Here is a 66856-nt window from a genome sequence, read left to right on the forward strand (position 1 = left end):
AGACTTGCCTGCTTGTGCTAGCTTTGAACCATAATCCTCAGATCTCAGCCTCCTAAGAGTCATGACACCTGGCCAGAAGATTTTTTTTTCTTTTTGGTGCCCATCCTGGGGCTTGGACTCAGGGCCTTCGCACTATCCCTGAGCTTCTTTTGCTCAACGCTAGTGTTCTACCATTTATGCCACAGTATCACTTCTGGTTTTTAATGAGTAGTTTATTAGAGATAAGAGTGTCACAAGGCTGGGAAGGTGGCTCAGTGGTAGAGCGCTTGCCTTGAATGCATGAGGCCCTGGGTTCAATTCCTCAGCACCACATAAACAAAAAGAAAAAAGCCGGAAGTGGCGCTGTGGCTCAAGTGGTAGAGCGCTAGCCTTGAGCTGAAGAGCTGAGGGACAGCGCCCAGGCCCAGAGTTCAGGCCCCACGACCAGACCCAAAAAAAAAAGTGTCACAGACTTTCATGCCCAGGCTGGTTTTGAACCTCCACCCTCAGAATTCATCCTTCTGAGTTAGCTAGGATTACAAGTGTGAGCCACCAGCAACTGGCCAGATCTTTTTTTTTTTTTTTTGGTCGGTCGTGGGGCTTGTACTCTGGGCTTGGGCACTGTTCATGTGCTCTTCAGCTCAAGGCGAGCGCTCTACTGCTTGAGCCACAGCTCCACTTCCGGTTTTATAGTGGTTTATTGAAGTCTCATGGAGTTTCCTGCCCGGGCTGCCTCCTGAGTAGTTAGGATTACAGGCGGGAGCCACCGGTGCCTGACCAGATCTTTTTTTTTTTTTTTTTTTTTTTTTTGCGGGGGGGGGGGCGTCCGGTCATGGGGCCTGAACTCTGGGCCTGGGCGCTGTCCCTCAGCTCTTCAGCTCAAGGCTAGCGCTCTACCACTTAAGCCACAGCACCACTTACTGCTTTTTTCTTTTTGCTTATGTAGTGCTGAGGAATCAAACCTAGGGCCTCATGCATGCAAGGCAAGCGCTCTACCACTGAGCAACCTTCCCAGCCCCATGACCAGATCTTTTTAAGGTAAGCCAAACCTGTTTCCAGACCCAAGTCCTCACCAGCTCATACCAATGAATATCTCACCTCACTTGGACAGCTCCAGTCAGAACAAAGAACATTATCAATCTTGACAGCCCTGAAATCTGAATCCCCTTCATTGGGCTGATGACCCTGGGAGAGCAATCTCCTAAGGTCAGGGATGCACAATGTTGCCCTCTCTCCAAACAATCTTACTACTCCTTCTCAGAACTACGTCTTTGGGCTGGGAATGTGGCTTAGTGGTAGAGTGCTTGCCTAGCATTCATGAAGCCCTGGGTTCGATTCGTCAGTACCACATAAACAGAAAAAGCCAGAATTGGCACTATGGCTCAAGTGGTAGAGTGCTAGCCTTGAGCAAAAGAAGCTCAGGGACAGAGTGCCCAGACCCTGAGTTCAAGCCCCATGACTGGCAGCAAAAAAAATGGAATCTTGAAGATTTTTCTGTCAGGGCTGGCTTTGAACCATGATTCTCCAGATAATCTCCTCATGTCTAGGAATACAGGTGTGCATCACCATCACCTGCTAACCTTTGCCTCCTGTATCCTTACCTGAAGCCCCTGAGGGGCTAGTGCTAGCAACACAGTTTCACAATCTCTTAGCATAGTTGCGTCAGCATCTTACGGAGACGTGCAGACATTTGTCACCTGTTCAACAACGAAATCACATCTAGCACGCTGTTAGATTAGTCAGACTCTCACAAGGAAAGATTCCCTAAATTCATCTTAATTAATAAAGGGTAGAGATAAGAAAAATCTCAACAGGTATTCTGACACTAAAGTTCCTGGCAGGCCAAGAGCAGCCAACCCATTCTTTAGATGACTACTTTGCAGTCTGCAGTGTAAAATAGATGTAGTTAGTTTTTTTTAAAAAAATTAAAATTAAAAAAGTTGAATGTCAATGGCTCATGCCTATAATCCTAGCTACTAAGGGGGCTGAGATTTGAGGATCATGGCTAGAAGTCAGCCAGGGCAGGAAAATCCATGATACCCTTTGTCTCAAATTAACCACCAGAAAACCAGAAGTGGAGTTGTGGCCCAAAGTGGTAGAGTGCTAGCCATGAGTAGAAAAGCTTAGAGACAGACCTGGGCTTTGAATTCAAACCCCACATCTAACAACAATAAAAAATAAGTAAAATAAAACAAATGTAATTGCTACACTTTCTGATTATCCCTCCAGCAAAGGACTTCCTAGATCCCTGAGAAGGGATCAAAGCTGACTCTATTTCTGCACAAGTATGGTAAAAGGCAACAACAGGGAAGAGCTCTGTGGTCCAGTAGATCTAGGAAACTCCAGGTAAATATTAGACAGGTGTCTAATTCTTCTTTTTGTTTTCTTTTCCTTTCTCTATTTTTTTCTCTTTTCCTTACTCTTTTTTTCTTTTTCCTGCTGGTATCGAGGCCCCATGTTCTCACTTGGCTTTTCCACTCAAAGTTCGTATTCCACCACTTAAGCCACACATCTACTTCTGGCTTTTTGCTAGGTAATTGAACATAAGAGTATCTCAGATTTGTCTTCTCAGGCTGACTTTGAACCATGATCCTCAGATATTGGCCTCCTGAGTAGCTAGTATTGCAGGAATGAGCTACTAGCACCTACCAGAGTCACATTCTTTTTTTTCTTCCTTTTTTTTTCTTTTTTGTTGTTGGTCATGGGGCTTGAATGCTAGGCCTGGGCACTGTCCTTGAGCTCTTCAGCTCAAGGTGAGCGCTCTACCATTTAAGCCACAGGTTTTCTGGTGGTTTATTAAAGATAAAAGTCTCAGGGACTTTCCTGCCCAAGCTGGCTTTGAACTGTGATCCTCAGATCTCAGCCTCCTGAGTAGCTAGGATTACAGGTATGATCCACCCATGCTGGGCCTGAGTTAAATTCTTTAATACACTATATTATCCCTTAGTACTGTGGAACCTTCCAGGGGGCCAATAGATGAAATGCTGTCCAAATGAACTTGACCAAGGAACCTAACTTAAGGAATCCAGCTAGACCCAGCTCAGAAACACTGCTTAGAGGGACTCTGTGCCTTCCTCTCCCTTGGGACATGAACTTACTAGTGGTATTGCAGGCCCAGGGCACTTGCAGATTACCAACTCTCTTTATGACTTTTCAGCTTTTCATAGGGCTGAGAAAACTTTTTTTTCTGCAACGGACTATTTGGATATTATAACATCATTCACAGGCCATACATTATCAATACAGGTCAATGGTCCAGGGGCAGACTACTAGAAATGTGTAGTTTCAATCATTTCACAGTCCAAGGACTGAACATTCCCACCCTAGCATACTGGTGCCAATATGGTTACCAGCCTATATTTTGAGTTGATCCTTGGTATTAAACTGTCTTCTATGACCCACCAGGAGAGTGAGGCCAAATCTGATCTTACAACCCTTAGCAGGAGACTAAGAAAAAAGCATTTAGGCAAATGCTTAAAGTCTAACAGCTAATGGCAAACAAATAGTAAAAAAAATAAAATAAAAATAAAAATTTAACTTAATATGAAGGCAAAGAATAACTGCAAGAAAATAAATACCTTATAAGATTCTTTTCTTTTCTTTTCTTTTCTTTTTTGAGGCAAGTTCTCACCAAGTTGCCCCAGCAGGCCTTAAACTTACAATCCTTCTGACTTAGCCTCAAAAACAGCTGGGATTATATATGTACCAACATGGTTAGCAAAGTTTTGTTTTTTTTATCTTGTTGGAAACACTGAGTTAAATATATACTTAGACTATAACACATTAAAAATAACAATAAACTGGTGGCTGGTGGCTCGTGCCCCTATTCCTAGCTGCTCAGGGGGCTGAGATCTGAGAATCATGATCTAAAGTCAGCCCAAGCAGAGAAGTCCATGAGACTCTCATCTCCAATAAACTATCAGAAAAAAAAAAGAAGGGGCTTGGAATGTGGCTTAGTTGTATAGTGCTTGTCCAACATGCATGAAGCCCTGGGTTCAATTCCTCAGTACCACGTAAATTAAAAAAGCTGTGAGTGGCTCTGTGGCTCCAGTGGTAGAGTGCTAGCCTTGAGCACAGAGGCTCAGGGATAGCCCAGGCCCTGAGTTCAAGCCCCAAATAAAAGAAAGAAAGAAAAAAGGAAAAAAGAAAGCTCAAGGAGAGTGCTCAGGCCCTGATTTCAAGAAGAAGAGCAACATGATCTGATCTATACTTTTAAAGCATTTCTCAGAGCCAGGGGCCAGTGGCTCACAACTGTAATCCTAACTATTCAGGAAACTGAGGTCTGATTATCACCATTCAAAGCTAGCCCAGGCAGGAAAGTCTATGAGACTCCTATCTCCAATTAACCACCAGAAAACCTGAAGTGGCACTGTAGCTCAAGTGGTAAAGTGCTAGCCTTGTGCTGAAGAGCACAGGGACAGCACCCAAACCCAGAGTTCAGGCCCCACGACTGACCAAAGGAAAAAAAAATTTCTCAAACCCTAGACAGGTGCCTGGATTGGAAGAAGGCAAGGTCTTAGAAGCAGGGAGACTACAAGGAATTTGTCACACCAATCAAATAAGTAAACTGAAACAAACCACTGGTGACAGAGTAGGAAAATGTGTACTTAGCAGGTCAAGTCTGTAAGATTTGGTGGTAGAGTATATGAGCCAAGATAGGTAATAGAGGCAGGAAGAAAAAAACTTTAAGATATGGACATAGAGGTTTTTCTTTGTTTTTAATGTACTACGTGCTTTTTTTGTTTCATTTGTATGTTCTTCCTCCTATGGTATATTCCTGTTGTCACTGTACTTAAGTTTGGTACCTTGCATCTTGTATATACATTTCTCTAATTTGGGGAGGGGAAGGGGAATAACAAAATGCTGAAACAAGGACACAGGATGGCCCATTGCAACAATGATACTCACAAGAAATTATGTTGGAAATGAACTTTATAACTTTGTGGGAGGGGGAGGAGTAGAGGAGGTGAGAGAGGGATAGGAGAAAAAGGAGTGGGTAACAATGCTCAACAAGAAATGTACTCATTACCTAACGAATGTAACTGTAACCTCTCTGGACCGAATCTTTACAAGAAAATAATATTTTTTTTAATCTAGGGATTTAAGATTTCTCCAACTGCTGGTTGCTAGTGGCTCATACCTAAAATCCTAGCTACTAAGGAGGCTTAGATCTGGGGATCATGGTTTGAACCCAGCCCAAGCAGGAAAGTTTGTGAGAGTTATCTCCAATTAACCAGCAGAAAGCCATAAGTACAGCTGTGGCTCAAGTAGTAGAGCACTAACTTTGAGCAAAAAGGCTGAGGGACAGTGCCTAGGCCCTGAGGTCAAGCCCCAGGTCTGGCACCAAAAAAAAAAAAGATATCCCAACTTATTTCAGGGATCCAAAAAGAAGATCTGGAGCTAGGGGTGGAAGGAAAGGAGAACCTACAGAAAAGTGCTCTGTTGAAGAATCCATAGGAATATCCAGGTAGAGATGTCCAATAGGAATTTAGCACATCAGGCCACTGGCTTCATGATCATGAGCTTATGACTCAACTTTGTGTGTGTGTGAGTGTGTATGTGTGTGTGTGTTCTTGGTGTAAGTCACAAGCACCTGGCTTGCTCTGATTATTTTGGAGTCTCACTTTTCACCTGGGCTGGACAAGACCATGACCCAGTCTGGACCATCCATAGCTAGGATTATGGGCATAAACCACTATGTGCAGCGTTTTTTGTGTGTTTGAAGGTGGTGTCTTTGAGAACTTTATTGTCCAATCTTTCTTGGAACTGAAATCTTCCCAATCTCAATCTCCTATGTGGTTGGGATGTTAAACATGCACCACATTTTGCCTAGGTTTGCCTCAAATCATGAAGTTCCCAGTCTCTACCTCCCTGGAAACTAGGATTGCAGATGTGAGCCACCAGTGCTTACACTACTTTTGACTAGACTGGCCTTGAGCCATGATACTCCTGTTTTTCCCTTCTTCTTAAAGCCTCAGTCTCCTTCTTCATCAAATGAGAATAATATTCCCTTCTCAGAGATTTAATTATGCCATCCAGATCTACTCAACATAAAACCTTCTTCTTAAACAGAACAGATAGACAGATAAACAGAGCACTCTAATTACTCTATGAATGAAGTTACTACTGGTCCTAGGGAAGACTTCTGCTTTCTCCATATATTTATGCCCCAAGGCCTTCCCACTTGGGAGCATGTACTGTTTCATCTGTCTAGAATGTTCCTCCACAGTTTTTCCTAAGGAACTCCTTTTCATTTGTTGCCAGCCCTGGGAGTTTTATATGGTCTATCTCACTGGAAAAATCCATGTATCTCTGGGTGTGGTGGCATAAGCCTGTAATTCCAGCAGCCAGAAGGCTGACTTTAGCCTGGGATAGATAACAAGACATTTGTCTCTAAAAAAAAATCTAAATATCATCTTACAATAAAGATGTAATTCCTTTAACCACCAGATTGTCCCTTAAATTGTTGAGTATAATAAGCCTTACCTACAGTGCTGTCTGACACAACTTAAAACTGTCTGAGTTTAAATAGCATTCAAGTGTGTGCTGACTCCTAAAATATCTTCTCTTAGCTTCACACTTGAAGCTGTCCTTGGGACTGGAACTGGGACTCTGCAAACTCAATGTCTGCTTGGCTGACAGTCTCCCTGTTAAGCTCTTCTGAGAAGTGTGTAATTTGTCAATACTTGAACTGCTTCTGCTTCCTTGCTAGAAGTCTGGAACTCAAGTCCCCGGGCTATAGGCAAAACACAGATTTTAGAGCCAGCCTCCTGTCTTCTTAGAACCTAATGAGGAGAGGAAGGGAGGATCCCCAGGCACAAAGTATGCAACTGCAGAAAAGGGAGGCAGTTGACATCCTAGTGGAGCTCTGGTATGTAATGAAGCTAGGCTATTTGCTGTCCTGCCTGTGGTGATAGGACCCTGCGTTAGCAGATAGAAGTGGGTGGAATAGTTAGATGCATATCCTGTATCTTGGGGTTGTTCTACTGGGCTCTCCTTCAGGTGGGGCCTGTTTGTTGGGTCAGACTGGAAAGCATTCAGGCAGGTACTTTAGGCAGACTATTGGCATCAAGAGTAGGCAGGCAAATAGACAGGGTGGCACATACCTGTCATCTCAGCAGTCGGAAGGCAGGAAGATTGAGAGTTTGAGGTTAGTCTGAGCAATATAGCAAGATCCCATCTTGAATAGAAGAGGAGAGGGGCTGGGAAGGTGGCTCAATGGTAGAGTGCTTGCCTTGCATGCATGAGGCTCTGGGTTCAAATCCTCAGCAACACATAAGCAAAAAAGAAAAAAAGCCAGAAGTAGCACTGTGGCTCAAGTGGTAGAACACTAACCTTGAGCTGAAGAGCTGAGGGACAGCACCCAGGCCCAGAGTTCAGTCCCCACGACTGGACCCAAAAAAAAAAAGAAGAGAAAGGAGAAAAAAGTGGAGGGGAGAAAATGGAAAGGGGAGATGGAAGAAGGGAGAGAGGAAAAGGGAAATAAGAATAGAGGGGAGGCAATGGGAATGGGGAAGATAAAGGGGAGGGGAAATAAAGGGATGTAGGAAAAGGAAATGAATGACATGCATAGGATGAGGGGAGAGGAGAAAGAGGGAGGAAAGGGGGGATAGCTAGTGACAGAAACTAGTGACACAGGTCACTAGTTATAACTACTTAGTGGTGAGAAGCCTGGAATGCTTAAAGGAAGAGGAGGGACATGGCTCAGAGATTAAGATGGCTAAACTGAAGCAGTTAGGCATGCCACAGCAGGGCCCAGCCGTGGCATGGAGGGAGGTGCTAAAGAAGTGAAGATAAGCCCAACTAGACCTGAGATGACTCAGGGTTCCTTAAGCTCGAGTGCTGAGAGATGTTCCATGATCTTGAAGCTTGCTGGAACATGTTCTGCATAGTGGAAGAGGAAGATTAGGAGGTGTAATGCCAGAGACTTGAAGCGCCTAAAAAGACCACCAGAGACCAAAGATCAATGCAAGCGGCAATGAGTCGTTTATTGACGAGCTCGAGCACGGACCCCTCTGTGCACTGATGTCCGAGTGCAGAGAGAGGCCCCCAGCACAGGGTTACAGCACCTTTTATATGTTCTTTGGTAGGGGTAAGGCCTCAGTATGTATTGGCAACGAATCAATACACCATGCGGGAAATTTAAATCATAATTCTAGCGGATGATTGGCACAGTACAAAGCGGGGAAAAGGGCTGGGGCTAATAATTGGTCAGCCTTAGTGAGCTATTGTGCTCTAAACTAATTAGACAGTACTTCTAGGGTAATTTAGGAGAAGTGGTTGCCAGATGGCCACTATCTCTGACCCTGACCCGGGGGAAGTGGTTGCCGGGCAGCAACTATCTCCGATCCTAGGCCCAGAGAAAGTGGTCTGGAATGTATCAGGTACTTTGTCAGGTACTCCCTGCCAGAGGGTCATTAATTTCAGCTCCAGATCCAGGAGTGTCAGGGGCTCAAGGGCGGGTAGAATAGCAGCTGCACTCTTCAAGGTTTAGCAAGCATGTGTACAGAAGCAGAAAGGCAAGTTAAAGAAAGTACAAAATGGTAAATACTGGTCTAATACAAAATGGCAAATACAGGTCTATCTGGTTATATATATCTCACGCTTCTCAGAAGAAGGCTGGTAGTTGACCAGAAGACTTCTTAGAATATGAAAGTAGAAAGCCAGGCACTTGTCATCCTAGCTACTCAGGAGGCTGAGATCTGAGGATTGCGCGGTTCAAAGCCAGCCCCAACAGTGAAGTCCGTGACTCTTATCTCCAATTGACCACCAGAAAACTGGAACTGGCACTGTGGCCCAAAATGGTAGAGCTCTAGCCTTGAGCAAAAAAAAAAAACTCAGGCACAGCACCCAAGCTCTGAGTTCAAGCCCCACAACCAACAAAAGAAAAATCTGAAAGTAGAGTAAAAGTTCCGTCCAGAAAAGCTGCATGTTGAGGTATACATTTTGTGCATATAATATGCAGTGAAAGGGAAAAGACCTAAATAAGAGTGTCCTGAGTATAGTTAGAGGGGAAAAAAAACAGGTTTAACTCAGGATAGCGACAAATAAGGCCCTTTATGGATGTGCCAATCAGAAAGCATTGTGATAAGGAGGACAGCAGCCAGTGACCCAGTTCAAACCTAAGTTATCAATTAGCATAAGTATGCGTGAGGATAAAGCAATTTTCACAAAAGACCAAAGTATCTGATTCAAGGGGAAACAATTACACTCTGGTAATTGTTAAATCTTCATGACTTTATATATTGTTAATGAATCTGTGGAAGAATCTTACTGAAACCAGTTTGCTAGGAGGGTGAAGATGTGCCTGCTGGAAGGCATCTCAGAAGGAAGCAAACACATGGGGTAACACTCTGAAGAAGCTTAGGTTATTATAGACAGGGCTAATCACCACAGAATGAAGACTACCATTTGCATAGAGTGAGGAAGACTTGGCAAGCCACTGCTATGAGCTCTGTGGGTCACAGAGAGCAAACTAACCTCTGAAGGCCGTTGTTATCTATGTGAAGTAGAACTAACAATAGAATTTACTTTGTAAAGAATTAAAAGAGCTGGGCACTGGTGACTCACACCTGAAATCTTACCTACTCAGGAGGCTGAGACCTGAGAATTGCTGTTCAAAATCAGTCCAGGCATAACTCAAAAAATTAAATCCCCCTACAACAAATCTTCAAAGAAACAACTGCCCAATAAATAAGTGGCTAACGATTTAAAGAGAAACTTCTCTGAAGAGGAAAGAAGGATGGCCAATAGACACATGAAGAAATGCTCAACCTCTCTAGCCAAAAAAGAAATGCAAATCAAAACAACATTGAGAAACCACCTCACCCCAGTTAGAATGGCTGTAATCAAGAACTCTAATAACAGATGCTGGAGGGGATGTGGACAGAAGGGGACCTTACTGCATTGTTGGTGAGAGTGTAAACTTGTTCAACCACTTTGGAAAGTAGTATGGAGGTTCCTTAAAATACTCCACATAGAGTTCCCCTATGACCCAGCAATCCCACTTTTGGGCATTTACCCAAAGGTTCACAAACAAGACCACACTAAAGCTACCCGCACAACTATGTTTATTGCAGCCTTATTTACCATAGCTAAGATATGGAACCAACCCAGATGCCCCTCAGTAGATGAATGGATCAAGAAAATGTGTTATACATACACAATGGAATTCTATGCCTCTATCAGAAAGAATGACATTGCCCCATTTCTTAGGAAATGGAAAGACTTGGAAAAAATTATATTAAGTGAAGTAAGCCAGGTGCAAAGAAACATAGGTCCCATGGTTTCCCTTATTTGCAATAACTAGTATATGTCTGAGTCAAGCAGAAAAGGTCAGTTAAGTTGATGTTAGGGAAATGAACCCTAAGATATGTATTCAAATGTTTTTTTTTTCTTTCATGCGATTGTTTCTAACGCATTTATAAGATTATTTCTTTGTTTCTTTGTATGTCCCTCCCCCATGGTATAACCCCTGCTTTCACTGTATTTGATGTTGTTATAATTTGTGGAGGGGAAGGGAAAAAAATTGTTTAAATAGGGATACAGGTGGACCCATTGCAACAACGAGACCATAAAAGTCGTTATGTCGAAAACAAACTTTACAACTTTGGTGGGTGGGGGAGGGTTGGGGGTTAGGATGGGATGGGAAGGGGAAACAAAGGAGGAGGCTACAATGCTTGATAAGAAATGTACTCATTATCTTGCCCACGTAATTGTAACCCCTCTGTACAGTATTTTCACAATAAAAAATATTTTTTAAAAAATCAGTCCAGGCAAAAAAGTCCATGAGACTATCTTCAATTAACCACCAGAAAGCCAGAAGTGGAGGTATGGCTCAAGTGGTAAAGTACAATCCTTGAGCAAAACAGCTAAAAGACAGTACCCAGGCCCTGAGTTTAATTCCCAGTACTCACACACACACACACACACACACACACACACACACACACACCAACAACAACAACAATAATAACAGAATTCCATTAAATGGACTGTAGAATACACCTGGAAAAAAATATTGGACGGGCTGGGAAGATGGATCAGTGGTAGAGCACTTGCCTTGCATGCCTGAGGCCCTGGGTTCGATTCCTCAGCACCACATAAGCAGAAAAAAATAGCCGAAGTGGCGCTGTGGCTCAAGTGGTAGAGCGCTAGCCTTGAGCTGAAGAGCTGAGGGACAGCGCCCAGGCCTAGAGTTCAGGCCCCACAACCAGACCCAAAAAAAGAAATATATATATTGGAAGGAGGTTTACAACTGCTAAGCCCATAGTAATTGTTCAATATAATAGTTGGGTAGCTATTATCCATGATGTATTCACATGTATTTCTTTAGGAGAGTGGAAGGGGCACAGAACTCAAGGGAAAAGGGGGTAACAAAGTGCAGCAGTGGAACTCACTAGGTATTAATGAAAGAGAACTACACAATTTGTGGGTGGAGATGGGAGGGAGGGCTGGGAGAGAATGAGGGAACTAAAGACACTCTATAAAAGGGAATGTAGGGGGCTGGGAAGGTGGCTCAGTGGTAAAGCGCTTGCCTTGCATGCCTGAGGCCCTGGGTTCGATTCCCAGCACCACATAAGCAAAAAGAAAAAAGCCGGAAGTGGCACTGTGGCTCAAATGGTAGAGCGCTAGCCTTGAGCTGAAGAGCTGAGGGACAGCGCCCAGGCCCAGAGTTCAGGCCCCACGACCGGACCCAAAAAAAAAAAAAAAAAAAAAAGGGAATGTAGGGGCTGGGAAGGTGGCTCAGTGGTAGAGCGTTGCCTTGCATGCCTGAGGCATACAAGGTGTTCGATTCCTCAGCACCACATAAGCAAAAAGCAAAAAGCCGGAAGTGGCACTGTGGCTCAAGTGGTAGAGCGCTAGCCTTGAGCTGAAGAGCTGAAGGACAGCACCCAGGCCCAGAGTTCAGGCCCCTTGACAGGACCCAAAAGAAAAAGGGAATGTACTCATTACCTGTCTCATGTAATTGTAATCCTTCTGTACATCACTTCTATAATAGCAATAAAATAAATTAAGTTAAAAAATAGTTAGGTAACTATAATAATTAGAATGATGCTCTCTAGCTTCCAATGGACCCACACCTGATTCTGAGAGCAGGTGCCATAAAAGGAAAAGGCTCAGGGAGGAATCTTAGGTATGGAGCAGCTTTCTACCCCTCTCTGAGTACAATGGAGAGCTCAGAAAGATGGCATTGGGGCCCAGGAAGAAACAGCAAGACCCAAACAGTATCCTGTCGAGGTGGCAAAGCCAGGCTGGGGAGTCTTCATTCATGAGGTCATGGGACATGCCATTCCAGAGACAACCAGAAGTCCTTTACAAAGTGTAAACCTGCTGAGGTGAGTGGAATAAGAGACAATCAGGTCATTATGATTAATGCTATTTCATTCCTATGAATAGTAAGATATCTTGGGTCATATGGAAGAGATTGCCCAAGAACCAGTTAGCAAGATGTCCCAATAACTATGATCTTGGCAATTTAAAGGACCTACATTTATTTTGTTTTGTTTTGTGCCAGTACTGCAGCATGAACTCAGAGCCTGAGTGTTATCACTTTGCTTTTCTTCTCTTTTTTTTTTTTTTTTGTCAGTCATAGGTGTTAAACTCAGGGCCTGGGTGTTATCCCTGAACTTTTTCACTCAAGGCTAGCACTCTACCACTTTGAGCCCCTGAGCCACTTCCAGTTTTTTGCTCATTTACTGGAGATAAGAGGATCATAGACTTACCTGCCCAGGCTAGGTTCAAACTATGGTCCTCAGATCTCAGCCTCCTGATTACAGGCATGAGCCACAGGCTTCCTGTAATCCCTTCAGTTTTTCACTCAAGGCTAGTGCTCTACCACGTGAGTCACAACTCCACTTCCCAATCTTCACTGGTTCATTAGAGATAAAAGTCTCATGGACTTTTCTGCCCAGGATTTGAACCTCAATTCTCAGATCTCAGCCTCCTGAATAGCTAGAATTATACAAGTACAGGCCACCAGTGTCCAGCTGAAGACTTGCATTTAATATGATAGCCAAAACATGATTCTTTATTTAAATATAGAACCTTCATTTTCCTGTGTTTTGTTTAGGCAATAAATGTGTACAATTACAAACTCACCTGAATTCAGATGACAATATATATCAAGTACTACTAAGCAAAAGCCAGTGAGAGAAATACATAAAACTGGATAACTGATAGGATTTGTCATCAGGAAATAGGATCTTATCTTCCTATTCTAGCAGCCTTCACATGTTAATATTAAATCCAGTATTATCCAGAAGCCAATGCTTAGGAGTACATGCTAGCAAGCACTTGCTTTAGATTAAACAGAAGCACCAAGCACTTTTTACTCTAAAATTCCACCAATTCCTTAGTGACGATTCATTTAAATGAGGTGAAACCAAACTTCTCTCTCCTGTCTATCATCACTCCTGAGGTATATTAAAATTAGTTTGGAGGTGAGGGGGATTCTAGTGGCTCATACCTGCAGTCCTAGATATTCACAGAGCTGAGACCTGACGACTACAACTCAAAGCCAATCCGGGCAGAAAAGTCTGTGAGACTCCTGTCTCTCTCTAATTTACCAGTGAAGAATGGGAAATGGAGCTGTGGCTCAAGTGGTAGAGCGCACCAGTTTCGAGCAGAAAAGCCAAGGAAGAGCTCAAGGTCCTGAGTTCAAGCACTCACACAAAAGAAGAAAATTATTTTGGGTTTTGCCTACCATCATTTGCCTTGAAGTTTAGTCAACTATGCATGAAAAATGAGACACTTTAAATATTCCAGAAGATGTGCTCGCTTTGGCAGCACATATACTAAAATATTTCAGAAGATTACATTATCTTTTCTTGAGAACATTTTTTCTCACATTCATTAAAAAGGAAACCAAATCTCTTGATTAAGGATAGAGTTAATCCTCCACTAAATTTACAGATTTAAAACTTGTTTTGGTCAAGCCAGAACTCCCTGAATTAAAAAGAAGTACACAGCCACTGCTTTTATAGATAACAAATTTGCCCAGTAAAAGAAAGACTATAGATCTGACAGGGAAAAAATGGTATGCCTGAGACAAGATGAATTTTTACCATATTTCATTATAGAAGACCACAATGAAAGAAAAATGGCTTCATCATTCTCATTCTGGAGACCCTTGAGAGATGAAGGATAAAAAGAAGAAACCTCGGGAACTGGGTTCCCATTAATCACAGGGAGTGTCAGAGAGAATCAGGCAATCACAGCTGACAGTGGCTAATCACAATTATCAAGACCTTGTTAGCCATTGCCCCAGAGTTAAAGAGGATCATTTGTCTGGACAGGCTAGCAATCAGTTGCTTTGTACAGGCTACAACTTATAAGGCCAAGGTCAAGGTATGGTAATGGAAAATTTAGTGTGGATATTATAAGTCCTCCAGCACTAAACCTTATCTGAACAAGAATGCTACAAACTATCAACTAAAGACAAGTTTGTGGGAGATATATATTTATATATATATATATATATACACACATATATATTATATATATCAGAACTCAAAAATCAGAGTCAACTTCCTGATGGATGACACAGTATTCCAGAATAACCCAAAATAACCTAGACATGATTGAACTTTCTCCACTTGGTAAGAAGAGAATTGAATGTGCCCTGCCTTGACATACACAGTTAATTCTGCAAAGCAGCAAGCATCATAAAAGATAGACAGAGAGAAAAGGAGAGTGAGAAAGAGATACTTTGTTGAAGAAAGTTTATCTCATTTTTTCTCTTCTCTTGCTATGATTGAAAAGAACCTATGGCCTAAATAGAGAAAAGCTTACAAGAAGCAACTATCAGTTGACAATGGCCAACTCTGCCATAGTTTGGTTTCGTTTTGTAACTAATTGCACTACTTGTATTCAACTTCCCCAAATAAAAAATGTTCATTAACTCTTTTAAATTGTCAGGAAATGTAAGGAATAGGAAATCTAGACTAAGGCTGTATGAGTGGTACCTGTACCATTTTTCAACTTTTTTTTTGCCAACCCTGGGGCTTGAACTCAGGGCCTGAGCACTGCCCCTGAGCTTCTTTTGCTCAAGACTAGCACTCTACCAATTGAACCATAGTGCCACTTCTGGCTTTTTCTGTTTATGTGGTACTGAGGAATCAAACTTAGGGCTTCCTGTAGGCTACACAAGCACTCTACCACTAAGCCACAGTCCCAGCCCCCCATTTTTCAACTTTTCTGAATGGCTAAAAACATTCCAAAGTTAAAATATTGGAAAAAGACTAGCACATGGCTCATGTCTGTAATCCTAGCTACTTGGGAGGCAGAGAATGGGAGAATGGGAGCATTGCACTTCAAGACCAACACCAAAAGTTTTAGTGAACCCCATCTTAACCAATAACTAGCTGATACTGTGGTACCTGACAGTCATGTTCCTAGTTTTGTGAGAATCACAAATAAGAGGATTGAAGTCCAACCTTATGTCAAAAATAGCGAAGTCCAAAATGACTAGAGGCATGTTTCAAGTGGTAGAGCACCTGCCTAACAAGTGTGTAGACCTGAGTTCAAACTACAGAATTGTCAAAAAAAAGGAAAGAAACCTTTTCATAAATGATAATGCAGTGAAAATAGCTGTGGCTCAATTCATAAACACCTCATATACTCTATACATAGCTTAAGTAACTCTTACTTTTCTTTTTTTTTCTTTCTTTTTTTGGTCGGTCGTGGGGCTTGAACTCGGCCTGGGCACTGCCCCTCGGCTCTTCAGTTCAAGGTGAGCACACTCTACCACTTGAGACACAGTGCCATTTCTGGCCTTTTCTGTTTATGTGGTGCTGAGGAATCGAACCTAGAGCCTCATGCATGCAAGGCAAGCACTCTAACACTGAGCCTCCCAGCTCCTTATATTCTTGTAAAATAATTACTTGCATTTTTACTGACATAATAAATGTTTTCTAGTCTTATGTATATTAAAATTTTCCTACCTAACATTGTACCAACCAGAAACACATATGTCAGTATTTTTATATTGGTTACAATAAATATTCAACTAATGGTCTTACTTGTCCTTATTCGACAATTTCAAAAAATGTTGAAGCCAGGCGCCACTGGCTCACACCTATAATCCTAGCTACTCAGGAGGCTGAGATCTGAGAATCACGGTTCAAAGCCAGCTCTGGCAGGAAAGTCTGTGAAACTCTTTTTTTTTTTTTTTTGCCGGTTGTGGGGCCGGTCTGGGCACTGTCTTTCAGCTCTTCAGCTCAAGGATAGTGCTCTACCACTTGAGCCACAACACCACTTCCAGCTTTTTCTGCTTATGTGGTGCTGAGGAATCGAACCCAGGGCCTCATGTATGCAAGGCAAGCACTCTACCACTGAGCCACTTTCCCAGCCCCTCCTTGAAACTCTTATCTCCACTAAACCACCAGAAAACTGGAAGTGGTGCTATAGCTCAAGTGGTAGAGCACTAGCTTTGAGCTGAAGAGCTGAGGGACAGCGCTCAGGCGCAGAATTCAAGCCCCACGACCAACAAAAACAATTTTTTAAAAAAAAATTAAACAAAAGCACAAAACTCAAAATCATCTCTGATTATTGTCTTTAACATAGTCAAATCAGTGCCTTTAACATAGTCAAATCAGTTTTCTAAGTATTATATACCTGAAGAAGCATAGTTTAAGACCATGAAATATTTGATGTTTCATAATATTTATAAAATTAGTATTGTTTAGAAGTGTCAGAAGTTAAAGATGGTCTTCAAAAATCAATGGACAAGCTGAGTGCCAGTGGTTCACATCTGTAATCCTAGCTAGTCAAAAGGCTGAGATCTGGACTACTGTTTAAAGCCAGGAAAGTCCATGAGACTCTTATCTCCAATTAACCACCAAAAAGCTGGAAGTGGAGGTGTGGTTCAAGTGGTAAAGCATTAACCTTGAGCAAAAAAGTTCAGGGATAACACCTAGGCCTTGAATTCAAACTGCAGGACCAGCACAAAATAAAAATAAAAATTAACAAGTAAAATGGGTGCTGAAGCTCACACCTGTAATCCTAGCTACAGGCAGGTCCTAGTTCAAAGCCAGCCAGACCAGAAAAGTTTATGACTCCCTTCTTAACACATAGTTGGGCACAGAGGTATACACCTCCCATCCCAAACTCTACCCCTGCATTCCTTTGTAGAGCAACTGGGATCAGAGAGGTTGATGTTGAGCAATACACATTGGCCAAATACTTGATGGAATTATGTTGGAGTATGATATGGGATGGTGTACCTTCTCCTTCTCACATTGCAGCAGGAGCTTTTTGCTCACAACTAAAAAATATTGATGGTGGTAAATGGATGCTAACTCTACGCTATTTTACCCATCAAACAGTGAGGCTACCCTCTAATTACAAACCTCCCGATCTCCACCTCCCAAGTAGTTAGGTTACAGGCATGAGCCACTGGTGCCCAGCCCCTTTAGGATATTTTTGACAGTTGTGTGTGTAAGACATTGGAAGAGTTAGGGTCACTCAATAACTTCTTCAAAAAATTACAAAATACTTCATTCACCACGTGTTTTACTTTGGTAAGTATGGGCAGGCGCTGTCAGAAGAATGGCTAATCCTTCCCCTGCCTTTAACATTGGTGGAACACCTGTATTCTTGCCCGCCAATGCCCTGCTCCAGCAACTTCTGGTACATGGTTTGTACAAAGTCTCCCTTGAGAATGCCAGGGCCAGCTCTCTTTCTGACAGGCTGTTCTCACTATCAGATTTTGACTTGAGAAGTGGCCAAGTGAAAGATCTCAAAGCCAAAGAACACAGATTGTAAATCTTTCCATGTTGACTCCAGTCCAACCTTTCTCCTCCAAAATGTCACAGTCCTATTTCCTTTAATTGGGCTTCTTTGGAGTGTTTAAAATTTATGCTTGGGATTTTCCTAATAAAACTGCCTTCAGAGATTGATTGGCAATCTGGGAAGTGACTCATGCCTATAATTCTAGCTATCAGAGGATTATAGGAACTATAATCCTCATTTCAGGAAGCTGAGTTGGGGAAGACTGTGGTTCCAAGCCAGCAGAGGGAAAATGTTTGAAAGAGCCTATCCCAACAGAAAAGGTTAGATATGGTGGCACATGCCTATCATACCCATGGTAGTGGGAAGTATAAATAGGAGGTTCACAGTCCAAGCCAGGGTGAGAAATAAAAAAGATCCAATCTCAAAACAAAGCTGAGCAAAAAGAGGTGAACATATGACTCAAGCAGGCATATAGTCAAGTTCAAATGACAGTACTGCTATAAAGGAGAGGGTTTTTAATTTGAGTGATTAGTATATTATTATTATTATTATCAGAAACAAAACAAAGGTTTTTAATACATTCCAAGGTTGAAAATTGACAAAGCATGAAGACTCCCCAAGATTGTAATGCTTCAAGTCAAGTGTTACAGTGCATGCATATAATATCAATTTGCCCAAAAGGCTAAACTAAGAAGATCACTTGAGACTAGGAGTTTGACATCAGCTTAGACAACACAGTAATATCTTGGCCCAAAAAAGGAGGAGGGAGGGAAGGAGAGAGGACAGGAGGGAGGGAGGGAGGGAGGGAGAGGGAGAGAATGAGAGAGATGTACAGACAGACAGAGACAAAGACACAGAGACACAGAGACACAGAGAGAAAATGAATTATAATGCTTTACTTAAACCATGTTATGATTTTATTATTTAGGGTACATGTTATAAAGAACGATGAGGAGTATGAGATTGTATATGTGTGTGTATAGGTGGTCCTAGGGCTTGAACTCTGGGCCTGGGCTCTGTCCCTGAGTTTTTGTGCTCAACCCTAGTGCTCTACCATTTGAGCCATAGCTTTACTTCTGGCTTTTTGGTGGTTAATTGAAGATAAAAGTCTCAGACTTTCCTGCCCAGGTTGGCTTTGAATCACAGTCCTCAGATCTCAGCCTCCTGAGTATCTAGGACTATAGGTAAAAGCCACAAGTGCTTGGCAGGAGTATGAATCCTATCCTATTTGCAAACTAATAAGTTAGGCTGTGAACTGTTCCATGGATTCTAGCAGAAAATATATAAGGTGGTCAGAGATAAAGGTCATGATTAACTACAAGAGCTATGGTAGAACATTAGCATGTTTTTGTTCTAGTCCTTCAAGCTCTAATTCCTATCAAGTAGAGAGTGTGTAGACATCACCATCAGCCATCCATAACTAACTGGTTAGTGAGCTGAGGCTCACTAAGGTTCTTTCCAAGGCCATGATAGTGTCATATGTGACTTTAGCTAAAATGTTTGACATCTTTCCAAGTTTGATAATGACTGTTATAGAGAAAACTGTCAGCAGGGGCTGGGAAGGTGGCTCAGTGGTAGAGTGCTTGCCTTGCATGCATGAGGCCCTGGGTTCGATTCCTCAGCACCACATAAGCAAAAAGAAAAAAAGCTGGAAGTGGCGCTGTGGCTCAAGTGGTAGAGTGCTAGCCTTGAGCTGAAGAGCTGAGGGACAGTGCCCAGGCCCAGAGTTCAGGCCCCACGACCGGACCCAAAAAAAAAAAAAAAAAGAGATAACTGTCAGCAAAGTGGAGATAAATAACAAATCCATTATTCCATAATTGCAGCAACTATGAATAGCCTCATTTGGGTGGTCATCAGATCCCCATGAACTGTCAGTGATATTTCCTTAAATATTTGAAAGGCAGCCAGGCACTGGCATCTCACACTTATAATCCTAGCTACTAAAGAGGCTGAGATCTGAGGATCTCAGTTCAAAGCCAGCCTGGGAAGGAAAGTCCATTTGACCTTTATTGCAAATTAATCACCAGAAAACTGGAAATGGAGATGTGACTCAAAGTGGTAGAGTACTAGCCTTGAGCAATAAAACTCAGGCAGAGCTCCCAGGCCCTGAGTTCAAACCCCAGGACTAACACCCCCCCTCTCTCTCTCTCTCTCTCTCTCTCTCTCTCTATATATATATATATATATATATATAGTATTTATTATAGTTATTGTATACATATAAGTAATATTTTATATATATATATATATATATATATATATATATATGAACTAGCTTCTAGAGAAGCTATTCCCTTGTTCAATAATATCAAATGCCTAGGGATGGTAGAGAGTGTGAATGTCCATGGAATACCTGGATGACCAGCAATTTGTTGAATATCTTTTGTGATTAAGACAATAAAATCTATACCAATATTAAGCTGCAAATGGCATAGAAAGCCAAAGAGCTAAAACCATGATATGGATTAGTTTCAAAGACTAACAGAATGGTTGTAATCTGCTGCCCAGTCTAGAATTGAGATGTTGTAATCTGAAAAAAAAAAAAATGTGTCAACAGCAATGAGGCCCATAGGGATTCTATGGGTAACTCTGACATAGTTACTTTGTCAAGAGCAGGGAAGGGGAGGCCATGGGTAGTTCATGCGATGTGATATACAGGTAGCTTCTGCAAGCCTGTGGTGCAAGCTATATTGTCATATCCAGTGGATGATGCATTCCAATATAATGACAAGCTGAGTGATGCTTTTTGTTTTCTTTTCTTTTCTTTTCTTTCAGTAGTGGGATTTGAGTTCTTACACTTGCTAGGCAACAGTCCTATCATTTGACCCATGCCCTAGCTTCTTTGGCTCTAGTTTGTTTTTTTTTTTTTTTCAGATAAGGTCTCATGCATTAGCCCAGATCTGACCATAAATCACAATCTTCCCACCTCGCTGGCCTCATAGCTGGGATGACAGGTATATGTCACCACGCCCAGCTTGTTTTGAGATAGTCTTGCTAACTTTTGCTGGAGGTGACTGCAAACCTTGATCCTCCCATTTCCACTCCCTCCATGGTGTGGGTGGTATATCAGCAATGACACCAGGAAATTGACTTCTACTATGAGCATCTACATAAAGTAATTCACACAGTCCAATCAGCCCAGTTCTATTATCACATTTTATGCGCCCCCCCCAAAAAAAGTGCTTTGAACCTACAGTCTGTGGGTTTCCAAGTGAAAAACCAAACTCCTAGGCCAGTGGCTATAGTGAAAAAGTCAGTAAAACTATAACAAGCTTTAGAAAAGGTAATCTTGACAGGGCTGAGAACAGTTATGAGTTCTGCACAGTGGATGGAGCAACTTCAACCAGGTCTGGTTCTGCAGAGATGGATCTCAGGCTGAACAGTGTCCCACTCAGTGGATACTATCAGTGTTAAGTTTCCAAACCATCAACAAACTAGGCCAGGTATTTACAGGGTCTCTGTGACCACACACACCAGAAGCTTGGCTTCCAGCAGCAGAACAAGCAATGAAGCATCTTCAGAAGGATGCAGCCACTTTCTCTTCCAAAACTAAGATGCTACTATAGAGTCAGCTGTATTCTTAAATATGGTATTTCCATTTGACAATAACATTGGTCCTCTTTTCCTTGCCCTTGGATCCAGCTGATCCACCCAACAATACTACTTTCCTTACCAGAGTCACAGGCATGATGATCAGATTGGAAGAGTTATTTTTCAAAAAGGGATACTTCATGCTGGATGCAGGTGAGTCATGCCTGTCATCCTAGCTACTCAGGAGGCTAAGATCTGAGTATCACAGTTCAAAGCCAGCCCAGGCAGACAAATCCAAGACATTTATCTCAAATTAGCCAGCAAAAAGCTGGAAGTAGAGCTGTGGCCTAAGTGGTAGAGTCCTACGCTTGAGCAGAAAAACCTAAGGGATAGCACTCAGATCCTGAGGTCAAGCCCCAGTGCCAGCACAAAAAGGAGAGGAGGATTACTTACTTCAAATCTAAAATATACCTAGAACTCAAAAAATTAAATCCCCCAACAACAAATCCTCAAAGAAACAACTGCCCAATAAATAAGTGGGCTAAGGACTTACAGAGAAACTTCTCTGAAGAGGAAAGGATGGCCAATAGACACATGAAAAAATGCTCAAGCTCCCTAGCCATAAAAGAAATGCAAATCAAAACAACATTGAGATTCCACCTCACCCCAGTTAGAATGGCTATAATCAAGAACTCTGACAACAACAGATGCTGGAGGGGCACCCAGCTGCATTGTTGGTGGGAGTGTAAACTTGTTCAACCACTTTAGAAAGCAGTACAGAGGTTCCTCAAAAGACTCCACATAGAGCTCCTCTATGACCCAGCAATCCCACTTTTGGGTATTTACCCGAATGATCACAAACAAGACCATACTAAAGCTACCAGCACAACTATGTTTATTGCAGCATTATTTACCATAGCTAAGATATGGAACCAACCCAGATGCTCCTCATTAGATGAATGGATCAATGTGGTACACATGCACAATGGAATTCTATGCCTCCATCAGAAAGAATGACATTGCCCCATTTGTTAGGAAATGGAAAGACTTGGCCCAAAGAAACATAGGTCCCATGGTTTCCCTTATTTGCAATAACTAGTATATGTCTGGACAAGCAGAAACAGTCAGATAAGGGACTGGGAAGGTGGCTCAGTGGTAGAGCGCTTGCCTTGCATGCCAGAGGCTCTGGGTTCGATTCCTCAGCACCACATAAGAAAAAAGAAAAAAGCCGGAAGTGGCGCTGTGGGTCAAGTGGTAGAGCGCTAGGATTGAGCTGAAGAGCTGAGGGACAGCGCCCAGGCCCAGAGTTCAGGCCCCACGAACTGACCAAAAAAAAAAGAAACAGTCAGATAAGTTGATGTTAGGCAAAATGAACCCCAAGATAAGGACTCAAATGCTTTTTCTTTCTTGTTTCTAACATAGTTATAAGATTATTTCTTTGTTGCTTTGTATGTCCCTCCCCCACAGTATAACCCCTGTTTTCACTGTATTTATATTGGATAAATTGGGGAGGGGAAGGGAAAAAACAAATTGTTTAAATAGGGATATAGGTGGACCCATTGCAACAATGAGATGTGCAAGACATTATGTCGAAAAAACAAACTTTACAACTTTGGCTCGAGGGGGGATGTTGGGGGTAGAGGGCCTGCGGGGGAGAGATGGGAAGGGATGGTAAGAAGAAACAAAGGAGGAGGCAACAATGCTTGATAAGAAATGTACTCATTACCTTCCTCATGTACTTGTAACCCCTCAATAAAAAAAAGTCATATTAAAAGGATGAGTCTAAGCCAGACGTCAGTGACTCATGCCTGTAATCCTAGCTACTCAAGAGGCTGAGATCAAAGCCAGCCTGGGCAGGAAAGTCCATGAGACTCTTTTTTTTTTTTAAGAAAATGAATCTTATGTTCCTCCAAAGTCAAACTTTTCTTTTGTTTTTTTGTGTTGTTTTGTTTTTTTGTTTTTTGCTTTTTTTTGTTCGTTTTTTGTGGTTTTGTTTTTGTTTTTGTTTTTGTTCCATGAGACTCTTATCTCCAATAAACCACTCAAAACCGGAAGTGGTGCTGGAAGTGGTGCTGTGGCTCAAGAGGTCGAGTGCTAGCCTTGAGCTGAAGAGCTGAGGGATAGCACCCAGGCTGAGTCTATTTCTCTTAGGGAGCACTTACAGATAGAAGAGTCTTACTTATGCAACTGGTTAAATCATTAGTCACAGACAAAGTTCCAATGAGTCACTTTGATTTTTTTTTTTTTTTTGGTCGGTCCTGGGGCTTCAACTCTGGACCTGGGCGCTGTCCCTCAGCTCTTCAGCTCAAGGCAAGTGCTCTACCACTTGAGCCACAGTGCCACTTCTGGTTTTCCAGTGGTTTATTGGAGATAAGAGTCTCAGGGATTTTGCTGTCTGAGCTGGCTTTGAACCACAATCCTCAGATCTCAGCCTCCTGAGTAGCTAGGATTATAGGCGTGAGCTACCAGCACCTGGTTAGTCAATTGGATTCTTGGGACTCATAAGTACCAGCACTTCTCTATGTGCACTGTTATAGTCTAAATATGAAATATGAAATGTCCCATCATTGAGGGTTCTGAGAAGTGACTGGAGAAGTAGGAGAGGAAGCTTAGTTGGAAGAAGTGTGTGAACCAAGACATATATATATATATATATATATATATATATATATAATCTATTAATTAAAATTAATTTAACTACTATAAAACATTGATTATGGGGCTGGGAAGGTGGTTCAGTGGTAGAGCGCTTGCCTTGCATGCATGAGGCCCTGGGTTCGATTCCTCAGCACCACATAAGCAAAAAGAAAAAAGCTAGAAGTGGCGCTGTGGCTCAAGTGGTAGAGCGCTAGCCTTGAGCTGAAGAGCTGAGGGACAGTGCCCAGGCCCAGAGTTCAGGCCCCACGACCGGACCCAAAAAAAAAAAAATTGATTACATTTTTTTAAGTTAGATAATCAGTTTCAAGAGGAGTACTCGGGTTATTTAACTTTGTTTTTAAATGGCTGCATCAGAAAAAAAATCTATTTTTTTAATTAAAACATTTCATCACTTTTTAAAAGTGTTTTTTTCTATTTGAGTTGGTAAATTATTGTTTTACAGACTGTTGACTTGTACTTTCCTAAAGAGAAAATATGCCTTTTTACTAGAAAGCTATAGCACCACTTTAGGCTTTTTCTGCTTATGTGGTTCTGAGGAATCGAACCCAATGTATGCAAGGCAAGCACTCTACCACTGAGCCAACTTCCCAGTCCAAAGCTCTCAGTCTTAACTTGTTAGCTTGCAAGCTCATATGAGTAAAAGCTCAAACTCTTCACTGTTCTCGTCAGTTTTGGTGATAAAAAATTAGAATGGGATGTTGACAGTTGTGGTCATATAGAAAGAATAGGTCAGTTTTGGAAATGAGACAACTGTCTAGGATTTAGTGGTAAGTAAACAGTTTTTTCCATGTACTGGATAAGTTAGAGGAATACGGATCCCTTCTCCCCTCCACCTCCTAGGCGAGTGGTTAGCTGATAGGCAGTGGAAGCCAGAAAGAAACTGCCTAAATGGTACTTTGGTTGTTGCTTATGCTCCTCTAGGTAGGAGGAGGAGGGATTGAATGACACTGTGTCCACAGGCTTCATTGTCCTCGAAGGGCACTGTGGATGTGTCTTAGCTAAAGAATCCTCAAATCTGAAATAAGGTCAGAAGTGAGGAACATTCTACATGGCAAGTTCCAGACAGCGCCCAGGCCCAGAGTTCAAGCCCCACCCACGACTGGCAAAAAAGCACAAACAAAAAAACAAAACAAAACATAGAGTTTTATAGATGTTGGCAGAAAACATGAGGTTCTCAAATCACAGGAAAAGGGCCAAGGTGGTAATAAAGCTTTTGTTATGGTTGCTAAGCACCAATACCCACAGGGCAATGCAAAGGGTGATGTCTGTACATGTGATGGTTTGCATGTAATAGAGAAGTCTCGAGCATACAGCATACATACATCTTCTACCTTCTTGATTCATTTCAGCTCTGGACAGCATTTTAAAATAAAAGCAGTCTGCATTTTTTGTGCTGCTGTTGTTATGCCAGCACTGGGCTAAATTCACTGCCTCCTACTCACTTGGCATTTTCCCTCAAGGCTGACACCCTACCACTTGAGCCATGCCTCCACTTCTGGAATTTTGCTGATTACTTGGGAGATGAGTCTCTCAGACTTTTCTGTTTTGGACTTCCTTTGAATCAGGTTTCTTAGATTTAAGCCTCCTGAGTAGCTAGAATTATAGGCATGAGCCACACACACCAGGCTTACACTTTCCTTTTCAGAAAGTAGAAATTCTATTCCCATTATTAATTACTAACAAATAGGCCAGAAACGTAACACCAGTCCATAGGATGATAGTTTCCTCTCAGTGGACATAGTCCTGTTCTCTAACTGCCAAAAGTCTTCTAAGGCCAAACTTTTCTTCCATATCTCACAGGTCAGCATTCATGATCACTAGCCATACATTAACAATTGGATGGATTTCAGCAGAATGGGGGTGAATTAAGGATTTTTAGAAGGCCAAGAAGGTGATGTGGATACCCATTGCAACTAATGATTCTCACCTGATCTGTCTCAGTTCACCAGAGGGATAATGAGCACCCACTTGTCAGTAGATCTTACTGAGGACAATGGAGAAACAGCAAAGCTAAACACTAATTGAATAAATCCTAAGTCTTCATATTCATTATTCTGCCTGAAAGTATGAATACAATACAGCTCACATATAACCATACTTAATTTTTATCTACTTCAAAACTTAAATACATACCATGCTTACTACTCCATTCTAATTGTGATGGTATCAATGGACTTTAAAGGTCTATTGTTTGAGACTTCTGGACTAGAAAGCACTTCAAAAGATCTAGGGCCCAAAAAATCTGAATTTTTAAAGATTCAAAAAACTTTGGTGAAAAAGCATCTTAAAATATATAATGCATATTTTGTTTTTAATTATCAGAACTTTTATGTTCAGAGACAGATTAAGATATACACTAAGCCGGGTGCCCATGGCTCACACCTGTAATCCTAGCTGCTCAAGAGGCTGAGATCTGATGATTGTGGCTCAAAGCAAGCCCGGGCAGGAAAGTCCATGAGACTCTTACCTCCAATAAACCACTAGAAAATTGGAAATGGCACTGTGGCTCAAGTGATAAAGCGCTAGCCTTGAGCTGAGGGACGGTGTTCAGGCCCAGAGTTTAAGCCCTACAACCAACAACAACAAAAAAGATATACACACTTACTGCAGGCAGTGGTGGCACATACCTATAGTCCCAGAACTTGGGAGGCTGAGACAATTGAGAATTCAAGGCTAGTTTATGCTACATGGCAAGTTCCAGACCAGCCTGAATCAGAATGAAAGAGCAACAGAGACCATAATTATGTAAATACATATATATGTATGTGTATTATATATGTGTGTGTGCATGTGTGTATTTATTACTTATCTGGTTCCTCAATCAACTCTGAACTAAACTACTAGAGCAATATTTAATCATAAAGAAAAAATACACTTCTAAATTGACTTTTTTTTCCTTTTTGGATTTAATGAGTTTACATCAAAAATTAGGTAGTCATTTTACATCTAAGGAATAAAAATCTTTAAAAAAAATACAAAGAGTGCAAGGATTTGAACCAAGTTTACACTTTTTTAAAACAATTCATCTCATTACATCACAATGTGCAAATACATTCGCAGCACCTATTACAATCATGGACCTAAATTTCAGGAAGAACATACATTGCTAATAGTATCTCCATGGAAACTGATCCCTTCTAGTCAAAACTCTACTTTGTATCTAAGCATCCCTGAATAAATCTACTTAACCAACCTCGGTCACAGAACCAGCACTAAAGTCTCATGGAAGTAAATCCACATAAGAATTAAATATTTAAAAGGTGAAATGTTCTTTATATTAATTTTAGCAAGATCTTTTTCTTTGTCATTGCTAAGAAACACTTTAGTAGTTTTAAATCAAAAGCTGTTAAGAATCTAGATAGCTAAAACTGAACTCCTGAGTTCAAGCTTACAGGTAAGTCTTTTGTGTAAAATATCCTCCCTCCCTCTCCCCCTGCCCCAAATCATGTATTGTTTCTTACAAAACTTTGGTCAAGAGTAGAAATATACCCAGGCAGGTGTATATGTCATTACAATTGCAAGAACAATAGAGCCCAACTAATGACCTTGGATTTCAAAAATAGAAGGCAATTAAAATGTACTCAAAGTTACATTAAGAAAAGCTTTCACAGGGTCTTTTTGAAATAGTCACAAAGGTTAAGAAAATACTGATATCAAAGTACAAATGACTACAATGTTAAAATAGACAAAAGCTACTATACAAGAGCCTCTTTTAAAATTAAAAATAAAGAACACAACACATGAGTCAGGATGCTTTTTCCTGTTCTACTCATGGAAATTTAGTCTTTATATTGTGAAGGTTGGTGATGTTGACGTCCAGTAGAGTTTCTTGTGGCATCAGATCAAATCTTATTCCAACTTTGTAGAGTGAGTCTTCTCCCAAGGAACCTCTGGATCCTGGTCTTGTTGTGGTCACTGTACAATTTCAAAGTAGTGCAGAATAGCCATGATGTGCTGGGGCATAAACACGTACCCAGTGTAGAGAGCCATCCCCACAACAGACACCAGCATAGAATCTGAGTTCTAGTTAAGGAAACTCACTTATTTCAGTGTATCCAAAACAAAATCCCACCCTTTTTCAACAACCACTTTGTGTTAGTGTTTTTCAGATATATCAAGTATTTATAAAGAACTAACAGTGCTGGTACCGGTGGCTCACACCTTTAATCCTAAACCACTCAAGATGCAGAGTAAGGTAGAGGATCACAAGCATCCCAGGCAGATAAATCTGAGAGACTTTTATCTCAAATGAACCAGCAAAAAGCTGGAGTAAAGGCATGGCTCAAGTGGTAGAGATGGTCAGCTATGAGCAAGAAAGCTGAATAAGAGTTCCATACTGAGTCCAAGTCCCAAAAGAGACTTAAAGAATGATAATGATAGCCACTAACAACTGTGTCTAGCAACAATCCAAGTTTAAGTTTTTTTGTAGTTCATTTTATCTTACTATCACCCTACAAGATAGTGTTTTTCTATTAGAGTCTATTAGACTAGTTACAACTAAGCAAAGAAAGTATTGCTTTTCTTTTTTTTTTTTTTTTTTTTTTTTTTTTGTCCATTGTGGGCCTGAACTCTGGGCCTGAGCGCTGTCCTCAGCTCTTCAACTCAAGGCTAGCGCTCTACCACTTGAGCCACAGCGCCACTTCAGATCTCAGCCTCCTGAGTAGCTAGGATTAGAGGCATGGCCCACTGGCACTCAGCCAGCCCACTTTTCAATTTAAGAAACAAATGTGTGGCTGGGAGCAGATAGCTCATGCCTGTAATCTTAGCTATTCAGGAAACTGAGATTTTAGGATCGAGGTTCAAAGCCAGCCCAGACAAGAAAAGTGTGAAACTCTTATCTCCAACAAACCACCAGAAAACCAGAAATGGCAATGTGGCTCAAGTGGTAGAGTGCTAGCCTTGAGCTGAAGAGCGGAAAGAAAGAAAGAAAGAAAGAAGGAAGGAAATAAAGAAAGAGAGAAAGAGAGAGAAAGAGAGAGAAAGAGAGAAAGAGAGAGAGAGAAAGAGAGACAGAAAGAGAGAGAGAAAGAGAGAGAAAGAAAGAAAGAAAGAAAGAAAGAAAGAAAGAAAGAAAGAAAGAAAGAAAGAAAGAAAGAAAGAAAGAAAGAAAGAAAGGAGGGAGGGAGGGAGGGAGGGAGGGAGGGAGGGAAGGAAGGAAGGAAGGAAGGAAGGAAGGAAGGAAGGAAGGAAGGAAGGAAGGAAGGAAGGGAGAAGAGAGGGGGAGGGAGGGAGGGAGGCAGGGAGGGAGAGAGGGAGGGAAAAGAAAAGAAAAAGAAATATGTGGCTGGGAGCAGATAGCTCAAGCCTGTATTCTTAGTTATTCAGGAAACTGAGATCTGAGGATCATAATCAGCTGGGGCAAGAAAGTACATGAGGCTGGGCACTGGTAGCTCACACCTGTAATCCCAGCTATTCAGGAGGCTGAGAGCAGAAGCTCAGAGTTCAAAGCCAGTCTGGGGCAGGATAGTCCATGAGACATTTATCTCCAATTAACCACCAGAAAACTAGAAGTGGAGCTGTAGCTCAAAGTGGTAGAACCTTAGCCTTGAGCAGAAAAGTTCAGGGACAGTGTCCAGACCCCAAGTTCATGCCCAGTTCAGGTATCAAATGACAAAAAAGAAAAAGAAAGAAAGAAAGTACACGAAAGCTGGGAAGGTGGCTCAGTGGTAGAGTGCTTGCCTTGCATGCATGAGGCCCTGGGTTCGATTCCTCAGCATAAGCAAAAAGAAAAAAGCCGGAAGTGGCGCTGTGGCTCAAGTGGTAGAGCGCTAGCCTTGAGCTGAAGAGCTGAGGGACAGTGCCCAGGCCCAGAGTTCAGGCCCCACGACTGGACCCAAAAACAAAACAAAAAAAAAAGAAAAGAAAAAGAAAGAAAGTCCACGAGACTCTGTCTCCAAGTAAGCTGTAAGTAGATCTGTGGCTCAAGTGGTAGAATGCTCACATTGAGCAAAGAAACTCAGAGACAGTACCCAGGCCCTGAGTTCAGGCACAAAAAAAAAAGGAAAAAAATGTGTATAATAAAATTGTAGGTAAGACCACAAAAGGCCTAGCAACTTAATTTAAGCAGTAAGAAAAATGTATGATCTAAGAACTTTAGGATTAGACTATAACAAGGCTTAATGTTATGAAATTAGGTAAAGCTAAAATCAATCATGCACTAGTTATCATTTGCAGTGTCAAAAACTTATTACCACTACTAAAAATTATTACTATTGCCACTATTTGTAACAGCTTCACATAAAAGTCAGCTTGTTCACTTAAGGTGGCCTCGGTCTTTTCTTCTCTTTACGAAAGAACTGAAGCCACAGACAGGCAAATCAACCAGGGGCTCCCTCTAAGGTCACAGTAAATATTAGTAACAAAACATCTGAAAAACTAGGATTGCCGTTGTGAACTCACAAAGCAATGCTAAGAGGAAAGCAATGCTATGGGCTGGGAAGGTGGCTCAGTGGTAGAGCACTTGCCTTGCATGCCTGAGGCCCTGGGTTCGATTCCTCAGCATCACATAAGCAAAAAGAAAAAAGCCATAAGTGGTGCTGTGGCTCAAGAGGTAGAGTGCTAGCCTTGAGTTGAAGAGCTGAGGGACAGCGCCCAGGCCCAGAGTTCAGGCCCCACGACTGGCCAAAAAAAAAAAAAGAAAGAAAGCAATGCTTTCTGAACTGGAGCCATCTTGGATTCATTTGTTCACTAATTCATTCACATTCCTTGTCTCTATCAGACTTTTCACTCCGTCCCTCCTTTCTTACCTACCTCCCTCCTCTTCCTTCCCTATCTTTCCTTTTATACTTCTTTTCTCTCTCATATCCTTCCATTCTACATACTAGTAGTCTTAAATAGCAAACATTTTTAGGAGAAGATAGGGTTTAAACAGTGTACTTACTATAATATTTGTCTAAAGTTCAGCTGACAATCTCTTCCAGCTAACATTATCTTGTTTAGCCATTACAGCTTTCCTATGAGATGTTTATTGTGGCAAGTACTCATCAACAGCTGATAAAACATTTGAGTGGTTTGTCCAGGAAGCTGTTTGTAGACACAGAGATCAAACCAAGACTCATCCAGCAAAAGTGGGTGAACATCTCCTATAATCAACTTCTTAATTCACATTTTAATCCCTCCTAGTTCTATTCTTCCAGAAACTGCAAACTTCTATGTACCACCTAATTTAAGACAAACAGAAAAGTACATACTTGCTGTTTCCCCATCATGCCACGTGTTTGATGGCTGACCATCACAACCATCCTACACTCACTCCCACAGCACGCCCCACCCGAATTGCACACAGATTCTAAGGTCACCAGGGCCTTCTGTCAAATCCAATGACTATCCAAATTGATACTTAGTCATTCCTCTTCAAAATGCTTCTCTAGAGCGTTCTTCACATCTCTGACAATTTTCTCCCCACCCACCTCTGGCTCTTTTCTCCTGCATTATTCTTTCAAATAGTTCCTACTACTACAGCAGCCAAGGATACATCAGCTAGTGACTAAGCACATCCACTGTGCTACTTTGCCATGACAACTTGCCAGTACTCCAAGCTATCCCCCAACACACTTCCACATATAGCCATGCTACATGAGTCTCTGCAAACAATGTTATGTGGGTTCATATGGTTGTCTTTGCTTAGTGCTTAATAACCACATGTGTAAGAATAATAGTGGTGGGGCTGGGAAGGTGGCTCAGTGGTAGAGTGCTTGCCTTGCATGCCTGAGGCCCTGGGTTTGATTCCTCAGCACCACACAAGCAAAAAGAAAAAAGCCATAAGTGGTGCTGTGGCTCAAGAGGTAGAGTGCTAGCCTTGAGCTGAAGAGCTGAGGGACAGCACCCAGGCCCAGATTTCAGGCCCCACGACCGGACCCAAAAAAAAAAAAAGAATAGTGGTGGACACAACTTTTGTTTTGTGAATATCTATTGTGTGCCAGTCACCATGTTAAGTAACATCCCTGACATCAGAAGCAATAGAACTCATTCTAAACCACATAAACTGATTCCAAATATCTGTGTTCTTTATCACTAAACTACAATATCTTCCCATATATACAAAGTCTAGTAAAACTGAGGCTTTTTTATTTTTTGCCAGTCCTGGGGCTTGAACTCAGGACCTGGGCACTGTCCCTGAGCTTCTTTTTGCTCAAAGATACTATTCACCACTTGAGCCACAACACCACTTCTGGCTTTTTCTGTTTATGTGGTACTGAGGAACAGAACCCAGGGTTTCATGCATGCTAGGCAAGCATTCTACCACTAAGCCACATTCCCAACCCCATTAGTTATTGCCTGCAGAGGCCTTCTCCAGCATTCACATTTTTCTAACTTTCCCCATTCTCCCAGCAGAACCAACTACTCTCCAATGTTCACAAAGCTTTGTTCATTTAATTTTATGTATTTATTATAGCTAGACTATCAACTCCTGGAACACAGAAACACATTTTTATTTTTTATAGCTCCATGATCTAACAATACTTGCTCAATAAAAATTTAATAAAGAGATTTCTCAGCCAGATGTTAGTGGCTTCATTCCTGTAATCCTAGCTATTCAGGAGGCTGAGCCCTGAAGACGGCAGTTCAAAGCCAGCCAGGGAAGACAAATGTGAGAGACTCCTATCTCCAATTAACCAACAAAAACCCAAATGTGAACTGGGAGAGAACAAAAGAAAGGGTGATATTGTCCAAAAAAGCAATGTACTCATTACCTAACTTATGAAATGGTAACCCCTCTGGACATCACCTATGTCATAATAATAATGACAATTTTAAAACATATTTAATTTTTTTAAACTGAATGTGGAGCTGTGACTCAACTGGTAGAGAACCAGCCTTGAGTGAAGAAGCCAAGCAAGTGTGTGAGGTCCTAAATTTAAGCCCCAGTACCAACACAAAAACTAACAAAACTAAAAAGAAACAGTATGATACTGGAGAAACCTGAGTTTGGGTTATATGTCATCCTTGCTGTGTCAAAAAATCTGGATCATCAATCTTCTCATCTATAAAAGGTGTGTATACATCCCTTCTTTTTTCAGGGTTGACATGAGAACTACAAATCAAATCTATTCTGCATCACAAGGGAACATAATCCTTGCTAAAAACATTCTTCAAGGCTTTGAGCATGTGAGGTGACATCACACCTCAGACCTATGTTTTAGACTACCCGAAGTTAAACTGCTACTAATCTGTTATTTTTTTTGGAGGGGGGGACGGTCCAGTCGTGGGGCCTGAACTCTGGGCCTGGGCGCTGTCCCTCAGCTCTTCAGCTCAAGGTTAGCCCTCTACCACTTGAGCCACAGCGCCACTTCTGGCTTTTTTCTTTTTGCTTATATGGTGCTGAGGAATCGAACCCAAGGCCTCGGGCATACAAGGCAAGCGCTCTACCACTGAGCCAACTTCCCAGCCCCTAATCTGTTATTAATCTACATTGTAATCATGGGAAGCCATCACCTTCTATAATACAAAATTTCCCTTCATTAATATTTTAGGATCTAGGGCTGGGAAGTTGGCTCAGTGGTAGAGCACTTGCCTTGCATGCCTGAGGCCCTAGGTTTGATTCCTCAGCACCACATAAGAAAAAAGAAAAAAGCCGGAAGTGGTGCTGTGGATCAAGCGGAAGAATGCTAGCCTTGAGCTGAAGAACTGAGGGACAGTGCCCAGACCCACAGTTCAGACTCCAAGACCGGACCCAAAAAATAAATAAATAAATAAATAAAAATTTTATATATATATATATATATATATATATATATATATATATATATATATATATATATATATGTATGTATGTATGTATGTATGTATTTTAGGATCTAATTTACTTGAAGAGAAATTTAGGTGAGCACCTCTCATCCTTCAAACCATTCTCTATTGGCAATACATACAAAGAAAAAAACACAAAAATCAACCAGTGTTATATAATGTAACATATGAAACTCTGTTGCTTATATATCAGTAACTATAAATAAGCTATAGATTTATACTCTAGAGGGGTCTCTGTGACTAAAGCAATTTAATAAAATCTCAAAAACTAAAAAATGAAGATAGGCCAGGCAATGGTGGCTCATGCCTATAATCAAAGCTACTCAGGAGGCTGAGCTCTGAAGACTGAGGTTCAAAGCCAGCTAGGGCAGAGAAGTTCATGAGACTCTTTATCTCCAATTAACCACCAAAAACCTGGAAGTAGGGCTGTAAGTCAAATGGTAGAACATTAGCCTTGAGTTAAAGTTTCAGGGACAACATCCTGGTATTCAAGAAAGGAGTTCAAGTCTCAGGGAAAGAGAAAAGAAAGCAAGGAAGGAAGGAAGGAAGGAAGGAAGGAAGGAAGGAAGGAAGGAAGGAAGGAAGGAAGGAAGGAAGGAAGGGAGGGAGGGAGGGAGGGAAAGGAAAGAAAGAAAGAAAGAAAGAAAGAAAGAAAGAAAGAAAGAAAGAAAGAAAGAAAGAAAGAAAGAAAGAAAGGAAGGAAGGAAGGAAGGAAGGAAGGAAGGAAGGAAGGAAGGAAGGAAAAAGAAAGAAAGAGACAGAAAAGGAAGGCAGGAAGGCAGGCAGGCAGGAAGGAAGGAAGGCAGGAAGGAAGGAAGGAAGGAAGGAAAGAAGGAAGGAAGGGAAAAAGAGAGGGAGGGAAAGAAGCCAGGCATCCGTGGCTCACCCCTGTAATCCTAGCTACTCAGAAGGCTAAGATCTGAGATCATAGTTTGAAGCCAGCCAGAGCAGGAAAGCCTCTGAGACTTGTAACTTCAATTAAGCACACCACCACCCCAAAAAGAAGTCAAACTATGGTAGAGTACTAGCCTTGAGAATAAAAACTCAGGGGGCTGGAAAGGTGGCTCAGTGGTAGAGTGCTTGCCTTGCATGCATGAAGCCCCGGGTTCAATTCCTCAGCACCACATAAGCAGAAAAAGCCAGAAGTGGCACTATGGCTCAAGTGGTAGAGCACTAGCCTTGAGCTGAAGAGCCGAGGAACAGCACCCAGGCCCAGAGTTCAGGCCCCATGACCGGACCCAAAAAAAACAAAAAGCTCAGGGACAGCAGTTCATGCCCCAGGATCATCACACAAAAAAAAGTTTTTTGTTTTTTGTTTTTTAAAAAAAAAAAAGGACTGTTCTGTTTTGTGTTATTATGACTCACCACTACCACCAAATTTAAAAGTGCTTAAGAAGACAGAATGTAAGCTGGGCCTTTGCACCAGCTGTAAATGTAAGTACCTAATAAAACAGGTTCTTCATGTATCATTCTAGAACAGAGCAGGTAATGTACCAGAATATGTGCAGATCCTAAAGATAAATACTTGGTCAAGATGACAGGCATCGTGGCTCACGCCTATAATCCTAACTACTCCGGAGACTGAGATCTGACAATTGTGGTTCAAAGTCAGCTTGGGCAGGAAAGGCCAGTGAGACTCTTATCTACAATAAACCACCAGAAAACCAAAAGTGGCGCTGTGGTTCAAGTGGTAGAGCACTAGCCTTGAGCGGAAGAGGTGAGGGACAGCGCCCAGGCCCAGAATTCAAGCCCCACAACCTACAAAAAAAAAAAAAAAAACTTGGTCAAGGGCTGAATGAACAATTCACAGTTACTTATAACCTGGACATAACAAATATTTCATAAGTTTAATATATATATAAGCAAATTCAGGTAAAACCATATAGTAGTATGTTGCTTCTGTTTCTTTGGAGATTCCTAACTAATCATAAGCCAAGTTTCTAGCTACATAAGAAAAATAATTGCATATTAAAGGCTAACCTCAACCCTAATCCCAGCAATTTTGAAAAAAAAACAAAAAGAAACTCCATGAGGAAATGTTTTCTTTTTTATGTAAGTACTGTACATCAGAAGAGACAGCTAGCTACAAACATTTCCTGTCCCAAACAGCAATTCCACAGTTAGCATTTGTGCCTTATTGACAAAACTTCAGGAAACTCAAAAGCAGTTTTTACTAGGAAAAATTTGGAGATCTTTGTTCCAGAGGGTATGGATTATACCTCTTCATTAAACTAAATAATAACAATGTTTTACACAATCCAAATTTTGATGCTTAGAACAACCATCAATCCTGATAAAATTGTTTTAAATGAATGAGGGAATAAAGGAGAGGCAGGGGGCGAGGTTGACGTGACACCTTTATATGCATGTGTGGAAATAAGAAAACACTACCACTACCATGCAACTAATATATTTTTTTAATTTAAAAAAAAAATAATTGCAGATGGGCACCGGTGGTTCATACCTGTAATCCTAGTTACTCAGGAGGCTGAGATATGAGGATAGCAGTTCAAAACCAGTATAGGCAGGAAAGTCCATGAGACTCATCTCCAATTAACCACCAGAAAACTGGAAGGGGTGCTGTGGCTCAAGTGGTAGAGTGCTAGCCTTGAGCTGAAGAGCTGAGGGACAGCGCCTAGGCCCAGAGTTCAAGCCCCACAACCGGAAAAATAATTAATTAATTGCACTCATCACATCAGAAAGGTAAACTGACTTTTAAAGCAATCCAATATTGCCAGGCATCAATGGCTTGCGCCTATAATTCTAGCTGCTCAGGAGGCTGAAATCTGCGGATTGCAGTTCAAACCCACCCTAGGAGACTCATCTCCAATTAACCACCAGAAAAACCTCAAGTGGTACTGTGGCTCAGAGTAGTAGAGTGCTATCCTTGTGCAAAAAAGCTCAGGGACATTGCCCAGGCCTAGAGTTCAAACCCTATGACCAACAACAACAAAACAAAACAAAAAAAATCCAATCTTGTATTAGTCAATTTCTTTTCAGTAAAACCAGTTGTAAAATACTACTTATTCATGGAAATACTCCAAAGTTTTGATAAATATACTCTAAGGAACCAATTTTTTTTTTTTTTTTGCCAGTCCTGGGGCTTGAACTCAGGGCCTGGGCACTGTCCTTGAGCTTCTTTTGTTCAAGGCTAGCACTCTACCACTTTAGCCACAATGCCAATCCTGGCTTTTTCTGTGTCTGTGGTACTGAAGAATCGAACCCAGGACTTCATGTACACAAGGCAAGCACTCTATCACTAAACCACATTCCCAGCCCTAAGGAAACATCTTAAAGAGAAGCTGGGGACAGCATGTGACAACATATTTATCAGAAGCCGCTGACTGAAAAGCAATCAACGCTCTAAGTCAAAGCATTTGCTAGCTTCAAGCAATCTCTCGTCCTTCCACAGTACTGGGGTTTGTACGCAGGTCTTCACACTTGTTAGGCATGCTTTATCACTTTAAGCCACACTTCCAGTCCTTCCCTTTGGTTTTTTGGGGGTTTTTTTGTTTTATTTTGGTTTTGGGTTTTGGTTGTGGGGCTTGAACTCGGCTTGGGCGCTGTCCCTGGGCTCTTCAGCTCAAGGCTAATACTCTACCACTTGAGCCACAGTGCCACTTCCGGTTTTCTGGTGATTTATTGGAGGTAAGAGTCTCATGGACTTTCCTGCCTGGGCTGGCTTTGAACCACGATCCTCAGATCTCAGCCTCCTGAGTAGCTAGGATTACAGGCATGAGCTACCGATGCCAAGCCATTTTGGTTATTTTTGAGATAGAATCTTATTTGTTTTTCCTAGGCTAGCCTGGACTGTAATTCTATTAACACACTCCACCAAAGCTAGGACAACAGACACAAACCACCACACTCTGCTTTTCCTGTTGAGATGGTTTCTCTCAAAAACTTCTGTTGAAGCTGGAACTGCAATCTTCCCAACCTCAGTCTCAGTAGCTGGGGTAACAGGTGTGAGCCGCTAGCACTTGGCCCAGAAAAATCTCTAGTACTCTAACTTTTCTCTACGACCTCAAAAAACTGGGGAATATCCCCAGCAGCAATGCTTAAAATTGGGGGTTTTTTCCTCAAATGTATCAACTACCCCTTGATACATTTCTAATCACGCTATATTAAAGCAGTGGATGATATTAGTACTGCTAGAGTCTGGTGAATGACAATCAATTTGGTACCACATCAGAAGTTAGTGTTTAAGAAGTAAAACCCAGGGCTGGGAAGGTGGCTCAGTGGTAGAGCGCTTGCCTTGCATGCTCAAGGCCCTGGGTTCGATTCCTCAACACCACATAAGCAAAAAGAAAAAAGCCGGAAGTGGCGCTGTGGCTCAAGTGGTAGAGCACTAGCCTTGAGCTGAAGAGCTGAGGGACAGTGCCCCACGACCGGACCCAAAAAAAAAAAAAAAAAAAAAAAAGAAGTAAAACCCATTCTCTAGGCTTTCAGTGTATTGATTAGACAACAATATAAATACGGAGCTTGTTTCTGCTATGATTTTCTGACAAACTCTTTAAAAACTAAACCAATGAAAAACAGGCTGCTGATCATGAACTGAAAATTTTCCACTCTGAACTAAAATCTTGGAAATGGTATAGTTCTGATTCAGAAACATCAAAGTTACAATGAATGTAGTAAATACAAGTTTTTATTGCCTTCTTGAAGATTTAAAGTCCTAGTGTGAGCCAGTTGCTGGTGGCTCAAGTTTGTAATCCTAGCTATGCAAGAGGATGCAATCTCAAGATGGCAGTTTGCACAAAAGTCCAATTAACCAACAAAAAAGCCAGAAGTGGAGGTATGGCTCAAGTGGTAGTGCTAGCCTTGAGCAGAAAAGCCCTGAGTTCAACTGCCAGTAAAAACTACTAATAAAATCCCAGTGTGGAGCTGAGAATGTGACTTAGTGGTAGAGTGCTTGCCTAGCATGCATGAAGTACTGGGTTCTATTCCTCAGTAACACATAAACAAATAAAGCTGGAAGTGGTGCTATGGTTCAAGTGGTACAGTGCTAGTCTTGCCCAAAAAGAAGCCTGACAGTGGTCAGGCCTTAAGTTCAAGTCCCAGGACTGGCAGAAAAAAAAAATCCAGTGTAAATCCAGTTATTTCCAGTGTTAATGAGTATGGTGGTTCTTCCTTTTGATGTCTTTGAAATGCATATAACTATGACAAGCAAAAATTACAGCATTATAAGGCATAAACAATTTGTTGGAGGAGGTAAATGGACTTTCATATAACTTCAAGAGGTTTTTTGGGTTTTTTTGTGTTTTTGTTTTGGTGTTTGTGTGTGTGTGTGTGTGACTTGAACAGGGCCTGGATCCTGTACTTTAGTTTTTTACTCAAGGTTGGCACTTTACCATTTAAGATAAATCCCTACTTCAGCTTTTCTGGCTGGCTAATTACAGCTAAGTCTCATGAAGTTTCCTGACTGGAGTGGCTTCAAACCACTCATCCTCAGATCCCAGCCTCCTGAGAAGAGAGAGAGAGAGAGAGAGAGAGAGAGAGAGAGAGAGAGAGAGAGAGAGAGAATGTATATATAAGTAAATTATACACACACACACACACACACACACACACACACACACACACACACACATATCATTTTTGTTTTGGTGCTAGTCCTAAGGCTTAAACTCATTGTCCCTGAGCTTCTTTTGCTCAAGGCTAGTGCTTTACCACTTGAGCCACAGCTCTATTACTGGCTTTTTGGTAGTTAACTGGAAATAAGATCCTTAGATCTCAGTCTCCTTAGTAGCTAGGATTACAGGCATGAGCCACCGATGCCCAGCAATAATTTTTTCAAGTACCAGTGTAAGCTGGGCACTGGTGGCTGATGCCTATATTCCCAGCTACTCAGGAGGTTGAGATCTGAGGATCGTGGTTCAAAGCCAGCCTGGGCAGGAAAGTCTGTGAGACTCTTATCTCCAATTAACCACCAGAAAACAGGAAGTAGTGCTGTGGCTCAAAACAGTAGAGCACCAACCTTGAGCAAAAAAGCTCAGGGACAGTGCCCAAGCCCTGAGTTCAAGTCCCAAGACTGACAACACACAAAAAAGTCCCAGTTGAGGGGAGAAAATTCTCCATCTACTCCAAAATAGAACCTATTCTGCTGGGCTGGGAAGGTGGCTTAGTGGTAGAGCACTTGCCTTGCATGCATGAGGCCCTGGGTTCCATTCTTCAACACCACATTAGCAAAAAAAGAAAAAAGCCTGGAGTGGCACTGTGCCTCAAGTGGTAGAGCACTAGCCTTGGAGCCGAAGAGCTGAGGGACAGTGGCCAGGCCCAGAGTTCAGGCCCCAGGACCAGACTCAAAAAAAAAAAAAAAAAAGAATCTATTCTGCTACAGATTATGTTTCTGGAACATCAGTCAGCTCATAGTATAACACTTGGACAATATGGGAGCTATATTATTTCAAATGAGAGTTTTCATTGGTTAGGAGTGTCAGATTAGTGAGGTGGGGGGGAAAATAACTTTCATCAGGAAAGCTCCCTCTGCTCAGCTGCTGCATAGACAGTCCTTTGAACTCTATTTTAAGAACATTAGAAATCAGCATCTGCACCTGGGCTCCTTTTCCGGGACCACTCCAGGCTAGCACAGTTCTCAGCAGAGGACAGGAGGCATGGCATCCTGTACTGCAGTCTGGTCCTCTGTAGCCTCAATGGCACCCTGCAGGTTATGACAAATTAGTAGCTACCACCTTGGTCGGTGCTCTTATCTGTCTGCCAGCTGCTATCCAAGTTGCCCCCCAACTGTCAATTATTGTTTCAGTTAGTGTTTATTAGTTTGCACAGTTCTGGTCTGTGGTCTGCCTCCACATTGTTTTCTAACCATTTCTATTATTTTGAGATTTTTTTTTCAAGACATATATAACACACACTGGTTTAAATTCTTGTATGAGTAAAACTTCCACTTTTCATAAGTACAGATCATAAACATTATCTACCTCTCAATCTACAACTTGGGGTGGTTGAGGGGTAGGGTGTGTGTTTGTGTGTACTTGAACTTCAATATTCGTACTTGAACTCAGGGCCTGAGCAGGTCTCTTAGCTTGTTTTCTGAAGGCTAGCACTCTACCACTTGAGCCACAGCTTCACTTCCAGCTTTTTGGTGATTAATTGAAGATAAGATTCTCACAGACGTTTCTTCTTAGGCTGCCTTCGAAACCATGATCCTCAAATTTCAGCCTTCTCATTAGCTAGGATTACATGCATGAGCCACTGGCACCTTGTCCCACAATTTTTTTGGGGGGGTCCGGTCGTGGGGCCTGAACTCTGGGCCTGGGTGCTGTCCGACACTCAGCTCTTCAGCTCAAGGCTAGCGCTCTACCACTTGAGCCACAGCGCCACTTCCGGCTTTTTGCTTTTTGCTTATGTGGTGCTGAGGAATTGAGCCCAGGGCCTCAGGCATGCAAGGCAAGCGCTCTACCACTGAGCCACCTTCCCAGCCCCCACAATTATTTTTAATTCATGCAAAGTACTTATACTCCATCAGGAGATCTTCTAGAACTCAGCCCTTAATTATTAAATTTGAGCATATAGTGTATGCTATTTAAAAATAAAGCAAGAACTTGCCAGGCGCCAGTAGCTCACACCTGTAATCCTAGCTACTCAGGAGGCTGAGATCTGAGGATGGCAGTTCAATGCCAGCCCAGGCTTTGAAAAGTCACAGAAAAGTCTGTGAGACTCTTATTTCCAATAAACAGCCAGTAAAACAGAAGTGGTGCTGTGGCTCAAGTGGTAGAGTGCTAGCTTGAACTGAAGAGCTGAGGGACGGCACCCAGGCCCCAAGTTCAAGCCCCATGACCAAAGAAGAAAAAGCAAGAACTCAAAGCCCTAAATTAAAGCCTCAATACACACAAAAGGGAAAAAAAATGAAAGAACTTATCTGAGCTTATAAGTGCTACAAATGCTACAACACTGGAGGCCTAGAGGGATCTCAAGTCTTTAAAAAATGATGCAGCAAGCTGGGCATTGGTGGCTCATGCCTGAAATACTAGCTACTCAGAAGGCTAAAATCTGAGGATAGAAGTTTGAAGCCAGGCCAGTAAGACTCTGTTAAGACTCTTATCTCCAGTTAACCATCAAAAAGCCAGAAATGTAGCTGTGGCTCAAGTGGTAGAGCACTAACCCAGAGCACAAAAGCTCAGAGACAGCACCAATACCCTGAGTTCAAGCCCCAGGACAGGCACAAAAAAAAAGCATCAAGGTTGGGAATATGGCATAGTAGTAGAGTGCTTGCTTTGCATGCATGAAGCCCCGGGTTCAATTCCTTAGTGCCACATAAACAGAAAAGGCAGCACATGGTGCTGTGGCTCAAATGATAGAGTGCTAGCCTTGAGCAAAAGGAGCTCAGGGACACTGCCCAGGCCCTGAGTTCCAGTCCCAGGACTGGGAGAAAAAAAAAAAAGCAGCAACAACAGTGGAGATAAGATGTACAGGCACTGTCACTGACAGATTTGCTAAAACACTGAGAATACTGATGTGTGCTCACGGCCCATTACCACTATCTACCCAGGATCTTTCCCACCTGTCCTGACACGGCTTACCTAGATCTTGTTCAGCCTGCTTTTCTTTTCTCTTTTTGGTGGTACTGGGGTTTGAACTCAGGGCCTTGAGTTTCCTAGGTAGATGCTCTTCCACGTCAGCCAATGTTTTCATTTTCTTCCACCTTACCTGACAGTTACTAAAGAAGATGTTATAATACCCTAAGGAGTACAGCCAAGAGATGTTCTAGTGTTCTAGAACTTAGCCAGCTGAATATAAAAGCAAATTGAGACAGGCTAGAGCAGCTTTCTTCAAACCAGAGTTCAGAAACCCTAGAGGTGCCAGGATAACATCCCAGGAAGTCAGGATGGTTTCAGGAGAATCCATTCACAGATCTGCTCCACTGCCTTGTCCTAAAGCTGACCTGAGAATTGTCCCATACTGTTCTCTTCTTCCCATGCCCTCTCTTAGGGCCACTTCCCCTTCTTTACTTCTGGAATGTCCTAACTGCACATTTAAACAACTTCTGGGACACCAAACAAAGGGCTAATAACATGGGTTGTATTCTGTTTCATTCAGTTTAACATATTTCTGGCACAACACCAAACTTCATCTATCCATCTTCTGAAATAAAAGTGATAGAACAAGCACCAAAGAGTGGTGGGGCCAGCAGAGGCAGAGCAGAGTCCCTGAGTAGTGAAAACCAGCCTCACCCTCCATGGAGTCTGCATTTTCTGTAGCCATGGACGCTAGCTCCAAGCAATGAAACCTATTTGGTTAATACACATGAAAACACCCACAACTTGGCCATTGATGTTCTACAGCATACCTGCCTTCCTACCATCTCTGAAGGAGCAAAACAGAGATGTAATTAAGAGTCCCCAATCCCAAGATGAGGCAAGACCTGCTCTGCAACTACTCACTGCTCTCCCAGAAAGTGGAATGACTTGGGCATTCAAAAAGGAGTCTGTACTTGGATTCTGGCACTCAGCAGCCACCTGGGAGCAACCTATGTGCTGTATCCTATGTCCCTAGGTATTGCTTACTATTGGATCCAGATGACCACAGCCACAATTTTGGGAGATGCTATCTTCTCATGACCACATGAGCACCAAGGGAGAAGCCTTCCTGTATTAGAGTTCAGGAGCTATTGTTGCTGCCGTTGTGGTGGTCATCATCATCTTCACCACAGTTCTGATTCTGCTCAAGCTGTATAACAGGAGAATAAGGACCAGGCAGGAACTGGAGTCCAGGGGCCCCAATCCAGCTACCACTCCTGCCCTAGACTCCAATAGACAACTAGTCTGCATCTGTGACCTTCAAGCCTTGTAGACATGCCCTAGGAGACTCAGTGACCCCCAGTGTGATCCCCCTACCCCTGTCTTCTCCACATAGCTTCTATTGCAGCTTCATATGAGTTCCTTCTGGCCAGCTGGACCAAAGCATCCGTCATGCAATTGCTGCAACTCTTAACCTGGTTCTGCTCCAGCCTACCCAGCTGGGTCCACATCCCTGCTGCCACCTTACTCAAAAGGCTGTGGAATATTCTTTTGTCATCTGCTGAAGAGTCAGAAAATGCCCCTGAGAGAGCACTCATGGTCTGCCATTGGGATCAGCTTGAATCTGCCATCTGCACAGCTATACAGAGCAAGACAATCAGTCCTATGGACAGCAGCAGAGGTAAGGGAACTAACTTGAACTACCTACTAAGAAAACAAACATGGTAATGTTTAATCTGTTCCAGTACTAGATGACTACAGCTAGTTTGGTATGACAGCTCACTATGTTAGTGAGCTAAAAGGTTACAAGAGGGTTAGGGGTGTGGTTCAAATGGTAGAGCACCTAAGCTCCTGCCTAGCAAACATAAGTCCCTGAGTTCAAAATCTCAGTACTGAAGAAAAAAAAAAAAAGAGTGGGGGGGAGGAGGGGAGGAGAGTGGGAGATGGGAAGGGGAAACAAAGGAGGAGGCAACAATGCTTGATAAGAAATGTACTCATTTCCTTGCCCATGTAATTGTAACCCCTCCGTACGGTATTTTCACAATTTAAAAAAAAAAAAAAAAAGGGAAAGAAGAAAAGTTATTACAAGAGCAGAGTGTGGTGGCAACTGTCTGTAATCTAACCTCTCTTTATTTGGATTCTGAGAAGCTCTAACAGTTCTTTTACATCCAGAGACTAGACAAAGACTAAGAAACTAACAATTCAGTGGTACCTATGCACCTGTGTCTTTCCTGGTTACCTTAGAGAGACTGGAAACATATTCAAAGTATCACATTCACAAACCATTTCTCTGTTGAAAGCTGTCCTCTGACCTGTAAGCCAGATAAGGGTAAATATTTTGGAATTAAGAAGGCTTACCTCCACGCCTGACTTCCTGGTTGTATGGTCTTGAAAACATGAGACTCAAACTCTCCATGTTCAGACAATTTCCTGACCAGGAAGTAGAAATAGTAACATCTACTGTTAGATAAAGACTTAGAAAAGTAACTTAAGTACAGTGCCTTTATAGCTGGGGACCAGCCCTGTTAAGGTATTTCTTTTAGTCCAAGACATTCATTTTAATGATTCTGAAACCAGAAAGTGTCTTATAACTAATAAGTCCATTTATATAGCTTTTTCCCCCCTCTGTCTCAAAAAGCTGGGTTTCAAGTTATGTTGGCAGCTCACACCAGTAATACTATTTAGGAGGCTGAGATCTAAGGATCATCATTCAAAACCAGCCTGGGCAGCAAAGTCTGTAAGATTCTTATTTCCAATTAACCAGCCAAAGACCAGAAGTAGAAATATGGATCAAGTGGTAGAGCTCCAACCTTAAGTGAAAAAAAGAAAAAGCCAAGTGAGAGCTGAGGCATGAGTTCAAGCTCTCCAGTACCAGCAAATAGAGAAAATAAAAAGATGGTTTGGAATGTTCTAGCTCTGAAACTATTAGACCCCTGTGTCCACAGTGGAACCTTCCTGGAGTTGTCCCAGTATAATGTCCTTTTGCCAAATGAACAAAGTTTGGATATAGAAGAGAAAGAGGGAATAAAAAGATTTTAATGTCTTGCTTTTCACTGATGAACATAACTCAACAAACCTCCCAAGATGGCTCCTGTGTGCAAATTGAGGTGCTAGTAAATATGTGAAGACAGGATCGTCTTCCCAGGGGCTGGCAGCTGCTCCCTCACACCAGCACCAAATCAATAAAAGATATTAACATGCTTGGGCTGGGAAGGTGGCTCAGTGGTAGAGCACTTGCCTTGCATGCATGAGGTCCTGGGTTCAATTCCTCAGCACCACATAAGCAGAAAAGGACAAAAAAGTGGCGCTGTGGCTCAAGTGGTAGAGCGCTAGCCTTGAGCTGAAGAGCTGAGGGCCAGCGCCCAGGTCCAGAGTTCAGGCCCCACGACCAGACCAAAAAAATAAAAGATATTACATGCTTAAAGGCAAAAGCTTAAAAATAAAACAATTTAAATGTTTTTTAAAAAGTGATAGAGCCGGGCGCTGGTGGCTCACGCCTGTAATCCTAGCTACTCAAGAGGCTGAGATCTGAGGATCGAGGTTCAAAGCCAGCCGGGGCAGGAGAGACCGTGAGACTCCTATCTCCAATAAACCACCAGAAAACCGGAAGTGGTGCTGTAGCTCAAGTGGTAGAGTGCTTGCCTTGAGCTAAAGAGCTGAGGGACAGCGCCCAGGCCCAGAGTTCAAGCCCCACGACCGACCAAAAAAATAAAAAAATAAAAAGTGATAGAACAGTAAAGGTGTTATATGAATATGATTAATCAAACAAAAAAAATGGCACTGAAGCAATTAAGACCCATAACAATTACAGCTGATTTTATGTATTTGGCTTCATATTGAGGCCTAGCTTTGCGAAGGGTTACATGATCAACATTTTCTATGAGTTGTAAATATTTAGAAAATATAAAGCAAACATAAATAAGATCCTTTAATTTACTAGAAGGAGTCAAATAGCAATGTAAGTGGACAAGGAAATGCATAGTCCTTGCTTCCAGTTCTTTGAAGGGATACTGAAAACAAAATCTGAAGACCACTGGGCTAATGAATTGGAAGCATTATTTTATCCACTATAATTCCTCCTGCCTCTGCTTCTAGGCAGGTAGTTCTCCCCAGTAAAACAAAGACTCATGCATTCCAACAAAGGGAAGGTCAAGGGCCAAAGTTGTGCTTTCTTCTCAAATTTCCAAACAAGAAAGGATCTGAGTTCATGAAAACCAATTCCTAAGCAAAACTCTCCGTTAAGTTCCCCTCCTGCTCAGTGCCCCTCCCCTTATTAGAAGTAATGACTTTTTAATAACCAGTACTAAAATAAATAAATAATAAATATGAAATCATCCGTTTGAAGTGAAAGGACTCATTTTGCTTTGCTATCAGCCCATGTAAATATTAAATATTGAAAGAATACAGCATTAACATTTTTGTGCTGCTTCCCATTTGCTTACAGATTGAGCCACTGCCTTCATGGGGGGCAGTTTTCTTTAACCTCCAAAATAATCATTTTAATGCTTAAAAATCAAAGAAAACATAATCTATCCTTACAAGCATAACCGATTGTATTTAACTTATTACCTATGATAGAGATATATATGCTGTAAAATGAGAGCAAGGGACTTTGTAATAAACCAAAGTGTCAAATATAAAGGGAGTGTCAAATATAAAGGTGGAAAATACAAAACCAAGATCCCCAGGGAAAATTCTTTCTCTATTGAAGTTTGAAGGCAGTCCAAACTGTTCAAGTTATTTCAAGGTTATTCTGAATTCCTCCTTTACTTTTTTTTTTTTTTTTTTTTTTTTTGCCAGTCCTGGGGCTTGAACTCAGGGCCTGGGCACTGTCCCTGAGATTCTTTTGTTCACAGCTAGTGCTCTATCAGTTGAGCCACAGCACCATTTCTGTCTTTTTCTGTTTATATGGTACTGAGGAATCAAACCCAGGGCTTCATGCAGGCTAGGCAAGCACTCTACCACTAAGCCACATTCCCAGCCCCTACTCTTTTTTTTTGGGGGGGGTCAGGTTGTGGGGCCTGAACTCTGGGCCTGGGTGCTGTCCCTCAGCTCTTCAGCTCAAGGCTCTACCACTTGAGCCACAGCGCCACTTCTGGCTTTTTTTCTTTTTGCTTATGTGGTGCTGAGGAATCGAACCCAGGGCCTCAGGCATGCAAGGCAAGCGCTGTACCACTGAGCCACCTTCCCAGCCCCCCCTACTCTTTTTTTAAACTGTATTTTTTTGTCTTTTCTATTTTTGGTCCTGCACATCAAACCAGGATATTGCACTTGCTAAGCAAGCGTCTTGAAATGAGCTACATCCCAGCCCTCCCTTTACTTTTAAGTATCTTGATTTTTAAAAATCCTTTTCTTTGGGGCCTGGCACTGGTGGCTCAGGCTTGTGATACTAGCTCCTCCAGAGGCTGAAATCTGAGGATCACAGTTCTAAAGCAGCCTAAGGAAGGGAAAGTCTCTTAAGACTCATCTCCAATTAACCCACAAAAAGCCAGAAATGGAGCTATGATTCAAGTGATAAGCAGAACTCAACAAACGTCCCAAAATGACACAAGCAAAACAAGCTAAAGGACAATGCCTAGGCCTAGAATTCAAGCTCCAGTAGTAGCACCAAAAAACAAAAAACTTCTTCTAAAAGGCATTCGGCTTACTATGAGTATTTTTTCTAGTAGTTAATTTTCACTGATACTGAGAATTTTTTCCTAATGATCAAATCACACTGATTTTATTGAACATACTGAGAATTTTAGTTACTATCTCAGATGATTCTATATTTTTCTTCAAGAAGGAGCTAGTTAGTAAAGAAGTCCTACTAAACACTGCTGAGTTGTGTTTGAATAGTTCCTTTTATTAACTAGCTCAGTAGAAACTCTCCAAACAGGAACAGATGATGACTGAATGGTACTACTGGGCACACACAGGCTTTTCTATACTAGTCTTGTTTATTGTGTCTATCGCCAAACATGCTACAGAAACATAATTGTTGAAAATTATGCCAATCACTGTTAATCTCCAAAAGTAGCATAGCAAAATATTTTCCTCAACCAATCCTCACACACCAAAATATCTTATTTATTAAGAGTACATTTTCAAGAGTGTGGCCAGGCAGCTCAGATGGAGCAGGGCTTTCTTTACTAGTGGATAGAATATAGAATATACTGCCAAGCCCAGCACTGGTGGCTCACACCTGTAATCCTAGCTACTCAGAAGACTGAGATCTGAGGATCAAGGTTCAAAGCCAGCCCAGACAGGAACGTCCATGAGACTCTTATCTCCAATTAACCACCAGAAAACCAGAAGTGGCACTGTGGCTCAAGTGGTAGAGTATTAGCCTTGAGCTGAAGAGCCCAGGGACAGCGCCCACGCCTAGTTCAAGCCCCACGACCAAAAACAAAAAACAAAAAACAAAAAAACCCAAAGGGAAGGACTGGAAGTGTGGCTTAAAGTGATAAAGCATTAAAGCCCAAGTACTGACAAAAAGACAACAACAAAAAAAAAAAAAACAGAATAAATTTGATTCATTACTATTAAGATATGCTAACTTAAAAAATAATATTTTGGATCCCTGATTGAATCCATACCTGTGGAGCCCATAGCTATAGAGGTTTATTTTTCCACTTTATTAAGTATCAAATGTCACTGGGAAAATTGTTACCAGATTTTTAGCCAGTAAATCTATTCAAAAAGTATACACATCTTCCTTATGTTTCCTCAAACCCTATTCCACTGGCCTACGAGGTCCCATGTCAGCTAATTTCCTTTCCTATTATTCATACCATTCCCTTATTGGCTCCAGCCTCTGTTACTCTGAACCGAGCCTGGAACACACCAGACCTGCACTAGACATGCTCATGCTGGAGGCATCTAACATTGTGCTCTAGGCCAGTAATGCTTATACCCCTAATTAGCTTTCCATATGTTCCCTCCCTCTTCAAAACTTCCATGTTTTTTCTCCTGTTTTTATTCCAGTGACAAAAAAAATCTAATAGTTCATATACTTTGCTTACTTATCTAGTGGCATTAGAAGAAATTTGATTTATTCCTAGCTGTAGCTTTCGTATGTAGAATAGCATCTGACAAGTAGAAGGTACATAATACAAGCAGATAGAACTCAGTAACCATTTTACTATAGTTAACAACACCAAGATAAATCAAAGTTCTCTTAAACAAGCCAGGCACCAGTGGCTCACACCTGTAATCCTAGCTACTCAGGAGCTGAGATCTGAGAATCACGGTTCAAAGCCAGCCCGGGAAGGAAAAGCTGTGAAACTCTTATCTCCAATAAACCACCAGAAAACTGGAAATGGCACTGTGGCTTAAGTGGTAGAGCTGAAGAGCTGAGGGACAGCGCTCAGGCCCAGAGTTCAAGCCCCATAATCAAAAAAAAAAAAAAAAAAAAAAAGTTTTCCAATAGTATTTTCTTCTCTAAATTTGATTTTTTTTTTTTAAACCGGTCTTACTATTCAGCCCTAGCTGGCCTCTAACTTGCCTTGAACTCATAGTCCTCAGCCTCCTGCATGCAAGGATTACAGAACCGCAACACTATGCCAGATTTGACTCTAAAATTTTGAGTTCTGTGAACTGAATTCTATTAACCAGGCAAGCTCAGGGCTGGGGTTATAGCTCAGTGCTAGAGCACTTGCTAGCATGCATAAGGTGTTGGGTTGGATTTGTAGCACTGTGGAGTGCAAAAAAATCAGACAAGTGGTTTAAGGTCAGGTTTCTTACTGGTGGAGTACTTACTAGCAGAAGCAAGGACCTATGTTCAATTCCTAGTAAATCAAATATATGCTGATTCCTTTAAAAAGGAGTACAGGGGGAGGGGTTTGAACTTGAGGCTTCATGCTTGCTAGGCAGACCCCAAATCCTTTCTGCTGTGTTTTTGTTGTTGTTTGTTGGTTGGTCCTGGGGCTTGAACTCAGAACCGGGGCACTGTCCCTGAGCTTCTTGGTACTCAAGGCTAGCACTCTACCACTTCAGCCACAGTGCCACTTCACTTCTCACTTTTTTCTGAGTAGTTTACTGGAGATAAGAGTCTCACAGCCTAGCCTGGCTGGCTAGCTTCAAACTGTAATCCTCAGATCTCAGCTTCCTGAATAGCTAGGATTACAAGCATGAGCCACCAGCGTTCATAGTTCTGGCTTGTTCATTTGTTTACATGGTCTTGGTTTCTTTTTTGTACAGACTAGCCTGGACCTCAATCCTTCTATGTATATTTTTGTATAACTGAGATGACAGACACCACCACACTCAGCTTTTGTTGTTTTTTTTTTCAAGTGAGATGAGGGTCTCAAGAACTTTTTACCAAGGTTGGCCTGAAATTGTCATCCTCTGATCCCAACCTCCCAAACTGCTAGGATTACAGCCATGAGCCACTGGCTTCCAGATTGGTAAAATTCATTTGAACTGTTCTTAAGTGGGTCACCTTTCTATAACAGACTTGGTTACAATGTTATTATTTATTATATGAGGCTCTACAGGAAATATCTGACTAGTTACAAAATCTTCCTGGTTACAAAATTTTCTCTTTTCCTTGCTACCTTAGACTTCTAGGAGGAAAAGAAGACCTTTGAAAATTATCTAAAAGTTAAAACTTTCCTTCCCCACATGAAGCCAGTGGTTCTTGTTCAGTATCCAACTCCTTTCCTAACAATAACTTTAATACTAGTAGTAAATACTAGTATAAAGTACTAGTATTTTAAAAACTCTTTATTGTTATTTTGTCTTAACACAAGAGTCATAAAAACTGTGTTTACATATGAAAAAAGTTCAAGTATTGGTTGATAAACCAAAAGTTAATATATCACTTCAAATGTTCTATCAGAAGATAGATGGAAAGGGAAGAATTTATAAAACTCATAAATCTTATTTTTCAAGTACTTAACAATGTATCTAACTTGACAGCAGATACATTTCCTTTAGAATATAGGTCAGCCAGGTACTGCTGGTTCATGACTAGAATCCTAACTACTCATGAGGCTTAATTATGAGGATTGAACTTCAAAGTCAGCCCAGACAGCAAAGTCCATGAGACTTTTTCTTTTTTTGTCATGGGGCTTGAACTCTGGGCCTGAACTCTGGGCCTGGGCACTGTCCCTGAGCTGTTCAGTTCAAGGCAAGTGCTCTACCACTTGAACCACAGCACCACTTCTGGTTTTCTGGTGGTTAATTGGAGATAAAAGTCTCATAGACTTTCCTGCCCAGACTGGCTTTGAATGGAGATTCTCAGATCTCAGCCTCCTGAGTAGCTAGAATTACAGGTGTGAGCCACTAGCACCCAGCATCCATAAGACTCTTAACTACAATTAATAGTCAAAAAGCTGGAAATAGAGCTGTGGTTCAAGTGGTAGAGCACTATTTTTTTTTGTAGGTCATAGGGCCTGAACTCCGGGTCTGGGCACTGTCCCTCAGCTCTTCAGCTCAAGGCTAGCACTCTACCACTTGAGCCACAGGGCCACTTCCAGCTTTTTCTGCTTATGTGGTGCTAAGGAATCAAACCCAGGGCCTCACGCATGCATGCAAGGCAAGCACTCTACCACTGAGCCACCTTCCCAGCCCTAAAGCACTATTCTTGAGCAAAAAAAAAAAAAAAAAGCTCAGGGACATCACCCAGGCTCTGAGGTTCAAGTCACAGTAACCACAATAAATAAATGAGTAAATAATCTAGAAGTCAGGTGAAAAACAACAAATGCAGCAGCTGATATTCATTTAAGAATTATCTATGTCAAAGGATTGCATTTCTATCTCAGATAATCCAACAACATGAACTTTGAAATAAGATTTAAAATCCTAAGAACCACAATACAAGATTCCATTTCATTTCAGTTCTCACTATTCTAAAAAATATAAAGAAAAAAGAAATCCCTTAATCTCATAAACAAGTGAGAAGTCAAAAAAACATCAAAACTAAAATCCTAAGGCATTATATTTCACTTTCTTATTTATTTCTCCACTTTCAAAAAGGAGTGCTTACTAGGCATTATTACTATTGCAATATAATACAGAAAAATCTTAACACCATTGACACTAGCATTTACATATATGTCAATCAACCTATGTATGTGTGAACTCGAGACTTTACTACAGTACTGGATTCTATATCCAACCTCTGATTTAGAGAATTTCAATCTATCTCACTTTGTTTTAACTCTACTAAGATGATTCTGAGTCAGGATTACTAGCTTTTAAATTAAACATGCATTTTACAAGGTATGACCTGATGAGATCTAATCTACAGAACCTAGAGACCAAATAAATAAACAATGCAGGAAATAAAGCAGACTTCAACTAAACAGTTAAGTTCCACATTTGGGGGTGGGAGGAATGCTAACTATAATAAATTAATCGCTTTATAAGCAGCTAAAATTCTTCAAAAGGGCTGAAACAAAAGCCAGCTTTGAGTACAATCTCATGCAATTTTAACACCAACACACTTAAAAGCTTGGAATTCTGGTCATTTACTGGAATGCAACAATGCAGTTATAAAATTATTTCCAAGGAAGCTATTTCCACTGACCCCGGATGGAAAAGGGAGAGCTTTGTACATATCTAATGTGAAATATCTGATTCATATTGGACCCTAAAGTGAAAAAGAAAAAACATACCTCACTCCCAGTCAGTACTTATTTTGTAAGAACAACATCAAAGGATGTCAGCTTTAATAGGAGACAACAAACATCACAGCCTTCACAACCTCGAGCAATCATCGGGATTGCTGTGAAAGTTACACGAGATTAAGACACCAACAAACTGCTCTCAGTATAGTTAACTGACTTGCTCCTAATCAGTATGTTCGGAACAAAAATTTGCTAAATACAAACCAAAACAGTTTGAAACTCTAACGGGTAAGTTAGGGTTCCTCTCCGGGCCCTACAGTGCAAAGAAGTAATCAATAAAACCCACTTTTAAAACTGCCATCTTGAAGCTCAAAAAGGTCCAGTAACTTTTAAAGCTGCTTTCCAGAACTGCATTGGGCTATCAGGAACACAAGTTCGGGACGTCGTTAAAAAGCTGCTAAATGGATGGGAATCTTCATTAGGTCCTAAACCAGGTAACTCGGGGACACTTAAAGGTCAACGACGTCGGAAGCCCGGAGCGACGGTGCTTCACTCACACCGCGCCCACCTCGCCCAAGAACCGGGGACCAAAGGCAGACAAGACCCAACTGGAGGCGAGGACGCACGGGGCGCCACGACGCCGTCGGGGAGTTTCTGCAGAAATGAAAGTGCGTCTAACCCGGTGACTTCATCGTGACTTCATCGGAAACCTGTGATCGCTGGTTCGAGCCCCTCCTAGATCGCATGGTCACTGCCCTCGGCCCCCGAGACCACCGCCACTCCCTCCGCCCCCGCCGCGCACCGCCCAGAAGCCAGGTCCCTGAATCCAGACGCACCCAGCCACCCCCTCCCCCAGACCCTGTCCAGCCGAGGACAGGGAGGATGTGACCCCCGCCCCCACGTCCCCGGCCCCAGCCCCGGCCCCAGCCCCGCGTCCCTTGGCAGGATACTGAACACAGTCCGTTCCCAGGGCTCCAGCATGTAAAGCGCCGTGACCAGCAGGTATTGGTAGTAGAACCAGGACATCTGTTTCCAGGCCCGCGCCAGCGCCATCCCAGCCATGCGTCTCCCGCGATGCAGCCACACGTCAGTCTGTCCCGCCGCCCGCTCGCGTCCTAAAGCCCCAGGCCTCCAGACCCGCCCGCCGGCCCCCCTGCACCCATTGGCCCGCCGAGCTCGGCGCGTCACCCATAGACGCCCCGCCCCGCCCGCGCCCGAGCCGCCGCCAGCCCCGCCCGGCCGGCGCTCATTGGCCAAGCCGCCACCGCGCGTCGCCCCGGCCCCCCCCCTCTAGTGACCCTCCCTCCCCCGCCCCAACCGGAGAACGGACCCCGCGAGAGCGCCCTGCTGCGCCCCGCCCCCCTGATGGGTGGGGGCGGGGATAGGGGCAGTGGCTGTTGGGGTTCGCAGAGCAAGTGAGGCGGGCCCTAGTGGCCGTCGGTTCTCCCAGACCAGACCCGGAGGCCAAGCCAGGAAATAATTTGTGACATACCTAGTTCTGCCTCTGGCATCTTTCTGGGCCGAAGAATTAAAAGACTGAATGAAAACGTATCCGGTTGGTTACCTCGTGCAATCAACTGTGTAGCGTTCACATGAACGCAGTTAAAGCTCAGAGCTGCTCTGCCTAGGATGGCGGGGCCCTGGGGTCGCGGGAACAGGGAGGGGAATCACACCCCCCAAGGAGATCTAGGAAGGCTCTCTGTAGAACCGTTGCATTCTTCACCTCTTCTTTCTGGTCCCAGACCGGTTCACACCCAGTAAAACACAACAGAGTTTTAGCATAAATAATCTGACTGCCTCTAGGGCCTATAGATACAGACCTTGTAAATTAGGCCAAGATGAGCACAGATCTATTGGATTCGCAAATGACAGGCAGCAAATGACAGACCAGTGTGCTGGTGGGTGGGGCTGGGGTGAGGGATGCCAGGCTGGTGAACCATATAAGGCCCTGAAATGATTTGGTATGTGATGGGACAAACACGTATGCTTGTCCTCACGCTGCTCAGTGGCTGCCCGCAGTAGTCTGACTTTATTGATCATTTTCTTATGGCTCCAAGTGATTGATAATATAAATGTCCAAATGGCCCTTGGCAGAAAAATGGCTCCACACTCCTTGAGATACACTCTGAAAGGCCCAGTTCCTGGCTAGCAAATGAACCAGGAATATTTCCACTCTCCATCAAAAATTCCATGCACTGTTAGCATCTGAAATGATACATTTAGATGGCCTGGAGTTTATGTGTTTAGCTGGCTCTCGATTAAATAGCCTACTGCTCAAACTTTGTTTTTTCATGATTTATAACTCTTCATTCATTTGGAAGTATCAAATGTTGCTCCAGACATTAAGAATAGCAAGCCAGACAGTCGGAGATGTGTCTTCATGAAGTCAACTAGGAAAGAGAGGCAAATTAACTGCCTATAGTGAAGTGTAGGAAAGAGTATATTTATGTTATGCATAAAAACAAAGAAAAATCAGACTGGGATTGTAGAAGGCAGTTGGAAACTAATGTTTGAGCTGAGAAGTTGATGGAAAACTAGGAATGGAAAAATGAATGATGCTAGAAAGGAGAGGGAGACAAATAATCTGAGCACAGGATCATAGCATCCTTACATAAAATCCTGCTGTTTCATGGCAACCACTGATTGTGGTCCAGAGAATAAATCAAGATTTACATTCATTCTCAGCATATCTTTCAAATACAAGTGAATAAGCCCAGCCTTGAGATAGCCAGTGGTGCATGTGTTGGAAGCCAAAGAAGGCCCACACATACCATCCAACTTCAGAACCCTCTGGCCAGAAAAAAAGCAGCATAGGGGCTGGGAAGGTGGCTCATTGGTAGAGCGCTTGCCTTGCATGCCTGAGGCCCTGGGTTCGATTCCTCAGCACCACATAAGCAGAAAAAAAAAAAAAAGCTGGAAGTGGCACTGTGGCTCAAGTGGTAGAGCGCTAGCCTTGAGCTGAAGAGCTGAGGGACAGTGCCCAGGCCCAGAGTTCAGGCCCCACGACCGGACCCAAAAAATAAAAATAAATGAAAAAAGCATGTCAGCCCAGGATTTCTGACCTCTGAAAAGTAGAGCCATGCGCAAAAGCTGAGTGGCTCAATTAGGTCTGAGTTGAATGTGGAAAAAAACAATGCAAACTATGACCAAAAAGTAAATTAAAAAAAAAAATAATAAACAGGAGAACTAGCCACCTAGCTGTATTCACAAATAAGGTCAGTGCCTAATTGACATCTAATGAATATAACAATGTAGCCAGCATTTATTATACAACTGGTTACCATCTATTTTTATATTTGTGACAAAGTTAATAGTTCTTAATGGGTAAGACAAGTGAGCATTTGAAATTTCCAATTTGTATATGCTTTTTTTTTTTTTTTTTGTCGGTCATGGGGCCTGAGCTCTGGGCCTGGGTGCTGTCCCTCAGCTCTTCTACTCAAGGATAGTGCTCTATCACTTGAGCCACAGTGCCACTTCCGGCTTTTTCTGCTTATGTGGTGCTGAGGAATCAAACCCAGGGTCTCATGCATGCAAGGCAAGTACTCTACCACTGAGCCACCTTCCCAGCCTCTGTATATGCTTTTTATACCACAAGAAACATTTACCAGCTAGCTCTTTTTTCCAGGATAGATATTCTTAAGCCCTCTGGCTCTTTTCTCCCTCTATTCCCCACAATGCTCTGAAATGCTCCAAAAATTCTTCCCCTCCCAACTATCACAGCCCTATACTTAATACTTCACATTTCCTGCCAGCCTTGAGTAATTTTTAATCAGTAAGGCTACTCCCACCACTTGAACTTTGGATATTACCTTCTGTCCAGGAGTCAAAAAAATCTCCTCTCCACTTTACTTCCTGAATCCTACAACCAACCTCAATTAATTTTTATGGCCCTATTGAGCTATTCCTAAGTTCCATCTCCTTTGACTCATTCACATCTCTTTTGGAATAAGAGTAGGAAAAAAAAAAAAAAAGACGGGGGCTGGGAAGATGGCTCAGTAGTAGAGTGTTTGCCTTGCATGCATGAGGCCCTGGGTTCGATTCCTCAGCACCACATAAGCAAAAAGAAAAAAGCTGGAAGTGCCACTGTGGCTCAAGTGGTAGAGTGCTAGCCTTGAGCTGAAGAGCCAAGGGACAGCGCCCAGGCCCAGAGTTCAGGCCCCACTACGGGACCCAAAAAAAAACCAAACTGCCCAGTCCAACCTCATCTTGGAGCTCTGCCCTTAAGAAAACCTATTTTCTGGCTGGGAAGGTGGCTCAGTGGTAGAGCGCTTGCCTTGCATGCTCGAGGCCCTGGGTTCGATTCCTCAGCACCACATAAGAAAAAAGCCGGAAGTGGCGCTGTGGCTCATAGTGGTAGAGCACTAGCCTTGAGCTGAAGAGCTGAGGGACAGCACCCAGGCCCAGAGTTCAGGCCCCACGACCGGACCCAAAAAAAAAAAAGAAAACCTATTTTTGCCGGGCGCTGGTGGCTCACGCCTGTAATCCTAGCTACTCAGGAGGCTGAGATCTGAGGATCGTGGTTTGAGACTCCTATCTCAAATAAACCACCAGAAAAACGGAAGTGGCGCTGTAGCTCAAGTGGTAGAGCGCTCGCCTTGAGCTGAAGAGCTGAGGGACAACACCCAGGCCCAGAGTTCAAGCCCCACGACTGACAAAAAAAAAAAGAAAAGAAAACCTATTTTCTTCCTCATCTCTAAAGTCCTACTGGACTCTCTGCTTCTCAAAACTCACACCTGTTCTCAGTTTATTCCTGCCACCCTCTCAATCCCAAATATCTCTTCATGCATTTAATTTTGTTGGTAGAATATATTTAAATATAATTAAAGCAATAAGCTATCTTTAACACAAGAAAAGAGTTTATTCAAATACCCATCATCTCTGAGGGGAGGGGGAAGAGAGAAAGAGAATGTCCAGATGAAAACTGAGGAGACTGAGAGGCTTGCTACTTGGGAAATTAGAAACAGAGGATGCAGGAGAAAGAGCCAGAAACCCCAAGGATATGAAGTTGAGGCTGTTGCAAAAAGAGGGAGATGGGGAACTATTGGCTAGAAAGATGAGATTCTGCAGTTATGTTTTCGCCAGTATTTGGGTTTGAACCCAGGGCCTTAAGCTTGCTTCAGTGGCTTGCTTATATTTAGTTTTTGCTCTACCACTTGAGCCATGTCTCCAGCCCTGTTGTTTTGTTGTTGTTTCATTACTGGGGCTTGCACTCAAAAGCCTTACCTTCTTTTGCACAAGGCTGATGTTCTACCACTTGAGCCACAGCTCCACTTCCTGGCTTTTTGGTGTTTAATTAGAGATAAGAATCACTCAATGCGGGCTGGGAAAGTGGCTCAGTGGTAGAGCGCTTGCCTTGCATGCATGAGGCCCTGGGTTCAATTCCTTAGCACCACATAAACAAAAAGAAAAAAGCTGGAAGTGGCACTGTGGCTCAAGTGGTAGAGCGCTAGCCTTGAGCTGAAGAGCTGAGGGACAGCGCCCAGGCCCAGAGTTCAGGCCCCACGACCAGACCCCCCCCCCTAAAAAAAAAAAAGAATCTCTCAATGCTTGATAAGAAATGTACTCATTGTCTTGCCCATGTAATTGTAACCCCTCTGTACAGTATTTTCACAATTAAAAAAAAAAAAAGAAAGAAAAAAACTCTAAGGTCTGCCAGTGTCAGTTTGAACTTCAATCCTCAGAACTCAGTCTCCTGAGTAGCTAGGATTACCAATGTGAGCCACTGGTGCCCAGTATCCAGTTTAGTTTTTTGCTGGTAATTTTAGAGACAGAGTCTCACAGACTTTTCTTCCCAGACTAGCTTTCAAACTGTGATCTTGAAGATCTTCAGCTAGGATTACAAATGTAAGCCACCAACCCCGCCCTTGTTTTTAACATCTCCCAGGGATGCAAATAGAATAATTTACCGCAAAGCCTGGCTGTGAAAAGTTAACCATTTTGACAGGTGATGATCAGTTTTAATTAAAGTCTAAACAGCGGATGTAGGAGATTCGGCTGTTTTAGGAAGATCCTCAAGTTGATCAGCAGTTCACCTCTGAAAGAGAAATCTACAAAAAAATCATTTGATAAAGTAAAATAACTTTCCTCTAATGGCTCTAAAAATTACAAACACTAGGTCTTGGATTATGCCTTGTGATCTGGACATAATTAAATTAATTGAAGGTTCTAGAACTGTTTATTCCAAACCTAAGTTGGAGGTGGTTTACAGCTGTTTAAATTGAACATATGCTCATTAAAGCAAATTAGCGTTTGCTGTCATTGAGGCTACAATGCAAATCTTAACCCCATCTGGAATGTTCATTATGTAGGCCAGCTGCCTCATAGCATTATATCACACCATATATTATCTCTTTATCATTTTATTATGTGTACAATAAAATTTGAATTATCTGAGACTGACCTAACACATTATAATTTTATAAAGTATATATGCAATAAAATCCAAGTTCTAGGAATCAGTCTCTCTGATACCTCCCAAAATAAATCAGCAAGCTAGACTAATACTGACATTCAACTAGTTTCATAACTCGCTGTTGCTAGGTGCCAGTGGCTCATGACTTTAATCGTAGCTACTCTCAAGATCAAGAATTGAAGGCAGGAAAGTCTTTGAGACTCTTTTTTTATTTATTTTTATTATAAAGGTGATATACAGAGGGTTGCAGCTATGTAAGTCAGGTAATGAGTACATTTCTTTTTGAATGCTGTCAACTTTTCCCTTGTTCTCTCCTACTTCCCTCCCTTCCCAACAAGTTACATAGCTCATTTTTAACATAGTGTCTATTAAGTATCACTGCTGCATTTGTTCACCCTTTATCCCACCATTTCTGTGTTCCCCTTACCCTCTCCAAAACAGATAAACACATACAAGGTAAAAGGTACCGAAAGCCAGTGACAGTGGCTCATGCTTGTAATCCTAAGCTACTTAGGAGGCTGAGATCTGAGAATCACCATTCAAAGCCAGCCAGGGCAGGAAACTCCGTGAGACTCTTATCTCCAATAAACCACTCAGAAAATCGGAAGTGGCACTGTGGCTCAAGTGGTAGAGTGCTCACCTGAGCTGAAGAGCTGAGGGATAGCGCCCAGGCCCAGAGTTCAAGATCCATGACTGCCAAAAAAGAAAAAAAAGGTTCAGAAACCAAAAACAGCAACAAAGGAGAGGAGAGGGGAAAAGTAAAATAACAACAACAAAAAAAAAAATTCTTGTTTCTGTTTCTTGGAATTGATTTCAACAAATACCATTCTAGTAATCATATATACATAGCTAGACCTCAGTGTAAGGCCAGATACTATGAAAATATTACAGGAAAAAGTACAACCTCTTCAACAATGGTGCTGGTAGAATTAGCTATACCTGTGCAGAAAACTGAAGCTAGATCCTTATATATCACCCTGCACCAGAATCAATTCCAAAGGGATCAAAGACCTTAATGTAAGGCCAGATACCATAAAAATATTACAGGAAGGGATAGGGAAAACACTACAGCTCCTTGGCAAAGGTCAAAGCTTCAGATCCAGAATCACAACAAATCAAACAAAGCCTGGATAAGTGGGATTGCATCAAACTGAAGAATTTCTGCATGGCAAAGGACATGGCTAATAAGATAGAAAAGAGCCCACAGAATGGGAGATTTTTACTAGCTATGCATCAGACAAAGGCCCTACATCAAAAAAATACTTAGAGCTCAAAAACTTACCCCCCCCCAGAAAAACCCTCAAAATAACAATCCAATTAATAAATGGGCTAGGGGCTGGGAAGATGGCTCAGTGGTAGAGCGCTTGCCTTGCATGTATGAGGCCCTGGGTTCGATTCCTCAGCACCACATAAGCAAAAAGAAAAAAGCCGGAAGTGGCGCTGTGGCTCAAGTGGTAGAGTGCTAGCCTTGAGCTGAAGAGCTGAGGGACAGAGCCCAGGCCCAGAGTTCAGGCCCCACGACCGGACCCAAAAAAAACAAATAAATAAATAAATAAAAATTAAATGGGCTGATATCCATACAAAAGGCTAGGCTCGAGGGGGGACCAAGATGGCGACGGGGCAGTAGGGAAACGCCACAGCGCTCTCCAACCAAAAAGAGAGTTCGAGTTCCAACGCTTAATCTCCCCAAGAGACCGACAACAACAAAAAGACGAACACTCAGAGAAAAACCAGAGGCGGAGAATAACAAAAAAGAAAGAGGAAAAGAATTTCAAAACAGAGAAAAGCGAAGACCCCCTCCCCCAACCTTTACTGGCCGCGCGGCAGCGCGCCAAGCCGCCGGCCAGCCGGCCCGGCGGGGGCTGTGGGAGCCCCAGAGAAACAGCAGAGACACAGGGGGCCACTTTCAGAACATCAGGTACTGGTTTGCAGAACAGCAGATCGCCAGGAACAGAGAAACCTACCAGCCGGGAGTCTCCACGAGGATCCCACCCCCACCCCTCACTCTCCACCCGAGCAGAGAGGCTCCATCCCGCCAAAGCCGCTCGGCATCAGCAGAGTGACAAAAGGACCTGCGGCAGACCACCCGGCCCGCCTGATCGCGATCGCAACGATCCAGCACTCTCCACCCGAGCAGAGAGGTTCCATCCCGCCAAAGCGGCTCTGCGCGACAAAGGGTCCTGTCTGCAGACCACCCGCCCGCCCGATCACGATCGCAACAACCCGGCGGGGTCACTTGGGCCCCAGAGGTACCGAGAAGAAGCTGCCTGAGCGTGGACACTCTTGACCCAACAGCTTCGACAGAGGCAGAGACAGAAAAGAATCACACAGAGCCACCACCGTCCAACCCAGCCCGGATTGCAACAACAACTGACGACCTACACCACACAGAAACAACCAGCTCCAGGGTGAGTACCCCACAGGGGAAGTGTATCCCTCAAGGGAGACCAGAGCTGGAGGGAATCCCCAGACCCTGACCTAGACTCCCTACCCCAGCACCCGGACCACAGGACCCACTAAAACTGGGAACTGTTTGAGAGCTCCACCAGCCCGTGGAGCACACTCAGCTGGCCAGGCTAGAGCAAGAGCACCCCTGGAAGGGAGCTTAAATGCCCAAGCCAGGAACAGCGCCCCTGGGTCAAGACTACCAACAGTAGAAGAAATTTGAACTGTGTCCCCCAGGCTGTATAACCTAGGGGGTATACACATCAGCACAGGCCTAACAAGCGCGCTCCAGGCTGGGGCCCGAACCAAGCCCGGGGATCCGGCGCCTGAACAACACAACCAACTCCTCCCAATTGAAGTAAAAAGCTGAGCATACGCCTCAACAGAGGGGAGAAAACCAGGAAACAACACTCCCCCGGGAAGCACGCCTGTGACAACAAAAGACCTGGAGGCCCAGGACAAGAGAAGCCCAAACCCCACCAAAACTCCACCCATATACCCTAGACTGGGAATTGGGCAACACAGGCTGCCAGCACCTGATAGTAAGCAGGAGCTCAGACTGTTAAGGCGGCTCAGCAATAGAGTGATAGTCTTGGATGTATGAGGCCCTGCATCTGATTCCTCAGCATCACAAAAGCAAAAAGGGTCAGAAGTGGTGCTGTGGCTCAAACGGTAGGGTGCCAGCCTTGAGCTGAAAAAGCTGAGGGACAGCACCCAAACCTAGAGTTCAAGCCCACAACCAGCCCAAAACAAATAAACAAAAACACATCAGGAGCCCATAGCAGACTCCAGCATTTGGGAGAGTGCATCCAGAGCATCTGTTCTTCACAAGAGCACCCGTAGGAGCAAACACAAGCAGTCTAGGCTGCTCAACCCTTCCAAAGGCAGGAACTGTCAGCAATCTACAGCAGAGAGCTGAGAATCCTAAGTAAGTCAGAATAGCAGCTGGAAATAGGCTCCCAACAGAACCCAGATCAGGCACAGACTCTCTCTACCAATACAGAATCAGCAACCAAGCAAAGACAGACACACCAAAACAAAATTGAAGAGCAGTCTCCTGAACCTCCATGCGAAAATCACAGAGAAAAATCACAAGGTTTACTACCACCCAGGACAGCAAGCTCACCCCAAAAGCCAGCAGCCACACAGGGGAGAGCCCCAGTGGGAGCAAAGCAGGAATGGAAGACAAAGGCTACTTCCAAGGGTTGCTGGAGGCAATGACTCAAGAAATAAAGCGAGAAATTTATCAGAAATTGAAAGAGCACAAGGATGAACTATCCAAAGAGATACAGGGTATCAAACAAGAGATGCATGCAAAAATAGAAGCTGCACAAACCTCAATAAGAAGTGAGATAAACGCCAAATTAGAGGTAATGCATACCTCATTGAGAGGTGAGATCAGTACTCTGAGAACCAACATTGAATCCATAAAGGGATCCATTTCCTCCATGCAAACCACAATAGAAGCCACTGTCAACAGAGTGAATGAAATGGAAGGTCGAGTGTCAGATACAGAAGACAGAATACACCAACTGGACCAAAAAGTGACAGATATGGAAAAATTACTCAAATTAAACCAAAGGGATATTCAAGAGCAAGCAGATAATGCTAAAAAATTTAACCTTCGCATAATTGGAGTGGACGAAGGTGAGGAATTCCAGAGCAAGGGAATGCAACACCTATTTAACAAGATAATCAATGAAAATTTTCCCCACCTCAAAAACGACCATCTTAACTACATCACAAAAGCTTATCGAACACCCAACAAGCAAGACCCCAGGAGAAACACTTCTAGACACATTATAGTAAAAATGATAGATCTGAATAATAAGGAAACAATCCTGCATGCAGCAAAAATGAAGAAGGAGCTATACTACAATGGGAAAAAAATAAGAATTACTGCAGATCTCTCCACACAAACAATGAATGCAAGAAAAGCCTGGGAAAGCACCATACGAGCCCTGAGAGCCAATAACTGCCAACCCAGACTGATCTACCCGGCAAAGCTAGCATTCACATTTGATGGAGAACTGAAAACTTTTAATAGCAAAGAAAAACTAAATGAATTCATAAACATTAAGCCAGCATTACAAAGAATTCTAAGAGGGGGGACACAACCTGAAGAAAGCAGCCAGGAACTGGGGCCTGCCCCAAACAGGCATTACTCAAAGTCTAACTGAGCAAGCACAGGAGGAAAGGAAAAAAGAAAAACTTAGGAAAACGGAATGGCAGGGACAACAATGCATCTCTCTATACTTTCTCTTAATATAAATGGGCTGAATTCGCCAATTAAAAGAAAACGAACTGAGGACTGGATAAGAAAATAAGACCCATCCATCTGTTGCCTTCAGGAGACCCACCTCTCAGCCAAACATACAAACAAACTCAGAGTGAAGGGGTGGAAAAGGATCTACCAATCAAACGCCCCCAGTAAGAAAGCAGGTGTAGCTATCCTGATATCTGACAAAATAAACTTTTCATTAAAATCAGTACAGAAAGACAAGGACGGACACTACATATTAATAAAGGGAACAATCCAAGAGGAGGATATAACCATCATCAACTTATATGCCCCAAATATTGGTGCACCTAGATATGTCAAACAAATGCTCTCAAACTTACAGAATAAAATAGATCCCAATACGATAATACTAGGAGACTTTAACACACCACTCTCACCAAAGGACAGGTCTACCAACCAGAGGATTGGCAAAGAAGCTACCGAATTAAGAGAGGCCATACTGCAAGCGGAATTAACTGACATCTACCGAGTATTTCACCCTAAAACAACACAGTACACATTCTTCTCAGCAGCTCATGGAACTTTCTCCAAAATAGACCATATCATAGTTCATGCAAGGAACTTAAGCAAATACAAAGGGATCGACATAATCCCCTGTATCCTATCTGACCACAGTGGAATCAAGCTAGCTCTCAATAACAAAGCATACAGCAGAAATTTCTCCAATACATGGAAATTGAACAGCACACTCCTTAACAATGCCTGGATAACAGAAGAGATCAGAGAAGAAATAAAGCATTTCCTACAACTCAATGAAAATGAAAACACCTCACAAAGAAACTTGTGGGACACAGCAAAAGCAGTCCTGAGGGGCAAATTTATTGCCCTCAGTGCCCACATCAAGAGAATGGAGACAGACCAAGTAAATAATCTCATGTTGCAATTAAAACAGCTAGAAAAACAGGAAAAAATGGAACCTAAAGCTACTAGAAGAAGCCAGATAACCAAATTAAAAGCAGAGATTAACCAATTAGAAAATCAGAAAACCATAACCAAAATAAACCAAACAAAAAGCTGGTTCTTTGAAAAAATAAACAAAATTGATGGCCCATTGGCTAGATTAATTAAAAAAAGAAGAGAGGAAACCCATATTAATAGGATTAGGGATGCCACGGGAAACATCACCACACGTACCCAAGATATCCAAACAATTCTAACAGACTACTTTCAAAAGCTATACTCTCTAAAGGAAGAAAATCGGGCAGAAATGGATGCATTTTTAGAGAAATACAAGTTGCCCAAACTGAGCAAAGAAGAAGTTAACCAATTAAATAAGCCAATATCCTATAATGAGATACAGGAAGCTATCAAAAGTCTTCCAACAAAAAAAAGCCCAGGACCAGATGGATTCACAGCAGAATTCTATAAGACCTTTAAACAAGAACTAATACCCATACTCCTCAAGCTCTTCAGAGAAACAGAGAAGGAAGGAGCTATCCCAAACTCATTCTACGAAGCCAATATCACACTCATCCCCAAACCAGGCAAAGACCCAACCAAAAAGGAGAATTACAGGCCAATCTCCTTGATGAACACAGATGCAAAGATCCTTAACAAGATTCTAGCTAACAGAATCCAGAAACACATAAAAAAAATAATTCACTATGACCAGGTAGGCTTCATCCCAGAGACACAGGGATGGTTTAACATACGTAAGTCAATAAATGTAATCCAACATATCAACAGAGCCAAGGTCAAGAATCACATGATTATCGCTACAGATGCAGAAAAGGCCTTTGACAAAATTCAACATTCATTCATGCTAAAAGCTCTGGAGAAAATAGGAATAGAAGGAACATTTCTAAAAACAATAAAAGCCATTTATGACAGACCAATAGCCAATATTATACTTAATGGGGAAAAGCTACAACCAATTCTCCTAAAATCAGGAACAAGGCAAGGATGCCCACTGTCTCCACTCCTCTTCAATATAGTCCTAGAACCCTTAGCCAGGGCAATAAGGCAAGAAAAAGACATTAAAGGGATCCTCATAGGAAAAGAAGAAGTTAAACTATCCCTTTTTGCAGACGACATGATACTATACCTCCACGATCCCAAAAACTCCATCCCCAAACTCTTAGAAATCATAAATCACTTCGGCAAAATAGCAGGATACAAAATAAACCCACAAAAATCAGTTGCCTTCCTATACACTGATAATGTACAGGAAGAGAGGGAAATAAAGGGAGCAACCCCATTCACAATAACCTCCCGAAAAATAAAATATTTAGGAATTAACCTAACCAAAGATGTAAAAGAACTATTTAATGAGAACTATAAAAAGTTAAAGAAAGAAATTGCAGAAGACACTAGGAAATGGAAAGACCTCCCATGCTCCTGGATAGGCCGACTTAATATAGTAAAGATGGTAATACTTCCAAAACTAATATACAAATTCAACGCAATTCCTATTAAAATCCCAATGACGTACATCACTGAAATACAGAAAACAGTCCAAAAATTCATATGGAACAACAAAAGACCTAGAATAGCCAAAACAATTCTAGGGGATAAAGACAATATGGGAGGGCTATCCATGCCGAACTTCAAACTCTACTACAGAGCTATAATAACAAAGACAGCATGGTACTGGCACAAAAACAGACCCGAAGACCAATGGAACAGAATAGAAGATCCAGAAATAAATCCACAGGCCTACAGCCAGCTGATATTCGACAAAGGAGCCAAAGACATACAATGGAAGAAACACAGCCTCTTCAACCGTTGGTGCTGGGAAAACTGGGCAGCCACATGCAGAAAACTAAAAGTGGACCCCAGCCTATCACCATGCACCAACATCAACTCAAAATGGATTAAAGACCTTAACATTAAACCTGAATCTCTGAAACTACTGCAGGACAGAGTAGGAGAGACACTTGAACTAATAGGCACAGGAAGGAACTTCCTGAACAGAGTCCCAGGGTCACAACAAATTGGAGAGAGACTCGACAAATGGGACTACCTTAAAATAAAAAGCTTCTGCACAGATAAAGCTATCGCAACCAAGCTAGAAAGACAA

At 42.4% G+C, this 66856-nt stretch overlaps 1 protein-coding gene across 1 annotated transcript; it reads right to left on the bottom strand.

The window, feature by feature from the left end:
* Positions 1–26799: 26799 nt before the first annotated feature.
* Sptssa (serine palmitoyltransferase small subunit A) lies at positions 26800–53802 on the bottom strand. The gene is made up of 2 exons (XM_070026496.1): positions 53629–53802; positions 26800–27917 (listed from the first exon to the last, which is right to left on the bottom strand). Exons 1-2 carry the CDS (start codon positions 53738–53740, stop codon positions 27814–27816), a joined length of 216 nt encoding a protein of 71 aa, XP_069882597.1. The 5' UTR covers positions 53741–53802; the 3' UTR covers positions 26800–27813.
* Between the last annotated feature and the right edge of the window lie 13054 nt (positions 53803–66856).

This window comes from Dipodomys merriami, unplaced genomic scaffold (assembly GCF_024711535.1).
Source record: "Dipodomys merriami isolate MVZ:Mamm:240054 unplaced genomic scaffold, mDipMer1.0.p SCAF_1, whole genome shotgun sequence".
Taxonomy (NCBI): domain Eukaryota; kingdom Metazoa; phylum Chordata; class Mammalia; order Rodentia; family Heteromyidae; genus Dipodomys; species Dipodomys merriami.

What these genes read in the sequence shown, in the direction of transcription:
- Sptssa (XM_070026496.1), bottom strand. Translation starts at nt 53,740, where the DNA reads ATGGCTGGGATGGCGCTGGCGCGGGCCTGGAAACAGATGTCCTGGTTC. An exon ending in CTGGGAACGGACTGTGTTCA is followed by an intron (nt 27,918 to 53,628) that starts GTATCCTGCCAA and finishes ACTAGAACTCAG; the next exon opens with ATTCTATGCTGGTGTCTGTT.